General features: G+C 44.7%; 2 protein-coding genes, 1 long non-coding RNA gene and 1 pseudogene across 5 annotated transcripts; 1 reads left to right on the forward strand and 3 right to left on the reverse strand.

Annotated features, from left to right (window-relative positions):
• The first annotated feature begins 2376 nt into the window (after window positions 1–2376).
• Window positions 2377–6372, forward strand: LOC110489600 (zinc-binding protein A33-like). Of its 2 annotated transcripts, XM_036943721.1 has the most exons (7): window positions 2377–2883; window positions 4067–4162; window positions 4295–4525; window positions 4618–4640; window positions 4726–4844; window positions 5059–5170; window positions 5368–6372. In XM_036943721.1, exons 1-7 carry the CDS (start codon window positions 2452–2454, stop codon window positions 5453–5455), a joined length of 1101 nt encoding a protein of 366 aa, XP_036799616.1. In that variant the 5' UTR covers window positions 2377–2451; the 3' UTR covers window positions 5456–6372. The 2 variants fall into 2 exon arrangements, with proteins under 2 accessions (XP_036799616.1, XP_036799615.1); XM_036943720.1 differs by having other exon boundaries at window positions 2380–2883; window positions 5059–6372.
• Window positions 6373–14722: 8350 nt separating this feature from the next.
• LOC110489601 lies at window positions 14723–26213 on the reverse strand (annotated as a pseudogene).
• A 6483-nt stretch (window positions 26214–32696) lies between these two features.
• Window positions 32697–38879, reverse strand: LOC110489602 (protein disulfide-isomerase A4). Its single transcript, XM_021562337.2, has 10 exons — window positions 38574–38879; window positions 38059–38230; window positions 37642–37847; window positions 37295–37433; window positions 35676–35881; window positions 35374–35532; window positions 35032–35183; window positions 34185–34341; window positions 33746–33979; window positions 32697–33506 (listed from the first exon to the last, which is right to left on the reverse strand). Exons 1-10 carry the CDS (start codon window positions 38650–38652, stop codon window positions 33091–33093), a joined length of 1920 nt encoding a protein of 639 aa, XP_021418012.2. The 5' UTR covers window positions 38653–38879; the 3' UTR covers window positions 32697–33090.
• Window positions 38880–58073: 19194 nt separating this feature from the next.
• Window positions 58074–63437, reverse strand: LOC110490823. Of its 2 annotated transcripts, none has more exons than XR_002468753.2 (4): window positions 63340–63437; window positions 59241–59320; window positions 58662–58802; window positions 58074–58488 (listed from the first exon to the last, which is right to left on the reverse strand). It is a non-coding gene; the product is annotated as an uncharacterized LOC110490823 (long non-coding RNA). The 2 variants fall into 2 exon arrangements; XR_005036302.1 differs by lacking the exon at window positions 63340–63437 and adding an exon at window positions 59846–60079.
• Window positions 63438–65351: the final 1914 nt, after the last annotated feature.

Below are 65351 nucleotides of genomic sequence, written 5' to 3' on the forward strand. Positions count from 1 at the left end.
AACGGTACCTGACAGTAGACCTGACAGTAGACACGGTACCTGACAGTAGACCTGACAGTAGACCTGACATTAGAAACGGTCCCTGACAGTAGACCTGACAGTAGACACGGTACCTGACAGTAGACACAGTACCTAACAGTAGACCTGACAGTAGACACGGTACCTGACAGTAGACCTGACAGTAGAAACGGTACCTGACAGTAGACCTGACAGTAGACACAGTACCTGACAGTAGACACAGTACCTGACAGTAGACCTGACAGTAGACCTGACAGTAGAAACGGTACCTGACAGTAGACCTGACAGTAGACACAGTACCTGACAGTAGACACAGTACCTGACAGTAGACCTGACAGTAGACCTGACAGTAGAAATGGTACCTGACAGTAGAAACAGTACCTGACAGTAGACCTGACAGTAGACACGGTACCTGACAGTAGACACAGTACCTGACAGTAGACCTGACAGTAGAAATGGTACCTGACAGTAGACCTGACAGTAGACACAGTACCTGACAGTAGACACAGTACCTGACAGTAGACCTGACAGTAGACACGGTACCTGACAGTAGACACGGTACCTGACAGTAGACACAGTACCTGACAGTAGACACAGTACCTGACAGTAGACACAGTACCTGACAGTAGACCTGACAGTAGACACAGTACCTAACAGTAGACCTGACAGTAGACACAGTACCTAACAGTAGACCTGACAGTAGACACAGTACCTAACAGTAGACCTGACAGTAGACACGGTACCTGACAGTAGACCTGAGAGTAGAAACGGTACCTGACAGTAGACCTGACAGTAGAAACGGTACCTGACAGTAGACCTGAGAGTAGACACAGTAGCTGACAGTAGACCTGACAGTAGACACAGTACCTGACAGTAGACCTGAGAGTAGACACAGTAGCTGACAGTAGACCTGACAGTAGACACGGTACCTGACAGTAGACCTGACAGTGGACCTGACAATAGACCGGATAGTAGACCTGACAGTGGACCTGACAATATACCGGATAGTAGACCTGACAGTAAACCTTACAGTTGACCTGACAGTGGACCTGACAGTGGACCTGACAATAGACCGGATAGTAGACCTGACAGTTGACCTGACAATATACCGGATAGTAGACCTGACAGTAAACCTTACAGTTGACCTGACAGTGGACCTGACAGTGGACCTGACAGTGGACCTTACAGTAGACCTGACAGTTGACCTGACAGTGGACCTGACAGTTGACCTGACAGTAGCATATAAACTTCTGAGGATCAAAGGAAAGCTGTCCTTCTCTGACCCTCATAACAGCACATACAGACATTCACACACACCTTCACTGATATTTTTTTCAGACAATTGCTGTAAACTCCACCCTCTGAGGATGTTACCATTCAAGGCCTCTGTAACAGTGGAAAAGCCCAGTCATGTTACATCTCCTCTGCCTGCTGCAGCTACGGGGAGATTCATATTACTATGTTTTGGGTTGCATACTCATTACATCACTGATTAGTCCCTACCCAAGGTTCCTAAACGCTCCCGAGTGGGGCAGCTGTCTGAGGCACAGCATCTCAGTGCTAGAGGCGTTACTACAGTCCCTTGTTCAAATCCAGGCTGTATCATATTCGGCTGTGATTGGGAGTCCCATATGGCGGCGCACAATTGGCCCAGTGTTGTCTGGGTTAGGGTTTGACCGGGGTAGGCCGTCATTGAAAAGAAGAATTTGTTCTTAACTGACTTGCTTAGTTAAATAAAGGTTAAATTGCATAGGCATATTATTATTTTGTATAGGCCTACAGATAATTGGTTTATAAAGGCCTTGATTGCCAATAGTCTGCAAATAGTAATAAATAGTGATAAACATTGACTGAAATTGTGAGCTTGTCCTTGAGCTGCTTGCAAAATTGCTTCCTTTTTCCTCATGTTCAGCTGTTGGCAGAGAAGGGACAGTGTGGTAAGGGTAGCCGTGTCTCTCAGACAGTCTAGCCCTACCTCTTAGGCACTCCCTCTTGCCCCTATGCTTCCTGCTTTCTCTATGCGTGCTCACTGAGGTATAATAAGAACGCATGCACTGCCATGCCAAATAGGTTTCCTGGTCTCAGAAAGCTCCACCCCTTTGGAATAAAGGGAACAAGCTCAGTTCCTCCCAGTGACTAGAGACTGCCTTTACACAGCAAGGATTACTAGCCAAACACTGACCTCAAGCGGCTGCTGGCTGAATCACAGTTTCGTTTCTAAAGCCTTGAAAGTTAACTTTGGTACTTGGCAGAGGGTGAATCTCAATTTCATACTCCTCGTATCCTCCCTCCTTGCTTCCTTCTCAAAACCCATTGGATGAGAAAGCCAGAGGTCCCGCCCCTCTGACTTTCTCCTCCAATGGGTTTTGAGAAGGAGGCAAGGAGAGAAGATGCGAGGAGTATGAAATTGAGATTCTCTCTAAATCATTCCAGATGAGGGAGTGTCTCAAAAACAGAATGGCTTCCAGATCAGCTTCTCCTGAGGAGGATCTCTCCTGTCCTTTTTGCCGTGAGATCTTCAAAGATCCCGTGGTCTTGTCGTGTAGCCACAGCGTCTGTAAAGCCTGTCTGCAGGAATACTGGAAACAGAGGCGATCTCGGGAATGTCCAGTGTGCAGGAAGAGAAGCAAATCAAAAGGCAATCCTCCCTGTAACCTGGTCTTAAAGAACCTGTGTGAGGCCTTCTTACAGGAGAGGAGGCGCAGAGATTCAGGGGAGTCTGAGGAGCGCTGCAATCTGCACAACGAGAAACTCAAGCTCTTCTGTCTGGATGATAAGCAGCCCATCTGTGTTGTGTGTCAGGCCTCCAGAAAACATAAAAACCACAACTGCTGCCCCATAGATGAAACTGCACAGCATCAAAAGGTACAGTAGCATAAACAGGTGAATTTAAAATACAGTACATATCCATCATTTATCAAATATAATATACAGTTAGTATCAATGTGTTGTTGTATTTATGGCGGTACTTCCGTGTGTGAAACCAGTGTCAAATCTATATTTTCCAAGTATTTTTCTCAATATTCTGGAGAATATTGATGCAAATAATTTCCTAATTCCTGTAAAAAAAAATCAGATCTATCCGGATTGAAGAGTACAAACATCTAACCACACACATATGGCGTGACACCTAACTACTATACTCACCACGTGACACCTAACTACTATACTCACCACGTGACACCTAACTACTATACTCACCACGTGACACCTAACTACTATACTCACCACGTGACACCTAACTACTATACTCACCACGTGACACCTAACTACTATACTCACCACGGGACACCTAACTACTATACTCACCACGGGACACCTAACTACTATACTCACCACGTGACACCTAACTACTATACTCACCACGGGACACCTAACTACTATACTCACCACGTGACACCTAACTACTATACTCACCATGTGACACCTAACTACTATACTCACCACGGGACACCTAACTACTATACTCACCACGGGACACCTAACTACTATACTCACCACGGGACACCTAACTACTATACTCACCACGGGACACCTAACTACTATACTCACCACGTGACACCTAACTACTATACTCACCACGTGACACCTAACTACTATACTCACCACGTGACACCTAACTACTATACTCACCACGGGACACCTAACTACTATACTCACCATGTGACACCTAACTACTATACTCACCACGGGACACCTAACTACTATACTCACCACGGGACACCTAACTACTATACTCACCACGGGACACCTAACTACTATACTCACCACGTGACACCTAACTACTATACTCACCACGTGACACCTAACTACTATACTCACCACGTGACACCTAACTACTATACTCACCGCGTGACACCTAACTACTATACTCACCACGGGACACCTAACTACTATACTCACCACGGGACACCTAACTAGTATACTCACATACCCTGGCTTGTACACAGAGGGGAACAGTCCATTCACCTTCCCCTCCATGTCGATCAACTCTGTAATGAAACAACAAAGTACAAATTCTCTTCAATAAAACAATGTCTCTTTCCAGGAGGAACTCCAGACTTTTCTGAAGCCCTTACAGGAGAAGCTGGAGGTCTTTAATAAAGTTAAACAAACCTGTGACCAAACAGTAAAACACATTAAGGTGAGGATGCTGAGTGCATAGAATTGTATGGATTTTATGGATTGTATGGATTTTACTCAAAAGTATTTTGTGGATAAACTGTGAAAATGAACATTTAAATAATGTAATGCCTTTGTTATCTCTTGTGTCCAGAACAAGGCCCAGCACACAGAGATGGTGATTAAAAAAGATTTTCAGAAGCTCCACCAGTTTCTACGAGAGGAAGAGGAGGTGAGGATAGCTGTTCTGAGGGAGGAAGAGGAGCAGAAGAGTCAGGTGATGAAGGAGAAGATTGAGGAGATGAGCAGAGAGATATCATCACTTTCAGACACAATCAGAGCCTTAGAGGAGGAGCTGAGAGCTGAAGACATCTCATTCCTGAAGGTCAGCACTGCTCTCTCTAAATTTCAGGGTATGTTTATCGGTTGACTGGTTAATATTGATTGACTGACTCAATCTATTATTTTTTTCTGTAGAACTACAAGGCCATAGTGAGAAGGTAAGTCATCTGTCTGCTGTCTCTCTCTGTTCTGTGGTTCTGAATCCAACCCTACAGCAACACTGACTCCTGAATGTTCTTCCAGAACCCAGTGCACACTGCCGGATCCACAGCTGGTCTCAGGGTCACTGATAGACGCAGCCAAACACCTGGGAAACCTGCAGTTCAGAGTCTGGGAGAAAATGCAAGGGATTGTGAAATACAGTAAATAAATATACACTTATGATGATACTAAAATGCATTTATCTGCCTGACCGTTAACTGTGCAGTACAAGTAACCAGTATCATTGACAGTGGTACACAACTATTATAAATTTGACTTGTTCTTCCAGGCATCCAAAAATATATATATTTTTAAACAGCATCAACCAGAAATCCCCCACCGTTCTAATCTAGTAAATCTGCTCTTTGTACTCAGGTCCTGTCACTCTGGACCCTAACACTGCCCACCTAGGTCTCGTCCTATCTGAGAATCTGACCATTGTGGAATGCACAAATGAGAAACAGCAGCTCCCTGATAACCCAGAGAGGTTTGATTACTATGCATGGGTCTTGGGTTCTGAGGGATTTAACTCAGGGACACACAGCTGGGACGTTGAGGTTGGGAACAATACATTCTGGTCACTGGGTGTGATGGAAAAGTCTGTCCAGAGGAAGGGAGCAGTTAATACTGGACACTGGCGATTCTGGCACTTCAAAGGTAAATACGGAGCATTTTCCCCACCAGAATCAACCAGTGTACTCCGTGTGGCAAAGAAACCCAAGAGGATCAGAGTTCAGCTGGACTGGGACAGAGGAGCGCTGTCATTCTCTGACCCTGATGAGAACACATGTTTACACACTATTACACACACTTTCACTGAGAGAGTCTTTCCATACTTGGGTAGTTACTGCAAGCTCTCCCCTCTGAGAATCGTACCAGCGAAGACCTCTGTAAAAGTACAGCATAGTTAGAATCTCTGTCTAGCGCAACAGCATCTATTGATCATGATACGTGTGTCAATACATGTTTATAGGTCAAAAATAATCTTACAAATCAACTCAATTTTATTTTACAATGAACATAAAGTTGTTTGACAGTGACATGTATAGAATGTTAAAGGTAATGGAGCCCTTTTTCTCGATCACCCTTGTCACAGTGCACTACCATTCCCCTTCATGTGATGTTTCTGCTCATCTTACAAATCTACTTCACAGTCAGTCACACTTAACTGTATATTCATTGTAACATTATTTGGGAAGCTTAGCCATTAGAGGCTTCTGTTCTGGAGGATGCCAGATAGAGCATAATAACAATACAGATAATGATTCCCATCTGGCTCAAAAAACCATGAAGCATACTGCAATCTAGTGGTGGGGTTGTCTCAGAGAGAGGTGTTGATTTCTTTAGAACAACCAACCCAGGTACTTGGTGCTGCTACCTGCCCATTGGTCACAGAGTGTTCATACTGTAGGCAGGTGAGCTGACCGATGCCTGGTCAGTGAGGACTAGGTATGTATGAAGTGTCCTGGCAGTTGCACAGCTCCAGGTGGTTTGACCTGTTAGGAGACAACCTGACCAGCCCTGTAGGCTTTGAACCTCAGCAGAGCAGGCCGACTCTGTCTGAGAGAGAAGGATCTGTCAAACTAAACGTGAGGTATTCTATCCGCCCTGTGTATTGTAAATGATTTGTAAGGCCTGTTGTATGTCTTGTTATTACCAGTAATTCTCTATAATAAAATTGGACAAAAACGTGAATTTTCTCCGTGTGAGATTTAAGAACAGCCTGAGTGCCAGGCTGTTTGTGTGCTGTCATACCAATGACTTGACAACGGAGTTGACAAGAACACACAGATCTGGGACCTGGCCATGTTCAGAACAGGGCTGTTCGATGTCGGTCCTGGAAGGCCAGAACACTTCTGGTTTTCATCCTTTCCTTCTATTAAGGGACTAACTTAGACCTGGAACACCAGGTGAGCACTATTCTACCTGGTAGAAACTCAAAACAGAAGCGTTTGGGCCTTCCAGGACCAGAATTGAGCAGCCCTGGTTTAGAACACTGAGGAGAACAGTGCCACAATGTGCAGGGTTCTAGTTGACTGAAAGTTCAACCCCTCATTCACATTGTCATCCGGTAATATACTGCACAACACTGGAAAACTCAGCTCTCTCAGGTACAGGTGATTATTTCCGTCTAAAAAAGTATTTCAAACAGTATTTCAAACAGGACAGCCAGATTCAGAGTTAAAACAGAACAAAATAATATTCCACCTAAACCGTGACCTTCAGGTCCTGCTAACCAACCAAGGGTGAGTCTTGGAAGTGACCTGTTGCCTCCAGAAGCCATTCTGGAGGAGGAGGGAGTGTGACCGTGAGAGAAAATGGCTTCCAGATCGTGTCTCCCAAAGGAGAAAAGATCTCTGCTGTCCTGTTTGCTATGACATCTTCAGGGATCCTGTCATCCTGTTATGTAGCCACAGCATCTGTTCATTGGTAGACAGCCATAGAGTTCCAAGCTGATAAGTCAAAACTGTAACTAGGCTACTCAGAAACATTCACTGTATTCTTGGCAAGCAACTCCAGTGTAGATGTGGCCTTGTGTTTTAAGTTATTGTCCTGCTGAAAGGTGAATTCATCTCCCAGTGTCTGTTGGAAAGCAGACAGAACCAGGTTTTCCTCTAGGATGTTGCCCGTGGTTAGCTCCATTCCATTTATTTTGTATCCTGAAAAACTTCCCATTCCTTAACGATGACAAGCGTTCCCATAACATGATGCAGCCACCACCATACCTGAAAGTATAAACTTATGTGTTGTGTTGGATTTGCCCCAAACATAACGCTTCTGTATTCAGGACAAAAAGTTAATTTCTTTCCCAAATTTTTGGCAGCGTTGTTGCAAACAGGATGTGTGTTTTGGAATATTTTTATTCTGTGCAGGTGTGCACACCCTTCTGCCCTCACAACTGCCTCAATTTGTCAGGGCATGGACTCTACAAGGCGTCGAAAGCGTTCTGCAGGCATACTGACCCATGTTGATTCCAATGCTTGATACACACGGGAAACTGTTACGTGAAAAACCCAGCAGCATTTGACACACTCAAACCGGTGCGCCTGGCACCTACCTACCTACCATACCCTGTTCAAAGGCACTTCAATATTTTGTCTTTCCCATTCACCCTCTGAATGGCACATACAATATCCATGTCTTTAACCTGTCTCCTATCCTTCTTCTAAACTGATTTAAAGCGGATTTAACAAGTGACATCAATGAGGGATCATACCTTTCACCTGGTCAGTCTATGTCATGGAAAGAGCAGGTGTTCTTAATGTTTTATACACTCAGTGTATATCTGTATTCCAGGTATATTCTGCAGGTGTCTAACTTCAAGATGGCTATACTACCAGAGTACAACACAGAGGACATGTACATTGTATGACAGCTGACTGATAACACACGGATCAAAACCGTTTGTTCTCCCGAGTGGGGCAGTGGTCTAAGGCACTGCATTGCAGTGCTAGAGGTTGTCACTACAGACCCGTGTTTGATCCCAAGCAGTGTCGCAGCCGGCTAGGCCCGGTAGACCCATGATGCGGCACACAATTGGCCCAACATCTTCCGGGTTAGGGGGGGGCTTGGCCGGCCGGGATGTCCTCATCCCATCGCGCTCTAGCGACTCCTTGTGGCGGGACAGGTGCATGCACGGTGACATTGGTCGCCAGCTGTACGGTGTTTCCTCCTCTGGCTTCCGTGTTAAGCGAGCAGTGTGTCAAGAAGCAGTGCGGCTTGGCAGGGTCGTGTTTTGGAGGACGCATGGCTCTCGACCTTCGCCTCTCTCGAATCCATACAGGAGTTGCAGCGATGGGACAAGACTGTAAGTACCAACTGGGGTAAAAAGTATTTTAAAAATAATAAACTGAGTTCTACTGATAATTTTGTCATGTAAATATATGACAAGTATTTTTGTTATTTATTAAAATCACCCCTGATATGATAGTTGTATGGTACTGACTGTGAACAGTCCCTGGGGTTGAATTTAGGTTTTGCAGATCTTGTTCAAATCCAAATTCAACCAGGATTCTTTCTTCTGTGTTGTATTATGATGGTCAACTAGAGGGCTCTGGACTTTAATGGCAAACAGTACTCCTACTCTGAGAAGCTTGAGAGGTGTGTGTGTGTGTGTGGGGGGGGGGGTTCAAACCAGAAACACTGATCAGTCTTCCTGGGATACAATAAGTCCTCCACTGTCTACCTTTAGCTCCTTCTCTCCCTCCCTCCATATTTATTTATTTCTCCCTCCATTTATCTTCCTCTCTCTCTCTGCCTGTCAACTGCTCTCTCTCTTTATCTCCTCTCTCTCTCCCTCCATCTAGCTTTCTCTCGCTGTCTGTCAAAGCATGGATGTAAGATGTAATCCTATGTGTTGTTCTTATCTCCAGTAAGAAGCGGCACATTAACGTTCCTATGAAGACTGAACAGGAGACGACACACAAGAACATCGAGGAGGACCACAAACTCAGGGTCCTTGTCATCAAGGTAACACACTGGTGTTTTGGAGGATATATTGGCACGGGTGTAGTTAGGCCAGAGAGGAAGTCCATGGCTGGCAAACCGTGCCAATATATCCTCCGAACACCGGCTTCTAGGGCATTGTTTTTATACAATGGGTTAAAAACATATTTGAATGATTGACATATTTTCATTAAAAATGTCATTTTGATTAATTTATTCATAATATTTCATCCTTCCACAAGATATAGTCCCGACACAAATCTAGGGTTGCTACCCAAGCCGGCTGATCGTTCATTCTATTGGTTCGGTTGCCAGAGACGCGACACCAGTCCATCAGTCTTTTGTTCTGTATTTACGGAAGCGACCCAGTCGTAATATAACTCTTTTTGACGTTTAACATGACTGTAAGTTAGTCGTACGTAGTTGGCTAGCTAGCAAGCAAGGGAGAACGTTGCCAGCCAGTATGGCAATGGAACATTTAGAACAAACTACTGGGTCGCGTCCATGGATACAGAATAAAATGAATGGCATTCGAACCAATAAAACGAAAGACCAGCAGGCTTGGGTTGCAACCCTAGATTTGTGTCGGGACAATATCTTGTGGAAGGATGAAATATTATAAATAAATTAATCAAAATGTCAATCATTATTTGAATATGTTGGTTAGCCATTTAAAAGTGATAATGCCCAGCTGTCTGGAAACTTGGAGAAACCCCTGTCAGAGAGGAGACACTGGGAGGAGAGGAATAGAGAAGCCCCTGTCAGAGGAGACACTGGGAGGAGAGGAATGGAGAAGCCCCTGTCAGAGAGGAGACACTGGGAGGAGAGGAATGGAGAAGCCCCAGTCAGAGAGGAGACACTGGGAGGAGAGGAATGGAGAAGCCTGTCAGAGAGGAGACACTGGGAGGAGAGGAATGGAGAAGCCCCTGTCAGAGGAGACACTGGGAGGAGAGGAATGGAGAAGCCCCTGTCAGAGAGGAGACACTGGGAGGAGAGGAATAGAGAAGCCCCAGTCAGAGAGGAGACACTGGGAGGAGAGGAATGGAGAAGCCCCAGTCAGAGAGGAGACACTGGGAGGAGACGAATGGAGAAGCCCCAGTCAGAGAGGAGACACTGGGAGGAGAGGAATGGAGAAGCCCCAGTCAGAGAGGAGACACTGGGAGGAGAGGAATAGAGAAGCCCCAGTCAGAGAGGAGACACTGGGAGGAGAGGAATGGAGGAGACACTGGGAGGAGAGGTATGGAGAAGCCCCTGTCAGAGAGGAGACACTGGGAGGAGAGGAATAGAGAAGCCCCTGTCAGAGAGGAGACACTGGGAGGAGAGGAATGGAGAAGCCCCAGTCAGAGAGGAGACACTGGGAGGAGAGGAATGGAGAAGCCCCAGTCAGAGAGGAGACACTGGGAGGAGAGGAATAGAGAAGCCCCAGTCAGAGAGGAGACACTGGGAGGAGAGGAATGGAGAAGCCCCTGTCAGAGGAGACACTGGGAGGAGAGGAATGGAGAAGCCCCTGGACCAACTGAACTGATGCCACTGCTGCATAGTTTTACATAGGCAGCCCAATTCAGATTTTTTTTTTTCACCGTTTGTTCTTTTGAACAATCACATCACATCTGAATAGGGCTGCCTGTATAAAACGCAGCCTATGAGAACAAAACATTGGCGGCTCAAAGAACAATTGACACCTTCAATTTGCTCTTATTTTATTAAGCATAACGTTGAACAATACTCCCTGTAAACAGTCAAACTCAGCACCTTGGTAGTCAGAAGAGTGGTCCCGGAGAAACAACTGGAGGAAACCAGGACTACGTTCAGGAGGGAACATTAGAAATGTCTTGTGTAGAGCAGTTTCACTATTCTAGGTGACAGAGAAGCATGGCTCTTCTATAGAGTAGGCCTGTATTTATATCTGACCATTCTGGAATGTTGAATCCCACTGGACGCCAGCCATGTATACTTCAGGGAGTATACATCTAAGAGATCGGTGGGATACTAGCCAAGATGGTGGATAAATGTCTTACTCAGGCTGTTAAACATTGAAGAAAATGGTCACAGTTGAGGTCTATTTAAGGGGTGTCTCCCCCATAGACACCAAAGGGATAGCGACTGGGTCTGGTCTACTTAGTTCATTGACTGTATATGAGCCAGAAACAACGAGGGAGTGGGATGTCTCTCTTCCGTCTCTGACACTAATCTTCGGGAGCTGCTGTGTCTGCTGGTTTTCCAGTGAGACCGATTTATACCTGAGAAGCCAGGTTTGTGTCTGAGCAATGTGTATCATTGGATCAATGCATCTCCCAGAGTTCCCCAGCCCTGTCCTAACACGAGCAACATAAACTACTTAAAACAAAGGAGTCTCCAGACTTCACCCATCCACTAAACAACACCGTCAGTCATCGTTATCTGTTCGCAGGCCTTCACAGAGCCCTCCCAGCTGCTGGTAAAGTTGACACAATAAGTTAGTTGTACAAACAAGAGACAGGAGCAGTCTGTCTCACTAAACATGATTCAAGGCTGGTCGTATTGCTTCAAATCTGCAGTATTCACTAGCACCAGGCATCACTAGATTCGTTCTGCCCCTGAACAGGCAGTTAACCCACTGTTCCAATCATCATCATCTAGAACAGAGACCGCATCAAAGCATCCCTCAGGGGGTCATCATCATCATCTAGAACAGAGACCACATCAAAGCATCCCTCAGGGGGTCATCATCATCATCATCTAGAACAGAGACCGCATCAAAGCATCCCTCAGGGGGTCATCATCATCATCTAGAACAGAGACCACATCAAAGCAACCCTCAGGTGGTCATCATCATCTAGAACAGAGACCACATCAAAGCATCCCTCAGGTGGTCATCATCATCATCATCTAGAACAGAGACAGCATCAAAGCATCCCTCAGGGGGTCATCATCATCTAGAACAGAGACCACATCAAAGCATCCCTCAGGTGGTCATCATCATCATCTAGAACAGAGACCACATCAAAGCATCCCTCAGGGGGTCATCATCATCATCATCATCATCATCTAGAACAGAGACCGCATCAAAGCATCCCTCAGGGGGTCATCATCATCATCATCTAGAACAGAGACCGCATCAAAGCATCCCTCAGGGGGTCATCATCATCATCACCATCTAGAACAGAGACCACATCAAAGCATCCCTCAGGGGGTCATCATCATCATCATCATCTAGAACAGAGACCACATCAAAGCATCCCTCAGGGGGTCATCATCATCATCATCTAGAACAGAGACCGCATCAAAGCATCCCTCAGGGGTCATCATCATCATCATCATCATCTAGAACAGAGACCGCATCAAAGCATCCCTCAGGGGGTCATCAATCATTATCATCTAGAACAGAGACCACATCAAAGCCTCCCTCAGGGGGTCATCATCATCATCTAGAACAGAGACCACATCAAAGCATCCCTCAGGGGGTCATCATCATCATCAAGAACAGAGACCACATCAAAGCATCCCTCAGGGGGTCATCATCATCATCTAGAACAGAGACCACATCAAAGCATCCCTCAGGGGGTCATCATCATCATCATCTAGAACAGAGACCGCATCATAGCATCCCTCAGGGGGTCATCATCATCATCTAGAACAGAGACCACATCAAAGCATCCCTCAGGGGGTCATCATCATCATCTAGAACAGAGACCACATCAAAGCATCCCTCAGGGGGTCATCATCATCATCATCTAGAACAGAGACCGCATCATAGCATCCCTCAGGGGGTCATCATCATCATCATCATCATCATCTAGAACAGAGACCACATCAAAGCATCCCTCAGGGGGTCATCATCATCATCTAGAACAGAGACCACATCAAAGCATCCCTCAGGGGGTCATCATCATCATCATCTAGAACAGAGACCGCATCATAGCATCCCTCAGGGGGTCATCATCATCATCATCATCATCATCTAGAACAGAGACCACATCAAAGCATCCCTCAGGGGGTCATCAATCATTATCATCTAGAACAGAGACCACATCAAAGCCTCCCTCAGGGGGTCATCATCATCATCTAGAACAGAGACCACATCAAAGCATCCCTCAGGGGGTCATCATCATCATCCTCATCTAGAACAGAGACCACATTAAAGCATCCCTCAGGGGGTCATCATCATCATCATCATCTAGAACAGAGACCACATCAAAGCATCCCTCAGGGGGTCATCATCATCATCATCATCTAGAACAGAGACCACATCAAAGCATCCCTCAGGGGGTCATCATCATCATCATCTAGAACAGAGACCACATCAAAGCATCCCTCAGGGGGTCATCATCATCATCATCATCATCATCTAGAACAGAGACCACATCAAAGCATCCCTCAGGGGGTCATCATCATCATCATCTAGAACAGAGACCACATCAAAGCATCCCTCAGGTGGTCATCATCATCATCTAGAACAGAGACCGCATCAAAGCATCCCTCAGGGGGTCATCATCATCATCATCATCATCATCTAGAACAGAGACCACATCAAAGCATCCCTCAGGTGGTCATCATCATCATCTAGAACAGAGACCGCATCAAAGCATCCCTCAGGGGGTCATCATCATCATCATCTAGAACAGAGACCGCATCAAAGCATCCCTCAGGTTGTCATTATCATCTAGAACAGAGACCACATCAAAGCATCCCTCAGGGGGTCATCATCATCATCAAAACATTGAAACAAGTGAAACAGATGATTTTTGGAATAAACTAGATGTAGTCACAGAACTACACAGGTCGTTCTGCTCGTCATCACTCATCCTTTCACCGTCACCAAGCTCAGATGGCGCCGACAGAGATGGTCGTCTTGAGTCCTTAGGAAACTATGCAGTATTTTGATTTCTCATCCAAATATTTATATGTACATATTCTTATTCCATCCCTTTAGATGTGTGTATAAGGTAGTTGATGGGAATTGTTAGATTACTTGTTATTACTGCACTGTCGGGAACTAGAAGCACAAGCATCCGCTACACTCGCATTAACATCTGCTAACCATGTGCATGTGACCAATAACATCTGCTAACCATGTGTATGTGACCATTAACATCTGCTAACCATGTGCATGTGACCATTAACATCTGCTAACCATGTGTATGTGACCAATAACATCTGCTAACCATGTGCATGTGACCAATAACATCTGCTAACCATGTGCATGTGACCAATAACATCTGCTAACCATGTGTATGTGACAAATAACATCTGCTAACCATGTGCATGTGACCATTAACATCTGCTAACCATGTGTATGTGACCATTAACATCTGCTAACCATGTGCATGTGACCATTAACATCTGCTAACCATGTGCATGTGACCAATAACATCTGCTAACCATGTGCATGTGACCAATAACATTTGATTTGACCTCCAATATCAGGCTATAGACTCAAAACAGTGTTCTGGCACTCCAGTGTGTGTCTGTGGGGTCTGAGACCAAGGTTTGAACACTGGCTAAGGGAGTGGGGAAATGACCAGGCACAGAGATCTTTTGAATCAACATTTAGTCTAGCTGGTGGTCAGGGGCTAATGCCAGGCCCGGGAAAAAATGATTTTTGGTCCCAGTAAAAGATTTACAACCAGTTGTGATTTCAAAGTCAATAATGTGTACATTCACTTGGATTGACCTCAAGTATAAAAAAAAAAGTATCACAGAGCTAAAGAGAACCAGTCAGTGGATTTATTAACACCTGTTAATGTTTGTTAGCTGTAAACAGGAAGGACGTTCTAGTGACCATAGTTACCAAGAGGCTCACAAATCCCAGAGAACTGAAAGATTTGTTGGGAGAAAAATTATTCAAAGTGAGAATAGGAGACTTTCCAGAATTCTTGAAGCATCCCAGGATTCCGACAAAGAGTTGTTTGTGTTTCCTGAAGAGTGTGTGTGTGTGTGTGTGTACAGCCTTTGTGTTGATCTAGAGGTAGAAGAGAGGATCATGGTATCTCTGACTCCCGCTCGATGCCGACATACTTCAGAGCATCAGCCTGACTGTACCTGAAAGAGAAACATGACCAGTTAGCTAGAGATGTCAAACCAACCACAAAGTGTGTGAGTGTACGCGTATGTATAAAAGTCGGTTTACAGTTACTCTAACATCATGTCAGTAGACAGAATGCGACAAGTGTTGATGGTTAAAAACACTTCATTTGTAAATCTGGAGGAAATGTCTGAAGACGGTCAGTTTCCTTGTCTCACAGGCATGAAAAAAGTAATCTCTCCGCGACTGTCGCAACATTCATTGTCGTGGTTACTGGGCTGCTACAGCAACAAGACCAAATCCATCTGTGCAGAGACTGTGCTGCAGGTCTAAAATAGTCCAGTAGCATTAACTGCGTTTACTTTAGTCACTCACAACCGTAAGCTGTTTTCTGTCAGCTCGCCATTACCTTGTAAATAATGTTGTTCCTCAATGAATAAAAAAATAGATATACATTTAGATTAAAACTAGTCTCGTATTCACACACTATCACTGATCAATTCTCTCACATGTTAGAATACTTACTGGGCGATACAGCAACTTATACTTTTTATCAAAAAAAACTAAAATCCTGGCATTGAAAGGGCATTTTGAGCTCAGGGTGTTGAAATTAACCTTGCTATGGGCTTTGTCACTTGACAAAGCTGTCGTACAGGAATGCCTGCCCAACTGTCAGCTATACCTCGGGTCATTAACGAGCTAACAACGAACCAAAACGTTGTTTAAAAAGGACTTCAAACTCAACTCTGGACCACTAATAAAAGGGACTGATTTCCACCTAGGAGACCAGGTGTGCGCAATTAATTATCAGGTAGAACAGAAACCCAGAAGGTTCCGGACCTTGTAGGGTAAGAGATGAATACCCCTGAAATAGAGCAAGTATGCTATTTGGAACACCAGGCTAATGAAGTCATGCAGAGTCTGTTTTGTGTTTACACTTCTTCATAACGATGACACGTATGATGTCGGACGACAGAATGTTCATGATGTCGGACGACAGAATGTTCATGATGTCGGACGACAGAATGTTCATGATGTCGGACGACAGAATGTTCATGATGTCGGACGACAGAATGTTCATGATGTCGGACGACAGAATGTTCATGATGTCACTGCGACAGAATGTTCATGATGTCATTGCGACAGAATGTTCATGATGTCGCTGCGACAGAGACCCGAATGCGGTTTCCAGTTGAAAGTATTCAGACCCCTTGACTTTTTCCACATTTCAGCCTCATTCTTAAATTCATTAAAATTACTTTTTTCCCCCTCATCAATCAACACACACACACACACACACATCCATCATGCCACAGCAAAACAGGTCTAGAAATCCCTGCAAATGTAAAAATAAAAAAAAATGTACAAAAAAAGGATTGAGTCAAAGCACAGATCAAGGGAAGTTTACCAAAAAATGTCTGCAGCGTTGAAGGTCCCCAAAAACACAGTGGCCTCCATCATTCTTAAATGGAAGAAGTTTAGAACCACCAAGACTCTTCCTAGAGCTGGCCTTCCTGCCAAACTGAGCCAATTTGAGAAGTAGGGCCTTGGTCAGGGAGGTGACCAAGAACCCGATGGTCACTTTGACAGAGCTCATCTGTAGAGATGGGAGAACCTTCCAGAAAGGAAACCATCTCTGCAACACTTCACCAAACAGGCATTTATGGTAGAGTGGCCAGACGGAAGCCACTCCTCAGTAAGTCACATGACAGCTCACTTGGAGTTTGCCAAAAAGCACCTAGACTCAGCCCATGTGAAACAAGATTCTCTGATGAAACCAAGATTGAACTCTTTGGCCTGAATGCCAAGAAACACATTTGGAGGATACCTGGCACCATCTCTACGGTGAAACATGGTGGTGGCAGCATCATGCTGTGGGGATGTTTTTCAGCGGAAGGGACTAGGAGACTAGTTAGGATCGAGGGAAAGATGAACGGAACAAAGTACAGAGAGATCCATGATGAAAACCTGCTCCAGAACGCTCAGGACCTCAGACTGGGGCGAAGGTTCACCTTACAACAGGACAATGACCATCAGCACACAGCCAAGACAGCGCAGGAGTGGCTTCAGGACAAGTCTCTGAATGTCCTTGAGTGGCCCAGCCAGTGCCTGGACTTGAACCTGATAGAACATCTCTGGAGAGACTTGAAAATAGCTGTGCAGCGACACTCCCCATCCAACCTGACAAAGCTTGAGAGGATCTGCAGATAAGAATGGGAGAAACTCCCCAAATACAGGTGTGCCAAGCTTGTAGCATCATACCCAAGAAGACTTGAGGCTGTAATCACTGACAAAGGTGCTTCATTAAGTACTGAGTAAAGGGTCTGAATACATATGGAAATTAGATACTTTTTTGCTTTTAATACATTTGCAAATGTTTCAGAAAAACCTGTTTTTGATTGGTCATTATTTAGTATTGTGTGTAGATTGATGGGGCGAACATTTAATCGCTTTTAAAATAAGGCTGTAACGTAACAAAATGTGGAAAAAGTCAATGGGTCGGAATGAGGCCCTGTACCTTAATTAAGAGTTAGTCATTGAGACCAAATGGGGAGGGAAATCGACACCCTCCTCAGAGTATTCACATGGACACGTGTTGATTAATACGATCCTAGTTGACCCGGCCGCCAGGCTGCAGACTGGCTGGTCAGTAACCCTGTTGACCCGGCCGCCAGGCCGCAGACTGGCTGGTCAGTAACCCTGTTGACCCGGCCGCCAGGCCGCAGACTGGCTGGTCAGTAACCCTGTTGACCCGGCCGCTAGGCTGCAGACTGGCTGGTCAGTAACCCTGTTGACCCGGCCACTAGGCTGCAGACTGGCTGGTCAGTAACCCTGTTGACCCGGCTGCAGACTGGCTGGTCAATAACCCTGTTGACCCGGCCGCTAGGCTGCAGACTGGCTGGTCAATAACCCTGTTGACCCGGCTGCAGACTGGCTGGTCAATAACCCTGTTGACCCGGCCGCTAGGCTGCAGACTGGCTGGTCAGTAACCCTGTTGACCAGGCTGCAGACTGGCTGGTCAGTAACCCTGTTGACCAGGCTGCAGACTGGCTGGTCAGTAACCCTGTTGACCAGGCTGCAGACTGGCTGGTCAGTAACCCTGTTGACCAGGCTGCAGACTGGCTGGTCAGTAACCCTGTTGACCCGGCCGCTAGGCTGCAGACTGGCTGGTCAATAACCCTGTTGACCCGGCCGCTAGGCTGCAGACTGGCTGGTCAGTAACCCTGTTGACCAGGCTGCAGACTGGCTGGTCAGTAACCCTGTTGACCAGGCTGCAGACTGGCTGGTCAGTAACCCTGTTGACCAGGCTGAAGACTGGCTGGTCAGTAACCCTGTTGACCAGGCTGCAGACTGGCTGGTCAGTAACCCTGTTGACCCGGCCGCCAGGCTGCAGACAGGCTGGTCAGTAACCCTGTTGACCCGGCCGCCAGGCTGCAGACAGGCTGGTCAGTAACCCTGTTGACCCGGCCGCCAGGCTGCAGACTGGCTGGTCAGTAACCCTGTTGACCCGGCCGCAGACTGGCTGGTCAATAACCCTGTTGACCAGGCTGCAGACTGGCTGGTCAGTAACCCTGTTGACCAGGCTGCAGACTGGCTGGTCAGTAACCCTGTTGACCCGGCCGCAGACTGGCTGGTCAGTAACCCTGTTGACCCGGCCGCTAGGCTGCAGACTGGCTGGTCAATAACCCTGTTGACCCGGCCGCAGACAGGCTGGTCAGTAACCCTGTTGACCCGGCCGCTAGGCTGCAGACTGGCTGGTCAGTAACCCTGTTGACCCGGCCGCTAGGCTGCAGACTGGCTGGTCAGTAACCCTGTTGACCCGGCCGCTAGGCTGCAGACTGGCTGGTCAGTAACCCTGTTGACCCGGCCGCTAGGCTGCAGACTGGCTGGTCAATAACCCTGATATACTGACCTGTAGTCAAAGAAGGGCTCCTCTCAAGTCTGGATGGTTCTCTTAGCGAAGATCCCTATCCTGTGGTCCCCATTCACCATCATCACTGCAGAGAGAGGAGACTGTCAGCACAACACAGAGGTCTTATCAGTCAAACGCTGCATCAGAGTGTTACGTCTGTTGGTCCCATCTGCCGGTGTATTAAGTTATATACACCAGACTGGCTGGATCAGCTGATATACATCTGGTGGTTTAAACACGGCTGTAGGAGACTTTCTCATCTTGACCCCTGGGGAAACATTCACAGAAAATCAACTAATCAAAGTGTTTTAGGGGCCGTCTGACCTTTTGCATAGCAGTTGGGATGGACGGAATGGTTGGCGAAACAAACCTTGTTTCCCTTCCTAGTAGCATCCACTACAAAGTCTGGGGAAGGGGGGGGGGGGGGTTAGCTTGCCCTGCCACTTAACAAAAACGTTATTTCAATACTTTTGTGTGTGTGTGTGTGTGTGTGACCATTGTTGAGGTCGAACAAGAAGCTACACATGTATTTGTCATAGACCTTCCCTCTGCGATCAGCCTCATCTTGGGAGATTATCTACAAGGAGGGGAGAGAGAAAGAAACACACACACACACACACAGGATCAACAAACAGAACACAATTATTTTCCACAGGTTTATACATCACATACATGCAGGCAAAACCCATCACCCAGATAGAGTTGAGCCTCACCTCTCCACAGTACTCAGAGATGAACTCATTCTTCTGAACTGGCTCTTTGATGAAGATGCCCCAGCCTGCGACGTCAGATGGCGCTAAGAGTAGGTGCTGAGAGGTGGGGACAAAATAGTGAGCAACAGATACCAAACCAACAAAGGAAAAATCCTGTACAGCTGGACGATGCGATCCATACTGTGAGTGTGTTTTACCTTCTTGGCCCCCCTCTGTATGGAGCAGTTTTTAGTGACTCCGCAGGTCAGACACAGATCAGGGTCACACTCCCTGACCGCCAGGTAACACGGACACTGCTTGGTGTTGCACTGGGCCTTACACCTGCATCCTGGGAAACGGTTCTGACCTACACACACACAGACAGAGTGAGTGTGTCACAGGAACCGGTCATCTGCAATGTAATATTGTATGGAAATAAAGTATTTAAAATGTCCTCACACTCTGAGCTGCACTGGCAGAATTTCTCACAGAAGTTCTGAGCGGTGACGCAGGGGCAGGAGGAGTCACAGGGCTGGCAGGGGTTGGTCACATGGCTGGTAGTTATACGCGTGGTTGGACGAGCCATCTACAGGGGGAGGGGGTCAAGCACAGGTCAGCAACTGGCCGTCACATTGACCACAACACATTCAAAGTTTGTGTGGAGCCGCAAGCTAACAGAGTATTGTGAAGGTTCCACTGCTAGGAGAGATGGAGACAATAGTAACCTTTCTTCAGCTGGATCGTCCTGCAGTAAGTGACCCATAACCTGAAAACACCACCACCAGTAAGTTAGTATGTATTTTCCATGAAAGTTGACAACCAGATCCTCCGACTGTACCCTTCTCAGTCACCCCATTAGTGCACCCTCAAGGAGTCAGTCTATATTTTGGGCGAGGCTCACCTGTGGTGTTTCCTCTTCTTCTTGCGAGGGGGCGTGTCTTCGTTCTCGGCCGGGGTGCGAGCGATGATACCAGACTCCTTTACACGGAACTCGTACACCTAGAGACACACATTACTAGACAATATACAACCTGCAGAGTTAGACCACAACGTTATGAGTTCAAAGGGGGAAAAAAAATTAAGTAATGTGAAAGACAAGAGAAAATGACTCTCAGCATAGGTGCCCTGGTGATAGATACACACCTGTCTGCAGGTCTTGGTTCCTAGGAGTCGTGCTATAGGGGAGTAGTTATCATAGTAGGTTCCGATGAGAACCCTAAAGAGTGAAGCCTCGGCAGCGCTCCAATCAACAACCTGAGGATCACACGTCAGCTTCAACTTCACTGGAGTCTGTGAGTTACCCTCTAGAACACACACAAGGTAATGGTTGGTGTGTGTTGGTGTGTGTTAGCGTGTGTGTATGGGTGGTGGTGCCTACCTGAGCTGCTGGTGGTGTCCTTCTTATTATCATCATCATCATCGTCGTCTTTCCCCTCCTGCTCGCTGTCCGTGTCTTTGGTATCCGTGGAGACTGTTGGTGTGCTGGGCCGGCTGTTGCCGCTGGGTCGTCCCCGGATCATGGGGCGTTTGGAAGGAGTCTTGGACCTCTTGTTTGCCATGCCGTCAGCGTACTCCCTCATCAAACCATCCTAGACAACCACCACAGGACATCAATCAGAACTGGAGGTGTCTCTCTCTCTGTGTGTGTGTGTGTGTGTGTGTGTGTGTGTGTGTAGACTTGCCTGCACCAGGTACATATAGCACTCATCACCACAGGGTTTACTGTCCACCAGATTCTCCATGTTTTTACACTTATAGGTGTTAGGAGTGGCATGGAAGGCTGGAGAGACAGAGATGAGTGGTCACAGTGAAGTCAGAGAGGGGTAGAGCAGAACAGTCTAAATGGGGAGAGAGAAAGAGTGTCCGTACACTCACTGTGCAGGAAGCAGCGTTGGTAGAACAGTCTAAATGAGGAAAGAGAAAGAGTGTCCGTACACTCACTGTGCAGGAAGCAGCGTTGGTAGAACAGTCTAAATGGGGAGAGAGAAAGAGTGTCCGTACACTCACTGTGCAGGAAGCAGCGTTGGTAGAACAGTCTAAATGAGGAAAGAGAAAGAGTGTCCGTACACTCACTGTGCAGGAAGCAGTCGTATTTGAAGCGGCGTCGGCAGAACAGTGTGTGGAAGGAGTGTAGACTGTGTTCTCTCTGAACGGAGCGAGCGTTAGGACCGTCCATGTTAGGAGTACACTCTGGAGGCAATGCACCCGGCAACTGGGGCTCTGTCAGCTCCTTGTACCTGATAACACACACCTCATTATAGTACAGACAAAACAGAAATATGCACTACTGACACACACAGGAGTACTTACTTTTCTTTGAGTTCCTCTGCGGAGCACTTATCAGGGAACATGGAGGAAATGGCCTCAAAGATCTTATCAGACAGAAACTTCTTGGAACTGTCACTGCTGCCTTGGCCTGCAAGCAGAGAACACATAGGGGTTTACACACACACAACTTCCTAAAAAAACAGCCACTGCGTCAGCCCACACAGGACACAGGAGGGTAAGCAGAGATCAAGACCTGAGAGGGCCTAGGGAAGGGAACTAGGTGAGATAAAGGGGAGAGGGAATAGTTTTGGGATAAGCCTAATTTCTATTCTTGGTTGGATAATAGCAGAGGCAGTCAGCCTTACTTTCAGTGTTGATCAGGGATTCCTGGTGGGGATCCTCAACCATGTGGTCCTTCCTCTCACACAGCTCAATCTTCAACTCCTGCTCGTCTTCATCAAAATCCTCCTCGTTGTCACTGTACTGGGTCAGGGCCCCCACCAGCTCCACAAAGATCTCATCGTTAATGAAGCCACACTCTGGAATCAGACACGTTCAGTCATTAAACATGACACCACATCAAATCAAAACGTGATAGTATAAAACAGTGTCTTACCCCGGTCGTAGTTCTTGATGAGCTCCTCTATGAAGGTTCCGTCTTGGTCCAGAATCTCGTCTCCCATGTAGGGGATGTTGTGGAGAACCGTCTCATTTTCTACCTACAAGGCAGGCCAGGTGTGTCAATAGGCACACCTGGTCTACTGACACACACACACACACACACACACACACACACACACACACACACACACACCTGGTCTACTGACACACAGACACCTGGCCTACTGACACACACACACCTGGCCTACTGACACACACACACACCTGGCCTACTGACACACACACACACACACCTGGCCTACTGACACACACACACACACACACACCTGGCCTACTGACACACACACACACCTGGCCTACTGACACACACACACACCTGGCCTACTGACACACACACACACACCTGGCCTACTGACACACACACACACACACACCTGGCCTACTGACACACACACACACACACACACACACCTGGCCTACTGACACACACACACACCTGGCCTACTGACACACACACACCTGTCAGAACAAGCTTAGTGTGGAACAGTTTGTGTGTTTTTATGTTTACCATGAAGTTCTGCTGTAGCGGGGACCAGGAGTACATGACAGGTACAGAGGTCACAGCGTTGAGCGTCTTCAGAGGGATCACCTGTTTGGAGAACTCAGAGAAACCACTGTCCACCGTGCACTGTAGGAGACAATATACAGAGAGAACTCAGAGAAACCACTGTCCACCGTGCACTGTAGGAGACAATATACACAGAGAACTCAGAGAAACCACTGTCCACCGTGCACTGTAAGAGACAATATACACATTAGAGAACTCAGAGAAACCACTGTCCACCGTGCACTGTAGGAGACAATATACACAGAGAACTCAGAGAAACCACTGTCCACTGTAGGAGACAATATACACATTAGAGAAACTCAGACAAGTCACACTGGTGAAGAACTATAAAAGGTGAAACATGGTGAAAAACAATAAACGGATGTTTTTTTAAAAATGGACATCTGTTAGCATGTAAAACATGGATTTACAATATCTTTGGCTGGGTGCGTGTGTGAAGTGCACGCTGACCTCTGGTCCCTCGTAAGGAGCTAACAGATGTCATGATGTGAAGGGGCTGGATCCTCCTGGACTTCCACTCAGCATTCAGGATGTCTGTACGCTCCAAGATCCTCTGACGGTTAGAGTTAAACATACTCTGAGGAGAAAACAGACAGAGGTTTCTGACAGTCCGTCCGTCCGTCCGTCCGTCCGTGTACCTTGAAATCATCGGCCCGTAGCCTCATGTACTCACACTTCACCCTCCTCCCCCAACCCACTGGTCCCTTCACAGACCGCTTCCCTGTCAGCACCATGGTCAGCCTGGAACACAGGCCTTTACAATCATGCACAGTACAGGAGAAAAGGCAAAGACCTATGCTTCCGCATTAAGGGCTGAGATTTGTATTTATTTTTTAAAAACACAACGGAACTTTGGACACCATTGTTCGTCATTGTACATGTTAATAAGGGGCGGAGTCTATTTCCAGAGTCATGAACAGTCATTCTAGTTTCCATTCCCATCTCTCTACACCTGTTCTACAGATGCACTGAGAAATTCAACGCCAGACCAGTTCAAAGATGGGGAAACACCCCAAACTAAACTTCCGGTTTCATGTCTCTAATTCGCATTCAAAAGCTTTATTGTGCCTTTACTTGGGGGTAAAACAGAAATCACAAAATCAGTATTTGGCTTCCATCACAGGCTCAGTGCCAAACACAGTACTGCAGCCTCCATAATAACATGGAAATTAAATGGATGTTGAAGATGGCCCAAATTCACAAGCTGCAGAAATCATGTGTCTGCTTGAAGACTGCTGTCTGATTGGTCAAAACCACGTACTGATGACACACTACTAGAAAGAATACTGCCGTTTGCTCTGGGTAGAGGAACTAGTCTCTCCATTTGTTTATCTGCCCTGACATTGTCATATCTGACCAGCCTGGGTGGGCCTGGTCTAATCCAATCAGGTCTTCTTCCTTGAGGACACATACACTCTACAGGCTGCCATAGAAACCTGTCATCACACACCACCAGGCACCACACTGGATACTGATGTCTAGGGTTTCTCTAAGCAGAGAATGACTCGCGGTACATTTACACAATATAACTTTACTTTGACCATAGTTACAGGAAACACAAACAACGTATTCTGCTGTCATTTCTCAACACAGACAGCACATCTCATACAGACATGAGGTTGAGAGGAACACAGGGTCGAGCTGCAGTGCAGCACCCCTGGATGGAGAGCAACGGGGATTGTTGTGAGGAGGAAGTGAACCCAGCAGCCCTACAGTTGCCAGATCAATTTCCCAAACACCAGGTCCGGATTCGAACAGGCGACCTTTAGGCTATAGGTCAAACTTTTTAAGCCGCTGGGCTGCGGCGCTACTCGAATCTTTCTGTGTTTAACAGTTCGATACAAACACGTTCAGATGTTCGATGAGGGTCTCAATATTAAGACAAAGACGGAGGGTACAATTAACAATCGTATAAGGTAATGCTGTACTACACTAGTGCAAGACCACTAAATCTCCTACTAGTAACCCGCTGCGTAAATTATCCTAACCTGCTACGAAAAAGTAACTTCCGGTCGTAGTTAACACCGAGTCAAAACCCTCTCAACTGTCTCTAGTTGGCTTTTTTTGTTGTTCATCAAACCGCTTTGATGTCATTGCCATCGGCAAATCAATCGCTGTCATGTCAAATGTGACAATTTGACAGAATTGTAGCTAACAGTAATTTTCAACGTAGCTAGTATCAAGCAAACTTGCCAATTCATATGAAGCTAGCTAAGTGCATTTCAACCCATCCTACCAAATAATTCTGATTCTTGTGAATGTATGCCTTGACATGACGGAAACTGAGTAACCTTAAGGCTTGAATGGCTACAAAGTTCAATAAAGTTAAACGTTGCCAGGCATGAGTCAATGCGGAAACATGGAAGGAAAACCCGTCCACAGCAGACAAAAACACCCGAGTTAATTGGCACAACTATCATATTTCCACATTGGCTGGCTAACTGTTTTGCTTTATGTCTGATAACTGCCAGATCAGGCAAGTCCAGAGAGGTGTCAACGAACAGTAGTATCCTTCCCTACCTAGCTGGTTGGCCAGCAAGCGAACAAGACAGAGGAAACTAACGTTGTGAAACAATTGTATATTTTGACAGCGTATCCTACCTGCAGAGGGGTCGGTCCTCATTCAATGTAGTGACTCGGGATCAACTGGACACACACCGAGAAATAATATTTCGTTGATCGGAATTACTACTGTTTTGTTGGCTAGCTCGTTAGCAGAGAGAGAAGGGGCTGGTGGTGATAAATTGAAATCCCGCATACGCGGAGTCGACTTCCAGCTCTAGCTACACAAAACCGGGCGCTTCTCTTTGCCAGTGGAAATAACACGGATGTATTGTAAATATACTATTTTATTGAACAGTTTTTCACAATTGCAATGTTTTTCCGCTTAACGACCTGGCTCAATATTCAAACATCTCTCCGTCTATCGCTCAACATTCGCCGCCCACTCCAACAACAGTAACGTCCACGCGCGCCAAACATATGGACCAATCACCGCAGCGGGTATTCAGGCTTCTCACTGCGATGCGTCACGATAGGTCTGATTGAATCGGGGAGATGGTCAATAATGGACAGCGCTACGTTGGGGGGCCCGGATTGGGGGACATGTATACAAGTTCCTTTTGTTCTCTCGGTTTTCTTTTATAGCATTATGTTTTCAATGATACAAATGTGTATATGCGAGGTGTTTACAGTCGCCCCTGGTACCACGTTTAACGTGCAACTATTTACAGTTACGACTCCCCATTAGATTAAGGTAATACTACCATATTTAATAATCAATGAGACAATTAGCCATGTATAATTTCAGTAGACATGAGTAGCCTACATATTGGTAGCTAAACCGTTATACACAAATCAAAGCAATTTACTCAACGGTGGATGTGTTTTATATTGTAGACAACCGTTTGTATAGTAAATATAGGCTGTATTTCTGTTTTGGCCACGGCCTGTAAACCTGGCAATGGTAGAGTGTAGTCGCAACTGTCTGAATTCACTTCCTCTCCTCATCCCGGTTCCTCTATCTGCACGGCTGAGACGGCTGAGAGCTAGACTGGTAAAAACATCCTCCGGTCCATAATTTCCCGTTAGACTGGGAAGTTTACAAGGAGAGTAGCCCACTAAGGTATACTAAGGAGTAGCCTCTGCCGAGTCCGGAACAAGCGGATGTTTTTTTTATTCAGACATTTTCAAAAATCAAACAGGCATAATTCACATATATAAATAACATGTATTTCAATAGACAGAACACGTGTAATAAAACAAATCACAGGGTGGTCTATTCAGGAATTATTTTATTTGTCACACATATTTAGTAGATGTTATTGCAGGTGTAGCGGGATGCTTGAGTTCCTAGCTCTTGATATGAGATCAAGGGCTTGTTTGGATTTAACCAATTTCAAAGATGTATATAATCACTTTTCCTCATTTAAGACAATAAACAGCGGGGGTTGTTTGTAAAAAAAAACATTTGTGAATGAAATATTTTGCCATGATGATCAAGTTATACACACATTCATTAGCTTCCCTGTCCTTATAGGTGACCGCATGTCCCGGATTGTGCGGGACAACCAAACAATCATGTCCCTCACTTTATCAACAAATTCACACCACTAATTTACTAAAAAAAAGTCAGCGTAATATCGTCAACCAATCACATTGTCAAATCCTTTCGGTCTAAATTCCAGATAAATTTGGCGGACAGTTAACTACTAACAAAAAGAGAGGAAGAGCTACAATAGTAAGTAAATAGCCGTAAGACCTTTTTTTTTTTTTTTTTGGTCCGCAGGGGTGGGTGGGTCCCCGTGGGAATCGAACTTACAATTCCCCCATGGAAATCGACAACCCTAGCATTGCAAGCGCCAAGCTTTACCAACTGAGCAACATCACATTATCACAAACCATTTGATGTCTCAATTATTGTATTGTTTTTCTTCATGGTGCTGGAAAGTCTACAGGTACTAAACTAGATGACCAGCCTATGTACAATACAGTAATGTCCATTTACATTAAGTCGTTTGTAAGGATAGTAAATTAATACTGCTCAAAAAGTGGTTGTTTTCCATGTTATTTGATTAAGAAAAATATTTAATTTGATGTGGATGTTTTGTGTCTTTGACCATAACTTTTCACCTTTTGATGTAACTGTTTGAGGACAGGGTTGTTCTATCTGGATCCCATTAGAATGACATCACAGAGAAAGAGACAGGGTTGTGTTCTTTCTGGATCCCATTAGAATGACATCACAGAGAAAGAGACAGGGTTGTGTTCTTTCTGGATCCCATTAGAATGACATCACAGAGAAAGAGACAGGGTTGTGTTCTTTCTGGATCCCATTAGAATGACAAATTGCAGAGAAAGGGACAGAGCAACAACGCTTACAATTCCAACAATTGAATCCTGCAAGATACTGTTTTTAATTAGTAAAACCTCTTATTAAGGTGACAGTCTCTGAAATCATGCACTATAATTACTGTAAAATATATGTGTGTCTACATTACTTATTTTATTGATTTCCCACCATTTTATAAGACAACCATCCAGACCTTCCTAGGACCATGTCAACGTCCTCTGTCGAATAAACATGTATTTGCCTCCCTCAGGTGGTCGGCTGCATCATTACACCCAGTTATATCACTTCACTGCAACATTGCATAAAAGTCCTTAGAAAAACATGTATCCAGCTTGACTGCTTCAAGGCACAGACATGGCAAAGCAAACGCTGAATTTGGCACGAGCAGGTGGTTCTAAATACACAACTTTCATAGCTCTACAATAAAGAATGCTACCTACACACTTCATTAAACCTAAAATAAGTAAAGATGTCATTACGTCCGAGGCAGACATTGCTCAGGACGACAAACACGAGCCCTTTGCATAGCCCTTCTCCCCTTGTCTATAGAAGGGACACACACTGTTTAAATGGCCCAAATGTTGATTGAGACATTGACAAATGTAACAGATTTTCACTATCACTGATGTCATGATATGTTTGGTAAAGTAATAAAGAAGGTGAAATATTTTGGGTAGATGTTCCTAAAACAGATTCAAAATTATATATGGACATATAAATCACAGTGCCATCCATTTTTTCACCAAAGCCCCATATACTACCCACCACTGCGACCTGTACACTCTCGTTGGCTGGCCCTCGCTTCATACTCGTCCCCAAACCCACTGGCTCCAGGTCATCTACAAGACCCTGCTAGGTAAAGTCCCCCCTTATCTCAGCTCGCTGGTCACCATAGCAGCACCCACCTGTAGCACGCGCTCCAGCAGGTATCTCTCTCTGGTCACCCCCAAAACCAATTCTTCCTTTGGCCGCCTCTCCTTCCAGTTCTCTGCTGCCAATGACTGGAACAAACTACAAAAATCTCTGAAACTGGAAACACATCTCCCTCACTAGCTTTAAGCACCAGCTGTCAGAGCAGCTCACAGATTACTGCACCTGTACATAGCTCCATCTATAATTTAGCCCAAACGACTACCTCTTTCCCTACTTATTTATTTTGCTCCTTTGCACCCCATTATTTCTATCTCTACTTTGCACATTCTTCCATTGCAAATCAACCATTCCAGTGTTTTACTTGCTATATTGTACTTACTTCACCACCATGGCCTTTTTTTGCCTTTACCTCCCTTATCTCACCTCACTTGCGCACATTGTATATAGACTTATTTTTCTACTGTATGTTTGTTTTACTCCATGTGTAACTCTGTGTTGTTGTATGTGTCAAACTGCTTTGCTTTGTCTTGGCCAAGTTGCAATTGTAAATGAGAACTTGTTCTCAACTTGCCTACCTGGTTAAATAAAGGTGAAATAAATCAAATAAATACAAATAAAGTATGAAAAGGCTTATTCATTCACAATAAAAAATAAAAAATATTATTTCTGTTTTATTATACTTGTGTACTAGATTATATGGGTAGAAAAGTGTTTTTTTCTCAGACATAAATTAACAATTCCAGGTGAAAGCCAAATGTTATAGCTTTCTGGGGGGGGGGGGGGGGGGGGGGGAGAGAGACACACTCTACAACATGAATAAAATATTGCACTCATGCTAGATTGATGACTAAAAGCATAGCGAAACAGTGCAAAACGGCTGTCAGCTCAACTTCATACAACTACCTTTTATGCCAAAGCAGAGATGCTGATTTTTTCCCCCTGAGCTACAGACATCTATATCAGGCCGCTAATACTAGTAAACGTCAAGTGCACTATTTTTAGGGGAAAAAAATATTATTTTATTAATATAATATTATTTTTTAAATGTAGATTTTCATTTTTTTCTCGTGGCTATGGCCGAGTGTCTGTTCCCCCCCTTTCAATTAAGACCTAGACAACCAGTTGAGGGGAGTTCCTTACTGATTACTGACCTTAATTCATCAATCAAGTACAAGGTTGAAGCAAAAAACCTGCAGACACTCGGCCCTCCGTGGAATGAGTTTGACACGTGTGCCCTAAGTGGTTGGAAATATGCAGAATATATTGCTTTATGTTGGTCAGCATCACAGGAGGTTGGCGGCACCTTCATTGGGGAGGACGGGCTCGTGGTAATGGCTGGAGTGGAACAGTCGTAAACTCAGTCAACTATCTGGACAATTTTTCCTTTACGATCTGGCACTACAATATACTGTATTATAGATGACACTCGCACCCCAGTAGTCTTCAGTGCCACATTACGACAGTAGAGGTCCCTCAACAGCAAAACATTGATGATTTTGTTTTTATTGCAGTACCATAGGTTAGTTATAAAAACAACTCTTTGGTAGAAGTGTTGATAGTTGTATTGGCTTTACCACAAATTAGCATTGCATTTCTTAGCAGTTCTGTTATTTACTTTCTATTCAAGGATTGCTCCAGCAGAGGTTACTACGGTACTGTTGGCTTTGGGTAATGTGAGAGACGGAGGGTAAAGTTATGAACTATCGTAGCTAGTTGTGGAAACAAGTTAGTCGTGTTGTTAGCGTATCACGTGATGTACGGAATTTCAGATAGCTAGCGCAGGTTATCGAAATAACATTTAAATAATGTCAAAGTAACTATTGGAAATGTGAAACAGTTGTTTATACTTTGGCCAAAACCTAGCTTTTATATTCGTTTATTTAGCTATACAAACGAGCTAAACTACCCTCTGAGAGCAAGCCATCTCGACCAGCTGACACAGTCAGTTATGCTACCAAGCTAAATCAAGGCTGAAGGTGTATTACATCAGACGAGATCAGACAGCCATCCACATAAAGAGATGCACATGGAGTTATTGAACTGGGAACATTTTCACTCAGAGAAAATTCACAAAATGACTTCACAATTACAATCAGAAAGATTGTAACTATTTCACGAAGGGCAGCGTTTTAATGACCCTTTCAAAAAAAATATTGCAGTTTTGAAAGTGCCATAACTGTAGTTGACTGTTATTTTGGAGGCAGTAATTGCAGAGGGACACACTCTACAACACGAATCAAATAGTCAGTGGCAGTCGGCGCCGTTTCAGATGAGGACGTTTTTTCTTTTCAACATGGCCTTATTTCTATTTCAGCATATTGGAATACTGTCATTCATATTCCATTCACCCAGTTAAATGTAACAGCAATAGGTTTAGGCTACTACATGATACTCACATTTTCCCTTTACCCATCATGATGTTGCTACAACCTAGCCTATGAATGAAAGTTTACAACGTAAGTGCACACAGGTCGAAAGACAAATTCGATGTGACATGGACAGTGACATTCAATACCGCCTTGCACACTATTGTCTGCATCTAGCTGATAGTGGGTGTAATCATTAGTCCCAACAGTTAAGCAAGAGTTTATTGGACAAATTCATGTAGGTTAATCCCCGTTTGCTTCTGTTTAAGCAAATGTTTAACAGAATCAGCGGAATGAATACACCTCTGATAAACACAGTCCAGTTTCATAGCAGCCACGTTGTATTCCTTCTTGCATCTACTTTATGCGCTCCTTTCACTTGTGGACTCCAATGCACAACACATCAGCTCTATGTGACCTTGTGAAAAAAACCTTAACAAGCCAAACCACTAAACAGCCTACATCGTTGTCACCATATTAGCTAAAAGTCAGCTACGTCATAGTCAGCATAGCTAATAGAACTAACCCGTTAGAATCATGCAGTAACGTTAGTGTCGTCATTAAGCAGTTACACCGGCAGGCCCCATTGTCAATAAATTAGTCAAACCAAAAGCTTACCTTGGAAGAGTTAGTGTTGTGTTGGATAGTCATAGCCAGCTAGCTAACATAGCATCCCTCTGAGCAGGGTGTTTCAGGAAGCTAAACTAGCTAGCTGCATTTGCTAAGTAAGTGACACTGGAAAAATACATTTCTCATTTAAGAAATTTTGTTCAGAACTGTTACAATATTTTCTTTCTCTTGGAGTCAACTATTCACCACATTTTATGCATTGCAGTTCTAGCTATCTGTAGTGTATGCTTTCAGTACTTGACTAATTCTCTGATCCTTTGATTGGGTAGACAACATGTCAGTTCACACTGCAAGAGCTCTGATAGGTTGGAGGACATCCTTCGGAAGTTGTCATAATTACTGTGCAAGTCTATTGAAGAGGGTGAGAAGCATGCACCTCCTAGGTTGTGTCTTGAAGTCCATGAACTCAGGACAGAACCTAGCTGTCCTCCAGGGTGCTACCCTACAATAATTTGGTATAGTGATCTAAAAATTATAATTTATGAAATTCACTGAGGACGATAGTCCTCCCGAGGAACCGCCACGGAGTTAGACTGCAATATTACTGTAGTAAAAACGTGTTCTTTTGGATGCAGAATACTGCAGTTAGACGATTTTAACTGCAGTACAATGCACTATGACTGCAATCTTTTTTCGTAAGGGGGACAGCTCAGAGGAGCTGGGAAGAGGAATTATGCAGCTACCAATCAGTACATCACTGTATACACAACTAACACCACATCAGTTTTCACAACATTTTATTTAGAAAGACTTAGAAATCTGGAACACAGTGCTTACATGCTTTTGGACATGGAAAAAAACAAAAGTTGAATCTGTGGATCACAGCAACTCACTAATAGCCCTCTTTGGGGACACTAACTCCTAGGCCCTAACCACCAGGCACTTCCCCTAGGTCCTAAACACTAGGCCCTAGAGGAGATCAGAGGAATACATCTAAACAATATGGTGGTAGCTCCATCCTGCTCTCTGATCCAACCCTCTAAGGTCTATGCATAAGTGGCTAGGGTGTAGGAGGGGCTGATTTGAGTTTGACAGCCTCTGCCCTCGGCTCCCCCAGGGCACCTGGGACTGCAGACTCTGCACAGTTGCGAGTTTAGGTACTCAAGAGCGATTCTCAAAGTTCATCTCTGCTCTGTGATAACTTTGTGGCGTGCTGTTCCAAGAACTTACTAAACCCTTCTATGGTTCTGTCTCCACCCTCAAATTTGATTGGGCTCTGCTTGCTGTTGCTAGGCGCAAAGTAGATGGTGGGGAAGCCCTCTGTTTTGTAGCTGTCGTGAGGCACATCGTTGGCAGTGGCGTCCATTTTGGCAATGACCAGGTTCTTCTCACTCTTGTATTTCTTCCCCAGGGCTGTGTAGTCAGGTTCCAGCTTCTTACAGTGGCCACACCACGGGGCGTAGAACTCTATCAGAACGTCTTTCTTGGTATCCATCACGATGTCGTCAAAAGTTTTCCCAACCACTACAGTCACAGGGCCTTGGTTGTTCTTGGGCACTGGCTGAGATTTGACGATGGGCTTCAGTTTGCCTGTAGAAAAGGGACAGACAAGATCAGACATGCTGACCACTAATGTATAGTCTATTACACAATCTTGGCAATTCTGGGTCAACCCTGTTAACTCAATAGGATCATGAAGACCTGTCACATATTGATGTTTGGCTGGCAGCAGACAAGGCACTCAACTCGGGTTAATCTGTAACTCAATACAACATGTGGTGTAAAGTCCTCTGACATACTTTCAATTGACAATTTGCTGTCAAGCTCACCTTTCTTGAAGGCCATGATGAAGTCTCTCAGCACCTCAGAGTCAAACTCATCAGGCTCCATGGCAAACTTCTTGCCGCCATCTCCCAGGATACCCACGTTGACTTCCTCCCCGCTGTCACTGAGCCCCAAGCTCTTCAACTCGTCTGAGTAGTCCTCCTCGTCAGCGATGGCAAAGGTGTATTCTGGGAAATCCTTGGCCACCTCCAAAACCTTGCTCCTCCAGAACTGGGTCGCTGGAACGGAGAGAGGGGGGTAATCAGACCTGAGCTAAAGGTTCTAATGAACTAAGCCAAGGTTGTCCAAACCCCGGTCGGGGAGATCTACTGGAAGTGCAGTATTTTGTTCTAGCCCTTCTGCCTAACAAGGTATTATGGAAGCTACGCAGCTTAATATTTTGAGAAGATTCACATAATATTGGAAATAAGGGGTTGAGGACACCTTTCCTGTAGTCAAAGCTGAAGTCCACTCCGTAGTAAACGACAACCAGTGGTCTCTTGGTGTAACGTTTAGCGTCATTGCTTTGTTTCCTGTGACCCACCAGTGGCAGGATGTGTTTCTTAAAGAAGTCCTGCACCTCCGACATCTCTGTGGAGTCCTGGGGGGGGGAGGAGAAGAGGACACAGGACATTAGACATGAATAATTGCAGAATTCTATTTGGGTTGGGAAAGCATGCTTCATTGAATTCTTCTAGATTCAGATATCCCTGCATATTGCAGTGATATGGATAAATGGCATCCATCCAGTGAATCAGGCTGGGAATTGCCATGGACCTCACAATACTATTTCATAAAGATACTTAGGTGCCGATTTGATATGTTTCACTATATGTATTGTGATTCGATATTGTAATTTTATTACGATTTGATGTTGCACATATATTGCTCACCATGTCGGCTGCAGAGAGACAACAGAGCATGAGAAAACGAGTTTTGATCAGTCATGGAAATAAGTGCTAAACATGGTGGCGCACTATTAAAAATGATGGATCCCAACCTTTAGGATGAAAAATGCAAGAGTTTTGGCGCAGATAAAGCCGTCTAGCGCTAGCTAACTCTACATAGCAAAACATAGCAAAACATTTATAATAACGTCATTTTTTTACATATCGATATTTGGAAGTTGGAAGTCAAAGTATCGATTTAATATTTCCCAAAATAGTATTGTGATATGTAACTGTATAGACCCCCCCCCCCCCCCCCCCCCCAATCACAAGGCTTACTTTCACAGAGAGTTTAAGAAGCTGACTAGTGTAACGCACGTAAACACACCAGTTGGCAGACTTACTTTGATGGTGAGTGTATAGGAGTCTCTCTCGTATTTGGACCTGAACTTCTCAGGATGCACCATGACGACCTGGCTTGGGGAGGCCTTGAGGAGCTTGGCCACGTCTGAACTGAAGGTGTGGAGGAACTTGAAGTCCTCTCTAAGAATGTTACCTGGGAGGAGAGAAAAGAGGGGAAAACAACAACTATCTCCATTAGAATTAGAAGGCCGCACCGGGAGGACAGGAGTATGGATTAGATATATCCTCTGTATACTACACATCATATGAAATATTCTATGTATCATGAACTCTGACAAATACATTCTCAAAGTCAATGTAATTGATTGATTTTGTGCACTCACAGGCCTCTAGGTAGAGGTCATAGGTCATATCCTGCTCTGAGGAGAACACGCCCACTATGACAGCATCATCACCATCTTTGATTAACTCCTGCACCTGTTTCACCGTCTGCACCTGCTTGGAGGGTGGCCCTGCCTGCTCACTCATATAGTCAACGATACCTACAGAGAGCACACACACACACACACAATAGTTGGTACCGTCGGCTATATCATTAACAAGGGACGTGTCCTAAAATCCATAATGTTAGCAGATATATTTAGTCATGGGGTAGTGACTGAAACAGTCTGAAGTGTGAACGTACCAATCTTCTCTCTGGGTCCGTTGTAGTCGAAGGCCTTCCCCTTCCTGAAGATCTTGAGGGTGGGGTACCCAGACACCCCGAAGCGGTTGGCGATGTCATTCTCCTGGGTGGCGTCTACCTTGGCCAGGGAGATGGGAGGAGAGCGCTGGCTCAGGGCCTTGGCTGCCTTCTCATACTCTGGAGCCAGCTGCTTACAGTGGCCACACCTGGAGTAGGGATTGGGCGTGGTTATTCAAATAGGCTGTATCACATCCGGCCGTTATTGGGAGTCCCATAGGGCGGCGCACAATTAGCCCAGTGTTGTCCAGGTTTGGCTCGGGTAGGCCATCATCGTAAATAAGAATTTGTTCTTAAGTGACTTGCCTAGTTAAAAGGTTAAATATCTAAAAAAAGTATACCCAAACGGACATTAGTATTCACTTTAAGATTTTTGTTGTGCACTGTAAAATGTACTAGCCAGGGATGTACATTTATGTTGATCTTTCTGCCGACTAACTGACCCTTATTAACTGGTTACATTTTTTTCAAAACAGTCAAATGACCAACAGAAAATACTATCAGAGATCTGTATAATGAGATGCTTATGTTTCTGCCCTAACAATGGGAGTCGTCCCAAGGCGGGAGGGCAGGTGAAAAGCTCAAGACCAAAATAAGCCCATAGAAAAGCATTGGACTGATTTTGTCAAGAGTGAAAACCTCACACTTTGCCTCTTCCATACTATGCATGCATACAAGGACCAGACATTTTTCATTAAGAGGTTAACGGAAACATGCAACAATAGCAAGCCTATCGTCTCACAGTGACAAGGCTAAAGCCTATTATAGAACATGCAACTCCTGTAAAGAAACAGCTAAGTCATTTTCAAACATTTGCCCAAATACAGTTAGCGGAACACACCGTTCTAAAACAGAGAACTTAAGGCAAGCAGGTCCATATGTAACAGAGATGAAAATCTCTGTTAGAAACTTAGAAAGAAGGGGAATCTAATAGCAACAACAATGATGGTTTGCTAATATGACTAGAATTGTGCCTTTGGCTTCTGGACAACGAAAGAAAGTGGATATGAAAACCAATAGAACCGGAGAGAAATGCTGGTTCATGGCATCAGGAGGTCTTTATAAAATTGTCTTCACGTTTCTACAGATGGATTTTCACAAGTCTTATTTGAAGCAAGGTAGGACATCTCATTATTTAAAGTCAAACGTTCAGGTTTAAAACAATTATACTGCCTGAAGCTGACATTGCAGTGGTGGGTGTAGCGTTGATAGTCAACGGTAGGCAGGCTATAGTCTTTGCAGCCGAATGGGAGGCGCCTTACGAGTTGAGGGGGGGGGTAATCAACTATCCAAATATCTGCAAAAATGTCATATTATTAGAATAGTGAAATATGGGAGGGAAAGTTATAACAGCACTATGAAGCTTCAGAAGGCAAGAATAACATTCATGAAGCTTCACAGTAGAATTGTTTCAACTTCATCTCCTCCGCTCCTTCACCAGATAGAAAACACAAAGGCCATAATAGATTGAATTTCATAACTCAGTGCAGGTGAAAGAGGAGATGAGGATGTGACTCTAGACTATTGTGATGCATCCTAAACATTGTGGGGGACTGACTGACCATGGGGCATAGAACTCCACCAGGATGATGTCAGCGCTGTTGACCACCTCGTCAAAGTTGTCCTTGGTCAGCACCAGGGTGGCCTCTGGAGGTGGCTTCCAGTCCGGCTGGGCCACTTCCATCACTCGAGCCACAATGTCTTAAACACAACCACAGTTACTAATGTTACTGTGGTGAAACTGAAAGTGGGTTACAAGCCACAAGACAAACCACAGTTACAACATTATAGTAGCCTGTTTAATAGTCTGTTCCTGCTTTAGCTAAACAAGCGGACAATGTAGAGTTGTCAAAGGCTGAGAAAGAGACTCAGGTACTGACTGGATCAGTCTCCTTAGTAGACATCTCACCCTGCTCATTCCTGGCGCCATCATACTCCACAGGCTCCCCCTTCTTCATGATCTTGAAGGTGGGATATCCAGACACCTCGAACCTGCTCCCTAAGGAGCTGGACTTGGTCGCGTCCACCTTGGCCACAGGGATAGGGGGGTCATTCTCCTTCAGAGTCAGGGCAATCTTCTCATACTCTGAAGCAAACTGCTTACAGTGGCCACACCTGGGAGGGGAAGAAAACGGATTAGATGTGTCAATTGATGGAATATTAACAACAAAAAATGGTGCAAATATCTCATGCATTTTGAGATTAAAGTCTGTTTTTCCTACTACATGTCGGCTACCAGGAATTGCACAATAGACGAAGCGGATGGACACGTCTCCAATGACTGCCAAATATTGACTTTCTTAACTATCCCTTTATGCAAACTTACCATGGTGCATAGAACTCAACCAGCACGGTGTCCTTCCCCTCCATGAACATGTCGAAGTTGTCGTCGTTCAAGACCAACACTCCGTTCTCATCCTTCACCTCTGTTAGGTCATCTTTATCCTCTTCATCATTATCATCACCACCCTCCTCCTCCTCGACTTCTTCCGCTACATCTGCAACACCATGGATAACAAAACAGTGAAATAAACATAACGTGTAGCAACAACAGTCTGACTGGACTACAAAATTGGGATTGCATTGTAACATAACAAAACCACGCTACAACATAACAAAACCACGCTACAACATAACATAATACACGCTTGTTCGCACAACATAAAAAAAATAAACTAGCCAGCAGTCAAGTTAGCAGCTAGCTAGCCAGCCAACTAGCTAGCTAGGTAATAAGAGCTGTCTGGCTGTTATAATTATAGAGGAGACGCCAACTACCTAACTAGCTTAGTAAACATTCCTGGCTAACTTAATTCATCCCAAAGTAGCCAGCTAGCTACTTACCATCAGCTTCACATCGGATGACAGTGGCAAAGTGGACAACGCCAAGTCCCACAATCAGTAGCAGCGCTATCTTTCTCATTGTCCGCTTTTCCAATGGAATGCTACCCGTGCAACGAGTGAGACTTCTCCTTTTTAACTAGTAACGGTAGCTGATGAAAGTCACCAAAATGGTGTATTAATAGAAATCTCTGTAGATATTTTTTGAATCCTGAAGTGGGGTTACAAACTGATCTTTGGCTTGTGGATTCTAGCTAAAGACTTCGGAAATCAGGTTAATGCACTGACTTGCCACATTCTAATTGGCTGTCATCATCGGCTTTCCTCCAATTGCGTACCGCCACTTAATTCCTGGATCCAGGACGTTCGAGGGTGCCATTGGATAGTCGACCAGTTGTTGTAATGTCATTGGACTGAATGGTCTACTGTATTTTTAACAGTAAACATAGAACAAGCAAAAGTTTAAGCGTAGTTTTGATGTCAAGGACGTCTGTAACTGTCGTGTAAACATTAGCGAGCCCTGTTTTCATTCTTCCAGGGTTCCCCCCTCACCTTAACCTGCACAGCACACCATTTATTTGAGCCGTTTGAACATCTTTTATAACCAGGGAACATTTATTAAAATGTTTGTGTAAATATACAGTAACCTACAGAATACTCATAATTAAGCCTGATTCACTCCACGCAGAGTATTTGAACATACAACTTTAAAAAAAATGTCCCTCTTGAATAGTAGGCTTGGGTAGGTTACTTTATGAATGTAATCCGTTACAGTTACCTGTCCAAAATTGTAATCAGTAATGTGATTTTTGGATTACCAAAACTACATATTATATTTTGGATTACCCAAATAAAATCTGATTAAATTCAGTTACTTTTAGATTACTTTCCTCTTAAGAGGCATCAGAAGAAGACAAAAATGCATGTTACAAATTGAACAACATCTATTGCAGGATAAATCAATGTTAAAGTTTACATAGCTGGCCTTATGTGGATGTTACATTTTACGCTATGGGTTGGTTATGTATGCTTATGCTAACCCATCACTTTCTACTACATATAATAATACGATTCAATTATATCCTTACGTCTATCTGTAAAGGCTGTTGGTGGAAGAAGGTGAGGACCAAGGTGCAGCGTGGTACATGTTCATACTTTATTAGTTGAACACTGAATAGCAAAACAACAGAGAGAACAACCGAAACAGTTCTGTCTGGTGCAGACACAAAAACAGAAAGCAACTACCCACAAAAACCCAGTGGGAAAAAGCTACCTAAGTATAGTTCTCAATCAGAGACAACGATTGAGAACCTCTGATTGAGAACCACACCCGACCAAACAACAAAGAAATACAAAACATAGGAAATGAACATAGAATGTCCACCCTATTCACACCCTGGCCTAACCAAAATAGAGGATAAAAGCCTCTTTATGGCCAGGGCGTGACACTATCGGAATTCCAGTCATTCCAATATATGTTATACCCCTTGATCTTCAAGAATAGGACTTGGAAATATGGAAGTATAGATTAGCCAAATTGTTTTACCTGAGAATAACCCCAAAACTAAGGACTAATTAGCCAGCCCTACTTGTTTATGATTGTGTTGTCATGGAGGACTGATTGGGCTCATTGATTCAAGGTGAAAATAAATTCTGCTCTCATGGAGTGGCAAGCTTTGAGCACTACTGAACAGTGCTATTTACATGTGAAAAATGAATGCAATATGCTGCATTTGCTATAGGCCTATTATTTACCTTTTTGTTGGTGATATCGCCGAAGTCAAGGATCAGGAGGATAGTCAGCTTTACGGGGGTCTGTTTGGCAGCATTAGTGAAGGGGGCTTTGTTTGCGAAATAGGAAGCTGATTCAATATTTAATTTTGGATTGGAGATGCTTAATGTGAGTCTGGAAGGAGAGTTTACAGTCTAACCAGACACCTAGGTATTTATAGTTGTCCACATATTCTAAGTCAGAAATGTTCAGAGTAGTGATGCTATTCGGGCGGGAGGGTGCGAGCAGCAATCGGTTGAGGAGCATGCACTTAGTTTTACTTGCATTTAAAAGCAGTTGGAGGCCACGGAATGAGTGTTGTATGGCATTGAAGCTCGTTTGGAGGTTTGTTAGCACAGCGTCCAAAGAAGGGCCAGATGTATACAGAATGGTATCGTCTGCGTAGAGGTAGATCAGAGAATCACCAGCAGCAAGAGCGACATCATTGATACAGTGGGGCAAAAAAGTATTTAGTCAGCCACCAACTGTGCAAGTTCTCCCACTTAAAAATATGAGAGAGGCCTGTAATTTTCATCATAGGTACACGTCAACTATGACAGACAAAATGAGAGAGAAAAAAATCCAGAAAATCACATTGTAGGATTTTTAATGAATTTATTTGCAAATTATGGTGGAAAATAAGTATTTGGTCACCTACAAACAAGCAAGATTTCTGGCTCTCACAGACCTGCAACTTCTTCTTTAAGAGGCTCCTCTGTCCTCCACTCGTTACCTGTATTAATGGCACCTGTTTGAACTTATTATCAGTATAAAAGACACCTGTCCACAATCTCAAACAGTCACACTCCAAACTCCACTATGGCCAAGACCAAAGAGCTGTCAAAGGACACCAGAAACAAAATTTGTTGACCTGCACCAGGCTGGGAAGACTGAATCTGCAATAGGTAAGCAGCTTGGTTTGAAGAAATCAACTGTGGGAGCAATTGTTAGGAAATGGAAGACATACTAGACCACTGATAATCTCCCTCGATCTGGGGCTCCACGCAAGATCTCACCCCGTGGGGTCAAAATGATCACAAGAACGGTGAGCAAAAATCCCAGAACCACATGGGGGGACCTAGTGAATGACCTGTAGAGAGCTGGGACCAAAGTAACAAAGCCTACCATCAGTAACACACTACGCCGCCAGGGACTCAAATCCTGCAGTGCCAGACGTGTCCCCCTGCTTAAGCCAGTACATGTCCAGGCCCGTCTGAAGTTTGCTAGAGAGCATTTGGATGATCCAGAAGAAGATTGGGAGAATGTCATATGGTCAGATGAAACCAAAATATAACTTTTTGGTAAAAACTCAACTTGTCGTGTTTGGAGGACAAAGATGCTGAGTTGCATCCAAAGAACACCATACCTACTGTGAAGCATGGTGGTGGAAACATCATGCTTTGGGGCTGTTTTTCTGCAAAGGGACCAGGATGACTGATCCGTGTAAAGGAAAGAATGAATGGGGCCATGTATTGTGAGATTTTGAGTGAAAACCTCCTTCCATCAGCAAGGGCATTGAAGATGAAACGTGGCTGGGTCTTTCAGCATGACGATCCCAAACACACCACCCGGGCAACGAAGGAGTGGCTTCGTAAGGAGCATTTCAAGGTCCTGGAGTGGCCTAGCCAGTCTCCTGATCTGAACCCCATAGAAAATCTTTGGAGGGAGTTGAAAGTCCGTGTTGCCCAGCAACAGCCCAAAAACATCACTGCTCTAGAGGAGATCTGCATGGAGGAATGGGCCAAAATACCAGCAACAGTGTGTGAAAACCTTGTGAAGACTTACAGAAAGCGTTTGACCTCTGTCATTGACAACAAAGGGTACATAACAAAGTATTGAGATAAACTTTTGCTATTGACCAAATACTTATTTTCCACCATAATTTGCAAATAAATTCATAAAAAATCCTACAATGTGATTTTCTGGATTTTTTTCCTCATTTTTTCTGTCCAGGTTGAAGTGTACCTATGCTGAAAATTACAGGCCTCTCTCATCTTTTTAAGGTGGAGAACTTGCACAATTGGTGGCTGACTAAATACTTTTTTGCCCCACTGTAGATCACTCATGCTCATTGTAATTATATTCTGTATACATTTCAACATTACTGTAATGTTTATTTGAGCACATTTGCCTGTGTTTCATGAGTTGAAGTCCAAAAAGCTGTTTAGTCTATTGCCATGTGACTTGGCCTTATGCCTGCTGTAGTGTATAGCCCTTGCTGTTATATACTTACCTGTGCAATCGTATACAGCCATGTCATTCATATTATAGCAGCTCCATAGCCTACGTTTTCATTCTCCCCTTTCCTTTCCGCCTCATCCTTGTTCTGACCAGACATTATGTAGTGGTTGCTACCGGCCTTAAATCAGCACCTAAGGTTTCTTATTATATTGTGCCCAAGAAAGCGAAGGTAACCTGCCTAAATGATTACCGCACCGTAGCACTCACGTCGGTAGCCATGAAGTGCTTTGAATGGCTGGTCATGGCTCACATCAACACCATTATCCCAGGATCCCCAGACCCACTCCAATTCACATACCGCCCCAATAGATCCACAGATGAAGCTATCTCAATTGCACTCAAAACTGCCCTTTCCCACCTGGACAAAAGGAACACCTATGTGAGAATGCAGTTTATTGACTACAGCTCAGCGTTCAACATCAGTGCCCACAAAGCGCATTACTAAGCCAAGGACCCTTGGACTAAACACCTCCCTCTGCAAATACTGTAGATCCTGGACTTCCTGATGGGCAGCCCCCAGGTGGTAAGGGTAGGCAGCAACACATCTGCCACTCTGATCCTCAACACGGGGGCCCCTCAGAGGTGCGTGCTTAGTCCCCCACTGTACTCCCTGTTCACCCACGACTGTGTGGCCAAGAACGACTCCAACACCATCATTAAGTTCCAATGACGCAACAGTGGTAGGCCTGATCACCGACAATGATGAGACAGCCTGTAGAGAGGAGGTCAGAGACTTGACAGTGTGGTGCCAGGACAACAACCTCTCCCTCAATGTGAGAAAGACAAAGGAGCTAATCGTGGACTACAGGAAAAGGAGGGTCAAACATGCCCCCATTCACATCAACTGGGCTGAAGTGGAGCGGGTCGAGAGTTTCAAGTTCCTTGGTGTCCACACCACCAACAAACTATCATGGTCCAAACACACCAAGACAGTTGTGAAGAGGGCACGACAACACATTTCCCCCCTCAAGAGACAGAAAAGATTTGTCATGGGTCCTCAGATCCTCAAAAAGTTCTACAGCTGCACCATCAAGAGCATCCTAACATACTACTGTATAACACTAGGAGCCGAAGATCTTGTATCTCTCCCATTCATTTGGAATTGATTTCTTATTATACACATAGCTGGATCTACACAACACAAGGATTGGTCTATGGACCTATCCTGAGCTGTAGTCAGCTTGGTGAGCGATCCATGTCTTATCGTCTGCATCCACCTTACTGGAGGAGTTGACCAGGTCGAGAGTCCAGGTGTACCTGATGGTTCTGGGGGCAGTTCACTGAGTTCCCTTGGCCTGGTAACAATACACTGACACCCTCCTAGATAGGAGGGGGAGAGAGAGTGTGTGTGTGAGAGAGAGAGAAAGAGGGTGAGAGAGACAGAGCTAGAGGGTGAGAGACAGAGGGTGAGAGAGACAGAACTAGAGGGGGAGAGAGAGAGCTAGAGGGTGAGAGAGACAGAGGGGGAGAGAGAGAGGGGGAGAGAGAAAGAACAGAGAGAGGGGGGAGAGAGAGTGAGGGGGAGAGGGACAGAGACAGAGTGAAAGAGGGGGAGAGAGAAGGGGGAGACAGGGAGAGGAGGGGAGAGAGAGAGGGGTAGAGAGAGAAGAGAGAGAGAGGGGGAGAGAGAGAAGAGAGAGAGGGGGAGAGAGACAGAGAGAGAGAGAGAGAGGGGTTGAACATCTGCTTTGTTATCTGCATGTTATTAGACTGTGCTTGAGGTCCCTCTACAACCTAATAAAATGACTATGTTGAAATACAGGTTTTGTTGGACTGCAATCAAGAACACAGGGATCAGTGGAGGGTGAAAGCCACATAATCAACTTTGTATTGTTACTCTGCCCATCTTGGCAGTTGGCATCGTCCTTCTGTTCCGGCACATGCTACAATTCAAAAGCTTTCAACATTCACAAAAACCTAGACATATTCGGTTGAATCAGACTAGGCTAAAGCACATGAGAATGACATATTCCTTACCATTGACCTTGGTACTGAGAGCTAGGCTCGGCCCAGTGACTGGTGGTAGACTTATATCCATAGTGACCGTGGGTGACCACTGGTGTCTCTGACCAGCTGGTGTTGTGAAACCAATAACTAGCCTGCTAATATTGTTGAAGTCACTAAGTCTAGGGGTCATAGGACTAGTTAACTGGTCTGTAACCTGATTTAAGATGCATCTATGTGAGAAATCAGCGCATGTGCCAAGGGAGACAGCAACCTTTCCTTGGTCCATTGCCAGCTCTTTCTCTCTTGACCTCTTGGTCGGCCAGTCCAAGCAGATTATTGTTGGTTCATATGGTGATGAAATAAATATGTACAAAAAGGAAAAATACAAAAAGATATGCCCAAACTAGACTCAAAAACAAACAAACCAGACTCAAAAACAAACAAACCAGCAGCTCTCCAAGCTGGAACTCTGACTGACCATCACCTTAATTGGCAGCACCTGATGTGCTTATCAACCAGGCTCAGCACCTGGACAAGGTTGCTGCTGCCCCCTGGGGGATGGAGTGTAGAAGTATATTCTGGCTAGTGCATTTGTCTATATCCTAACAGTGACACACACATTCACAGTCCTGTTCTCAGAGGACACCAGGTTCTCAGCTCTGACCACAACCTCAGCAGACCCAGTACGGACAAACAACAAACCAACGGTCACCTCCTCCTCTGCGGTGTAGCTGGGGTTCCGTTACAGCACGAATACGTTCGCTAAGACCACCACAGACATGTTCGATCCTATTGTGATGGTGAACGACACTGCGTTCGGACGGTCGACCGTTCATTGAGGGATCTTGGACCAGGAGGTGTGTGTGGAGGCCAGCCCAGCTGACTGGGTTGAAGGCTTTGACCATGACCAGACACAGTTCCTTGCAAAAGTATTCACCCCTCTTGGCATTTTTCCTATTTTGTTGCATTACAACCTGTAATTTAAATATATTTTTATTTGGATTTCATGTAATGGACATACACAAAATAGTCTAAATTGGTGCAGTGAAATGAAAAATATAACTTGCTTCAAAAAAACAAACAACTGAAAAGTGGTGGGTGCATATGTGTTCACCCCCTTTGCTATGAAGCCCCTAAATAAGATCTGGTGCAACCAATTACCTTCAGAAGTCACATAATTAGTCCACCTGTGTGCAATATATGTGTCAGATGATCTGTCACATGACTTCAGTATATACAGTATATCATAAAAGTGAGTACACCCCTCACATTTTTGTAAATATTTGAGTATATATTTTAATGTCAAGAAATGACACTTTGCAACAATGTAAAGTAGTGAGTGTACAGAAATGACACTTTGCAACAATGTAAAGTAGTGAGTGTAAATTTGGTGGCCCCTCAAAATAACTCAACACGCAGCCATTAATATCTAAACCTCTGGCAACAAAAGTGAGTACACCCCTAAGTGAAAATGTCCAAATTGGGCCGAATTAGCCATTTTTCGCTCTCACACTCCCTCATACTGATTGGTCACTGGAAGTTCAACATGGCACCTCATGGCAAAGAACTCTCTGAGGATCTGAAAAAAAGAATTGTTGCTCTACATAAAGATGGCCTGGGCTATAAGAAGATTGCCAAGACCCTGAAACTGAGCTGCAGCACAGTGGCCAAGACCATACAGCGGTTTAACTGGACAGGTTCCACTCAGAACAGGCCTCGCCATGGTCGACCAAAGAAGTTGAGTGCACGTGCTCAGCGTCATATCCAGAGGTTGTCTTTGGGAAATAGACATATGTGTGCTGCCAGCATTGCTGCAGAGGTTGAAGGGGTGAGGGGTCAGCCTACGGGGTCAGACCATACGCCGTACACTGCATCAAATTGGTCTGCATGGCTGTCGTCCCAGAAGGAAGCCTCTTCTAAAGATGATGCACAAGAAAGCCTGCAAACAGTTTGCTGAAGACAAGCTGACTAAGGACATGGATTACTGGAACCATGTTTTGTGGTCTGATGAGACAAAAACGTATTTGATTCAGATAGTGTCAAGCGTGTTTGGCGGCAACCAGGTGAGGAGTACAAAGACAAGTGTGTCTTGCCTACAGTCAAGCATGGTGTTGGGAGTGTCATGGTCTGGGGCTGCATGAGTGCTGCCGGCACTGGGGAGCTACAGTTCATTGAGGGAACCATGAATGCCAACATGTACTGTGACATACTGAAGCAGAGCATGATCCCCTCCATTCGGAGACTGGGCCGCAGGGCAGTATTCCAACATGATAACGACCCCAAACACACCTCCAAGACGACCACTGCCTTGCTAAAGAAGCTGAGGGTAAAGGTGATGGACTGGCCAAGCATGTCTCCAGACCTAAACCCTATTGAGCATCTGTGGGGCATCCTCAAATGGAAGGTGGAGGAGTGCAAGGTCTCTAACATCCACCAGCTCTGTGATGTCGTCATGGAGGAGTGGAAGAGGACTCCAGTGGCAACCTGTGAAGCTCTGGTGAACTCCATGCCCAAGATGGTTAAGGCAGTGCTGGAAAATGATGGTGGCCACACAAAATATTGACACTTTGGGCCCAATTTGGACATTTTCACTTAGGGGTGTACTCACTTTTGTTGCCAGCGGTTTAGATATTAATGGCTGTGTGTTGAGTTATTTTGAGGGGACAGCAAATTTACACTGTTATACAAGCTGTACACTCACTGCTTTACATTGTAGCAAAGTGTAATTTCTTCAGTGTTGTCACATGAAAAGATATACTCATGTTTCCAAAAATGTGGTGGGTGTACTCACTTTTGTGATATACTGTATATTCACCTGTTCTGAAAGGCTCCAGAGTCTGCAACACCACTAAGCAAGCAGGACCACCAAGCAAGTAGCAGCGCAAAGACCAAGGAGCTCTCAAAACAGGTCAGGGACAACGTTGTGGAGAAGTACAGATCAGGGTTGGGTTAAAAAATATATACAAAACATCCCACGGAGCACCATTAAATCCATTATTAAAAAATGGAAAGAATATGGCACCATAACAAACCTGCCAAGAGAGAATCACCCACCAAAACTCACAGACCAGGCAAGGAGGGCATTAATCAGAGGCAACAAAGAGACCAAAGATAACCCCGAAGGAGCTGCAAAGCTCCACAGCGGAGATTAGAGTATCTGTCCATAGAACCACTTTAAGTCGTACACTCCACAGAGCTGGGCTTTACAGAGGAGTGACTAGAGAAAAAGCCATTGCTTAAAGAAAAAATAAGCAAATACGTTTGGTGTTCGCCAAAAGACATGTGGGAGACTCCCCAAACATATGGAAGAAGGTACTCTGGTCATTGGAGACTAAAATTGAGCTTTTAAGCCATCAAGGAAAACTATATGTCTGGCGCAAACCCAATACCTCTTATCACCCCGAGAACACCATCCCCGCAGTGAAGCATGGTGGTGGCAACATCATGCTGTGGGGATGTTTTTCATCGGCAGGGACTGGGAAACTGGTCAGAATTGAAGGAATGATGGATGGTGCTAAAGACAGGGAAATTCTTCAGGGAAACCTGTTTCAGTCTTCCAGAGATTTGAAACTGGGACGGAGGTTCACCTTCCAGGATGGCAATGACCCTAAGCATACTGCTAAAGCAGTATGCCAACACTCGAGTGGTTTAAGGGGAAACATTTAAATGTCTTGGAATGGCCTAGTGAAAGCCCAGACCTCAATCCAATTGAGAATCTGTGCTATAACTTAAAGATTACTGTACACCAGGGGAACCCATCCAACTTGAAGGAGCTGGAGCAGTTTTGCCTTGAAGAATGGGCAAAAATTCCAGTGGCTAGATGTGCCAAGCTTATAGAGACATACCCCAAGAGACTTGCAGCTGTAATTGCTGCAAAAGGTGGCTCTACAAAGTATTGACTTTGGGGGGTGAATAGTTATGCACGCTCAAGTTTTCAGTTTGTCTTGTCTTATTTCTTGTTTTCTTTTTCACAAGAAAAATGTTTCTGCTTCTTCAAAGTGATAGGCATGTTGTGTAAATCAAATGATACAAACCCCCCCAAAAACAATTTTAATACCAGGTTGTATGGCAACAAAATAGGAAAAATGCCAAGGGGGGTGAATACGTTCGCAAGCCACTGTAGCTCCCTGCTGTCGATAAGTTATGGTCAGGGTCCAGTCTTCCGTGGTCCTGTTGAATGCGGTGGTGTGTGCCACTAGCAACCGTCCAAAGCACCTTAGAACCCATGCAATTGGCCTGCTTGGTTACTTTAAAGTTGTGTTCTGACCATGATTGAACCACAGCACTCCACGGTCCAACAGGGGGCGAGGGAGGGAGGCGGAGAGCAGTGGCACAGCAGGGTCAGAGAAGGAGTAGACTGTGGCTGTGGGGATATACTGCCCATGGTGGAGGGGAGGGGATAGAGCAGGCGGAACTGGCGGCAGCTGTTCTGGCTGGCAGCTGATCTGACAGGGGGCTGGAGGGCTGGGGGGAGGAGGACATGGATAGGGTGTGGCTAAAGGAGAGGGACAAGGGGCGGGTGAAGGAGAGGGACAGAGGGAGGGTAAAGGAGAGGGACGGGTGAAGGAGAGGGACAGGGGGAGGATGAAGGAGAGGGACAGGGGGAGGGTGAAGGAGAGGGACAGGGGGAGGGTGAAGGAGAGGGACGGGTGAAGGAGAGGGACAGGGGGAGGATGAAGGAGAGGGACAGGTTTAAGGAGAGGGACAGGGGGAGGGTGAAGGAGAGGGACAGAGGGAGGGTGAAGGAGAGGGACAGAGGGAGGGTGAAGGAGAGGGATGGGTGAAGGAGAGGGACAGGGGGAGGATGAAGGAGAGGGACAGGTTGAAGGAGAGGGACAGGGGGAGGATGAAGGAGAGGGACAGGTTGAAGGAGAGGGACAGGGGGAGGATGAAGGAGAGGGACAGGGGGAGGGTGAAGGAGAGGGACAGGGAGAGGGTGAAGGAGAGGGACGGGTGAAGGAGAGGGACAGGGGGAGGGTGAAGGAGAGGGACAGGGGGAGGGTGAAGGAGAGGGACAGGGTGAAGGAGAGGGACAGGGGGAGGATGAAGGAGAGGGACAGGGTGAAGGAGAGGGACAGGGGGGGGATGAAGGAGAGGGACAGGGTGAAGGAGAGGGACAGGGGAGGATGAAGGAGAGGGACAGGGGGAGGGTGAAGGAGAGGGACGGGTGAAGGAGAGGGACAGGGTGAAGGAGAGGGACAGGGGGAGGATGAAGGAGAGGGTCGGGGGGAGGGTGAAGGAGAGGGTCAGGGGGAGGGTGAAGGAGAGGGACAGGGGGGATGAAGGAGAGGGACAGGGGGAGGGTGAAGGAGAGGGACAGGGGGAGGGTGAAGGAGAGGGACAGGGGGAGGGTGAAGGAGAGGGACAGGGGCAGGGTAAAGGAGAGGGACAGGGGAGGGTGAAGGAGAGGGACAGGGGGAGGATGAAGGAGAGGGACAGAGGGAGGGTGAAGGAGAGGGACAGGTTGAAGGAGAGGGACAGGGGGAGGATGAAGGAGAGGGACAGGTTGAAGGAGAGGGACAGGGGGAGGATGAAGGAGAGGGACAGGGGGAGGGTGAAGGAGAGGGACAGGGGGAGGGTGAAGGAGAGGGACGGGTGAAGGAGAGGGACAGGGGGAGGGTGAAGGAGAGGGACAGGGTGAAGGAGAGGGACGGGGGAGGATGAAGGAGAGGGACAGGGTGAATGAGAGGGACAGGGGGAGGATGAAGGAGAGGGACAGGGTGAAGGAGAGGGACAGGGGGAGGATGAAGGAGAGGGACAGGGGGAGGGTGAAGGAGCGGGACGGGTGAAGGAGAGGGACAGGGGGAGGATGAAGGAGGGGGACAGGGTGAAGGAGAGGGACAGGGGGAGGATGAAGGAGAGGGTCAGGGGGAGGGTGAAGGAGAGGGACAGGGGGGGATGAAGGAGAGGGACAGGGGGAGGGTGAAGGAGAGGGTCAGGGGGAGGGTGAAGGAGAGGGACAGGGGGAGGGTGAAGGAGAGGGACAGGGGGAGGGTGAAGGAGAGGGACAGGGGGAGGGTGAAGGAGAGGGACAGGGGGAGGATGAAGGAGAGGGACAGAGGGAGGGTGAAGGAGAGGGACAGAGGGAGGGTGAAGGAGAGGGACAGAGGGAGGGTGAAGGAGAGGGACAGGGGGAGGGTGAAGGAGAGGGACAGGGGGAGGGTGAAGGAGAGGGACAGGGGGAGGGTGAAGGAGAGGGACAGTGGGAGGGTGAAGGAGAGGGACAGGGGAAGGGTGAAGGAGAGGGACAGGGGGAGGGTGAAGGAGAGGGACAGGGGGAGGGTGAAGGAGAGGGACAGGGGGAGGGTGAAGGAGAGGGACAGGGGGAGGGTGAAGGAGAGGGACAGGGGGAGGGTGAAGGAGAGGGACAGGGGGAGGGTGAAGGAGAGGGACAGGGGGAGGGTGAAGGAGAGGGACAGGGGAAGGGTGAAGGAGAGGGACAGGGGGAGGGTGAAGGAGAGGGACAGAGGGAGGGTGAAGGAGAGGGACAGAGGGAGGGTGAAGGAGAGGGACAGGGGAGAGGTGAAGGAGAGGGACATGGCTTTGGTTGTGGTAGAGTTCAAGCCCAAGGGTGTGGGTTTGGTTTTGATAGTTATCATGGTCAGGATTGTCATTGTCATTGGAGGTGTGGTTGTGGTCGTGTTTGAAGCTGCGTTCTCCCTAGTACGTTTTGAGGTCAGTTCGGTTTCGGTAAGATTATAACCATAATAATGGTTTTCGATTTGTTTTGATTCTTCTTCAACATTAAATGTACTATGCATTATGTGGGTTGAATGCCGTAACAACACTGAATAAAACAATGAATAAAAGTCCCATAATGGTAGTGACTGCCCATTACTGCTTATCACTTATCAACCATCATTTATTCACATGACTTTAATAAAATATTTTGTTGTGTATATTACGTTTTATTTGATATCGTAATAATTGAATTCTAAGTCATCATCTCATCTCTATAGAGCTGCTTCCTATGCTGTCTGACAAAATCACTATTTTATTAGTTCTTCAAAGTAAGTAAGGCATACTTTTATGACTGCTGAATACCAACTATCAATCACTTAGATCATGTATTTTCAGGTAGAGATACCTCGCGAAGCAACTGCTCTCTATCCCTCTTGATCGTGGGTCTTCTGTCTCTTCCCCACACCAGGCAGGAAGAGATGAAACGAGGGGTTTCACTCTCACCAACATCTGTCCAAAATAAGCCCAATGCGTTTCTATGGACTTATTTAGGACCTAAGTTTGGTGCTTACCTTCCCGCCTTTGGGACAACGACTCCCATTGAGAGGGTGGAGACATGAGCATCTTGTCATTATATACAGATCTCTGCCCATACAGACCGGACAAGTAGGCACGGAATAGATTATGGTCATTGTAGTTAATTATCACGTTTTCTGCTCTATACTACACAGAGTATACGAAACATTAAGAACACCTGCTCTTTCCATGACATAGACTGACCAGGTGAATCCAGGTGAAAGCTATGATCCCTTAATGATGTCACTTGATAAATCCACTTCAATCAGGGTAGATGACGGAGAGGAGACAGGTTAAAGAAGCATTTTTAAGACACAATCGAGACATGGATTGTGTATAGGTCTGTCACTGTGACCGTATTACAGCCACACCGGTGATAAAATTCCACATGACCGTTTAGTCACAGTAATTAGGCTTCTCTAAGCTCTGATGGTCATTAGTAGCCTACCAAACTTGCAAAACTGCTTGTTACTCAGCAGTCTATTGTCCCTCTAATCACTCTGACATCAATGCAAATGTTATCAAAAATCTAATCAAACACTTCATGAGAGCCCATGATGCGCAACATTTCTATAGGCTATGCACTTGTGTGAGAAAACAGTGATGGCCTCTATTAAAAAGAGGAGGATCCCATCAGCTTTCTATAGGCTATGCCTACTATATTTATGTATCATCTTTCCTAATATTAAGCACATTGCTTATCTTTAGAACAGGAGTATAGCCTACCTGGCTGGCATGAAAATTAACCAGTGGAAAAGCGTCCTCCATTCTCTATTTAAGTGCATAGACGACATGTATCCCCCCCCTGCACCTGTTTCGAGACAGGTGCATGATAATGGTCCATTCTCTATTTAAGTGCATAGACGACATGTATCCCCCCCCCCCCCCGTTTCGAGACAGGTGCATGATAATGGTCCATTCTCTATTTAAGTGCATAGACGACATGTATCCCCCCCCCCCCCTGTTTCGAGACAGGTGCATGATAATGGTCCATTCTCTATTTAAGTGCATAGACGACATGTATCCCCCCCCTGCACCTGTTTCGAGACAGGTGCATGATAATGGTCCATTCTCTATTTAAGTGCATAGACGACATGTATCCCCCCCTCCCCTGTTTCGAGACAGGTGCATGATAATGGTCCATTCTCTATTTAAGTGCATAGACGACATGTATTTCCCCCCTGCACCTGTTTCGAGACAGGTGCATGATAATGGTCCATTCTCTATTTAAGTGCATAGACGACATGTATTTCCCCCCTGCACCTGTTTCGAGACAGGTGCATGATAATGGTCCATTCTCTATTTAAGTGCATAGACGACATGTATTTCCCCCCTGCACCTGTTTCGAGACAGGTGCATGATAATGGTCCATTCTAAATCAAAACAAATGTCACACATATATTATTTAGTATATGTAAAGACAAGATTAAATCAAGAATAGTCTGATGGGTGACAATATTAGCTTATCACTTGTGAATGTTGCCCAGAGTAAGAAATAATGCACACATTTTTTTGCAACTTTTTCAAATAATAGTCTCACACCTCATGTAGCCTAGCCCATAGGTCTATATGTTTTAATAAGGTTAGTATCACACCTCATGTAGCCTAGCCCATAGTCATATATGTTTTAATAAGGTTAGTATCACACCTCATGTAGCCTAGCCCATAGTCCTGTATGTTTTAATAAGGTTAGTATCACACCTCATGTAGCCTAGCACATAGTCCTATATGTTTTAATAAGGTTAGTATCACACCTCATGTAGCCTAGCCCGTAGTCCTGTATGTTTTAATAAGGTTAGTATCACACCTCATGTAGCCTAGCCCATAGTCCTGTATGTTTTAATAAGGTTAGTATCACACCTCATGTAGCCTAGCCCATAGTCCTATATGTTTTAATAAGGTTAGTATCACACCTCATGTAGCCTAGCCCATAGTCCTATATGTTTTAATAAGGTTAGTATCACACCTCATGTAGCCTAGCCCATAGTCCTATATGTTTTAATAAGGTTAGTATCACACCTCATGTAGCCTAGCCCATAGTCCTATATGTTTTAATAAGGTTAGTATCACACCTCATGTAGCCTAGCCCATAATCCTATATGTTTTAATAAGGTTAGTATCACACCTCATGTAGCCTAGCCCATAGTCCTATATGTTTTAATAAGGTTAGTATCACACCTCATGTAGCCTAGCCCATAGTCCTATATGTTTTAATAAGGTTAGTATCACACCTCATGTAGCCTAGCACATAGTCCTGTATGTTTTAATAAGGTTAGTATCACACCTCATGTAGCCTAGCCCATAGTCCTATATGTTTTAATAAGGTTAGTATCACACCTCATGTAGCCTAGCCCATAGTCCTGTATGTTTTAATAAGGTTAGTATCACACCTCATGTAGCCTAGCCCATAGTCCTATATGTTTTAATAAGGTTAGTATCACACCTCATGTAGCCTAGCACATAGTCCTATATGTTTTAATAAGGTTAGTATCACACCTCATGTAGCCTAGCCCATAGTCCTATATGTTTTAATAAGGTTAGTATCACACCTCATGTAGCCTAGCCCATAGTCCTATATGTTTTAATAAGGTTAGTATCACACCTCATGTAGCCTAGCCCATAGTCCTATATGTTTTAATAAGGTTAGTATCACACCTCATGTAGCCTAGCCCATAGTCCTATATGTTTTAATAAGGTTAGTATCACACCTCATGTAGCCTAGCCCATAGTCCTGTATGTTTTAATAAGGTTAGTATCACACCTCATGTAGCCTAGCCCATAGTCCTATATGTTTTAATAAGGTTAGTATCACACCTCATGTAGCCTAGCCCATAGTCCTATATGTTTTAATAAGGTTAGTATCACACCTCATGTAGCCTAGCCCATAGTCCTGTATGTTTTAATAAGGTTAGTATCACACCTCATGTAGCCTAGCCCATAGTCCTGTATGTTTTAATAAGGTTAGTATCACACCTCATGTAGGCTAGCCCATAGTCCTATATGTTTTAATAAGGTTAGTATCACACCTCATGTAGCCTAGCCCATAGTCCTATATGTTTTAATAAGGTTAGTATCACACCTCATGTAGCCTAGCCCATAGTCCTATATGTTTTAATAAGGTTAGTATCACACCTCATGTAGCCTAGCCCATAGTCCTGTATGTTTTAATAAGGTTAGTATCACACCTCATGTAGCCTAGCCCATAGTCCTATATGTTTTAATAAGGTTAGTATCACACCTCATGTAGCCTAGCCCGTAGGTCTATATGTTTTAATAAGGTTAGTATCACACCTCATGTAGCCTAGCCCATAGTCCTATATGTTTTAATAAGGTTAGTATCACACCTCATGTAGCCTAGCCCATAGTCCTATATGTTTTAATAAGGTTAGTATCACACCTCATGTAGCCTAGCCCATAGTCCTGTATGTTTTAATAAGGTTAGTATCACACCTCATGTAGCCTAGCCCATAGTCCTATATGTTTTAATAAGGTTAGTATCACACCTCATGTAGCCTAGCCCGTAGTCCTGTATGTTTTAATAAGGTTAGTATCACACCTCATGTAGCCTAGCCCATAGTCCTATATGTTTTAATAAGGTTAGTATCACACCTCATGTAGCCTAGCCCATAGTCCTATATGTTTTAATAAGGTTAGTATCACACCTCATGTAGCCTAGCCCGTAGGTCTATATGTTTTAATAAGGTTAGTATCACACCTCATGTAGCCTAGCCCATAGTCCTATATGTTTTAATAAGGTTAGTATCACACCTCATGTAGCCTAGCCCGTAGGTCTATATGTTTTAATAAGGTTAGTATCACACCTCATGTAGTCTAGCCCATAGTCCTATATGTTTTAATAAGGTTAGTATCACACCTCATGTAGCCTAGCCCATAGTCCTATATGTTTTAATAAGGTTAGTATCACACCTCATGTAGCCTAGCCCGTAGTCCTGTATGTTTTAATAAGGTTAGTATCACACCTCATGTAGTCTAGCCCATAATCCTATATGTTTTAATAAGGTTAGTATCACACCTCATGTAGCCTAGCCCGTAGGTCTATATGTTTTAATAAGGTTAGTATCACACCTCATGTAGCCTAGCCCATAGTCCTATATGTTTTAATAAGGTTAGTATCACACCTCATGTAGCCTAGCCCATAGTCCTATATGTTTTAATAAGGTTAGTATCACACCTCATGTAGCCTAGCCCATAGTCCTGTATGTTTTAATAAGGTTAGTATCACACCTCATGTAGCCTAGCCCATAGTCCTATATGTTTTAATAAGGTTAGTATCACACCTCATGTAGCCTAGCCCATAGTCCTATATGTTTTAATAAGGTTAGTATCACACCTCATGTAGCCTAGCCCATAGTCCTGTATGTTTTAATAAGGTTAGTATCACACCTCATGTAGCCTAGCCCATAGTCCTATATGTTTTAATAAGGTTAGTATCACACCTCATGTAGCCTAGCCCATAGTCCTATATGTTTTAATAAGGTTAGTATCACACCTCATGTAGCCTAGCCCATAGTCCTGTATGTTTTAATAAGGTTAGTATCACACCTCATGTAGCCTAGCCCATAGTCCTGTATGTTTTAATAAGGTTAGTATCACACCTCATGTAGGCTAGCCCATAGTCCTATATGTTTTAATAAGGTTAGTATCACACCTCATGTAGCCTAGCCCATAGTCCTATATGTTTTAATAAGGTTAGTATCACACCTCATGTAGCCTAGCCCATAGTCCTATATGTTTTAATAAGGTTAGTATCACACCTCATGTAGCCTAGCCCATAGTCCTGTATGTTTTAATAAGGTTAGTATCACACCTCATGTAGCCTAGCCCATAGTCCTATATGTTTTAATAAGGTTAGTATCACACCTCATGTAGCCTAGCCCGTAGGTCTATATGTTTTAATAAGGTTAGTATCACACCTCATGTAGCCTAGCCCATAGTCCTATATGTTTTAATAAGGTTAGTATCACACCTCATGTAGCCTAGCCCATAGTCCTATATGTTTTAATAAGGTTAGTATCACACCTCATGTAGCCTAGCCCATAGTCCTGTATGTTTTAATAAGGTTAGTATCACACCTCATGTAGCCTAGCCCATAGTCCTATATGTTTTAATAAGGTTAGTATCACACCTCATGTAGCCTAGCCCGTAGGTCTATATGTTTTAATAAGGTTAGTATCACACCTCATGTAGTCTAGCCCATAGTCCTATATGTTTTAATAAGGTTAGTATCACACCTCATGTAGCCTAGCCCATAGTCCTATATGTTTTAATAAGGTTAGTATCACACCTCATGTAGCCTAGCCCGTAGTCCTGTATGTTTTAATAAGGTTAGTATCACACCTCATGTAGTCTAGCCCATAATCCTATATGTTTTAATAAGGTTAGTATCACACCTCATGTAGCCTAGCCCGTAGGTCTATATGTTTTAATAAGGTTAGTATCACACCTCATGTAGCCTAGCCCATAGTCCTATATGTTTTAATAAGGTTAGTATCACACCTCATGTAGCCTAGCCCATAGTCCTATATGTTTTAATAAGGTTAGTATCACACCTCATGTAGCCTAGCCCATAGTCCTGTATGTTTTAATAAGGTTAGTATCACACCTCATGTAGCCTAGCCCATAGTCCTATATGTTTTAATAAGGTTAGTATCACACCTCATGTAGCCTAGCCCATAGTCCTATATGTTTTAATAAGGTTAGTATCACACCTCATGTAGCCTAGCCCGTAGGTCTATATGTTTTAATAAGGTTAGTATCACACCTCATGTAGTCTAGCCCATAGTCCTATATGTTTTAATAAGGTTAGTATCACACCTCATGTAGCCTAGCCCATAGTCCTATATGTTTTAATAAGGTTAGTATCACACCTCATGTAGCCTAGCCCGTAGTCCTGTATGTTTTAATAAGGTTAGTATCACACCTCATGTAGTCTAGCCCATAATCCTATATGTTTTAATAAGGTTAGTATCACACCTCATGTAGCCTAGCCCGTAGGTCTATATGTTTTAATAAGGTTAGTATCACACCTCATGTAGCCTAGCCCATAGTCCTATATGTTTTAATAAGGTTAGTATCACACCTCATGTAGCCTAGCCCATAGTCCTATATGTTTTAATAAGGTTAGTATCACACCTCATGTAGCCTAGCCCATAGTCCTGTATGTTTTAATAAGGTTAGTATCACACCTCATGTAGCCTAGCCCATAGTCCTATATGTTTTAATAAGGTTAGTATCACACCTCATGTAGCCTAGCCTAGTCTATATGTTTTTTGTGTTTTTTTGTGTTGAATTTTACCCCCTTTTTCTCCCCAATTTCGTGGTATCCAATTGTTTTTTTAGTAGCTACTATCTTGTCTCATCGCTACAACTCCCGTACATAAGCAGAGTCTGAGTTTCAAGTTTGGGGAAGAACATTTTCACCATATAAAATACACCTTTATAATAAAAGCATAACAATAGCATTTGCGGTCACTTTTGAGTCCGGCTCCTATGTACACCACTTTTTGACATTTTCCATTTGTTGTTGAGGCATTGATCTCATACGGCCCTGGGTTTAACAGTGTCCAATCAAAAAGACGTCGCCCTGGACGATGAAGGTCAAAAATCACACAGTGTCATGGCCCCTCCCACTGAACTGAACGTCCATGGACGATAGGTTCTCTCCTCCCAGGCCTTGTATCCCTGAGAACCACACAACAGTCCAATCACCACATCAATCAATCAGTCAATTATGAGGTTATTAATACTGTAGATAATTACCATTTTACACTGTTACTTCTATAAAACCAGGTAAATGGTGGCTGGATATAAAGTTTAACTAATCTGTTGGCTGAGTGGAAGGAGCTGCTAGGTACCCAGAAACCTCCAGGAGGAAAGCCCAGCATGTGTCAGTCAGCACGGCCAGGCTGATGTTACAGATGTAAGGCCCCAGAGTTCTGTACACAGCCAAGAGGTCCTTCCCATCTCCACACGGCAGACACACAGAGGCACAACACCTGCAGACAGATACAGTACACGTACAGCAGGTATGAGAGATGTTTGAATTAACATACCCAGCAGTCTACTCAATTATTTTGTACAGTATGTAAAAATAGGAGAATATGCATCTACAGATGTAGGATCTTAATTTGATCACTCTTTTGTTGCTGAGAATGCAGAAAATGCAGATGAGCTTCGTGTTTTACATAAATTCACTGAAAACGTGCACTATCAGACAGTTATATTAACAGTATTGTACTTTTCATGTAACCTACTTTTGTCCAGCTAATACTCTTACCACCGACCAAGCAACATTATGGACTAAACATTCAAATGTTGTTGCTGCAGGATTATTTTGAAATGCCAATACAGGTCAAATTAAGATCCAACACCTGTAAACTCCTGGGTATATTTAAGTTTCATGTTAAATTGACATAACGTAATACAAATCTTACTCATTAGAGCAGGGGTTCCCAAACTCTTTCACTCAGGCCACACTTCCGGCATTTGGGAACATCTCACGCCCCGTCTATTTCTATGGGCACAAGCACTGTTCATGACAAACTGTTCACACACCTCTTGTAGGTGGAGAGAACATTTTACAGGTTTAAAGCTTATTTCATGCAATTCTACACGTTTTGTCATGGGGAGCAGAGAACATTTTTCTGTGTTAAAGAATTTTCTTGCAATTCGAATACATTTTGCCATGTCTAATGTGTATTCATGTGATATTTGAGTGACTCAAACATTATAACAGAATCAATGGGCTCAAAAACCTGGCTAAAAAACGTGAGCTGACATGGGCTTGTTGATCTGGACATTCCTGACAAGTTATAAATAGCTCTCTTAGGTCTGCAATGACTGATCTGACAAGAGGAATCCTGATGATGCAATATCCAATTTACAAATTGCACCTTGTGCATTCTACTACTTTCAAGATACAACTTTCAAGATTAAGTTGAAAGCCGGGACCCCTCGGGCCCCCTGCTTACCGCTCAGTTTGGAAATCACTGCACTAGAGCTGTCACAATGAAAACCACTTTAAAAGATGCTATCTTACCACCCTGTAGAGTTGTGTTTGTCTGACTCCTCATCAGTAAAGCTGTCTGGACACTCCCTGGTCACTAGCCCCTCCATCCCATAATGACCACGGACCCACGTCTCCCCCGACAACACTGCCACATCATACCTACAACGTACAAGAAAAAAGCCTCTCTCCCCTTCTCTCTCTCTCTCACACTTTCTCCTGAGTGGCACAGCAGTTTATTAAAGCACTGCATCTCAGTGCTTGAGGTGTCACTACAGGCACCCTGGTTTGAATCCAGGCTGTATCTCAACTGGCTGTGATTGGGATTCCAGCAGTGCACAATTGGCCCAGAGTTGTCTGGGTTTGTAAATGAGAATTTGTTTTTAACTGGCTTGCCTAGTTAAATAAAGGTTAAATAAATAAAATTCTCTCTCTCCCGTTGGCTGTGGTTTTGGAGTGTGTAGTGTCAGATTCTGACTCAGCTGTGTGTGAGTGTCTTTGCATTCCCTTCATACAGAACTGAAGGCTGCTTAATGAAAAGGTAACTCAAACACACCTTACTCACAGTCTCCTATCCTGTCCCACCACTCAGCATTGGTGGGGGCTGTTTATATGTACAGTATCTATGAATATCAAGTGGCAACCCACTACTGTGACTGCGAAGTCACTACTGTGACTGTGAAGTCAAATCCTCTTAGTATTCGTTATATTTATATCAAACAGTATACAGTTTGGGTTAAGGTAAGAGGGTTTTGAATAAAAACAACATAAAAAATAAAGTTTAATTTTCTGTGGTGATTTAAAAAGAAGGGTCGACTCCCGGCAATCCAGACAGTCCTGTAAGCAGGTAACCGGGACGACGCCTCGACCAGCCGGGGCTTTTGACAGACCACTGGTAGAACTGCTGTTGATGTTACACCTACAAGTCACTGTGACGCTGTAGAATAAACCACATAACATTTTGTGTTTGATAAAATTAAGCAGTTGCATAACCTAGTCAATTATACTAACATGTTTTACATAAACTAATGTAATTTAAAACAACCAAGGCCTGTAACGACTGGTCACTCATTGGTTGACAGTTTAGTTTAGAAAAACACAGTTAATAATAAATGATCTATTTGAATGAATTAAGCTACTTTTCCCCCGTGTAGTAACCTGTAATTTATATTAATTATAGCCTCTATATACAAGGGGTTCCCAACCCTGGTCCTCAAGTACCAACAACAGTACACATTCCTATTGTAACCGTGGACAAGCACACCAGAATCAACTAATCATAAAGCCCTCAGAGTTGAATGAGGCGTTTATCCAGGGCTATAAGGAGAATGTGGGGGGCGGCAGTTAGGCTAGGGGTTAGAGGCAGGTAGGCTAGTGGTTAGAAGCAGGTAGGCTGGTGGTTAGAGGCAGGTAGGCTAGTGGTTAGAGGCAGGTAGGCTAGTGGTTAGAGTCAGGTAGGCTAGTGGTTAGAGGCAGGTAGGCTAGTGGTTAGAGGCGGGTAGGCTAGTGGTTAGAGGCAGGTAGGCTAGTGGTTAGAGGCGGGTAGGCTAGTGGTTAGAGGCGGGTAGGCTAGTGGTTAGAGGCGGGTAGGCTAGTGGTTAGAGGCAGGTAGGCTAGTGGTTAGAGGCAGGTAGGCTAGTGGTTAGAGGCAGGTAGGCTAGTGGTTAGAGGCAGGTAGGCTAGTGGTTAGAGGCAGGTAGGCTGGTGGTTAGAGGCAGGTAGGCTAGTGGTTAGAGGCAGGTAGGCTGGTGGTTAGAGGCAGGTAGGCTAGTGGTTAGAGGCAGGTAGGCTAGTGGTTAGAGGCAGGTAGGCTAGTGGTTAGAGGCAGGTAGGCTAGTGGTTAGAGGCAGGTAGACTGGTGGTTAGAGGCGGGTAGGCTAGTGGTTAGAGGCGGGTAGGCTAGTGGTTAGAGGCGGGTAGGCTAGTGGTTAGAGGCGGGTAGGCTAGTGGTTAGAGGCAGGTAGGCTAGTGGTTAGAGGCAGGTAGGCTAGTGGTTAGAGGCAGGTAGGCTAGTGGTTAGAGGCAGGTAGGCTAGTGGTTAGAGGCAGGTAGGCTAGTGGTTAGAGGCAGGTAGGCTAGTGGTTAGAGGCAGGTAGACTGGTGGTTAGAGGCAGGTAGACTGGTGGTTAGATGCAGGTAGACTGGTGGTTAGAGGCAGGTAGGCTGGTGGTTAGAGGCAGGTAGACTGGTGGTTAGAGGCAGGTAGGCTAGTGGTTAGAGGCAGGTAGGCTGGTGGCTAGAAGCGGGTAGGCTGGTGGTTAGAGGCAGGTAGGCTGGTGGTTAGATGCAGGTAGGCTGGTGGTTAGATGCAGGTAGGCTAGTGGTTAGAAGCAGGTAGGCTGGTGGTTAGATGCAGGTAGGCTAGTGGTTAGAGGCAGGTAGGCTAGTGGTTAGAGGCAGGTAGGCTAGTGGTTAGAGGCAGGTAGGCTAGGGGTTAGAGGCAGGTAGGCTAGGGGTTAGAGGCAGGTAGGCTAGGGGTTAGAGGCAGGTAGGCTAGGGGTTAGAGGCAGGTAGGCCAGGGGTTAGAGGCAGGTAGGCTAGGGGTTAGAGGCAGGTAGGCTAGTGGTTAGAGGCAGGTAGGCTAGTGGTTAGAGTATTGGACTAGTAACTGAAAGGCTGTAAAATCAAATCCCTGAGCTGACAATGTAAAAATCTGTCGTTCTGCCCTGAACAGGCAGTTATCCCACTGTTCCTAGGCAGTCATAGAAATTAAGAATTTGTTCTTAACTGACTTACCTAGTTAAATAATGGTAAAAATGTGAACTGTTGGGGGTTCGAGTTGGGAAACAGTGGCGTATACAACAGTTCAGTTGGGCTTTTTTTTTTTTTTTGTCTTAATAAACTTCTACCTTTTCCTGAAATGGTTTCGATAGCTCCGTTAACAAAAACGGAATGGAATAATGCAAACGATAACCGTTTGATTTGATTTGTGTGTTTGTGTGTGTGCACAAGAAGTGCATTTTCCATTTCTCTGCTTTCATGGGGTTAATAAGTCAGGCGGCCGGAATGCAGTTAAAGAACTACAGATGTCTAGAGATGAAGGATTGCAGAGGCTGTGTAGATCAAGTGAAAGGTTGGAGGGTTTTCAAACTAACAACCGATGAAGACCGGTAGCAGGTTCAACCAAGCCATGCGTGAGAAACAGAATACACACACACTGGCGTGAGAAACAAACATGAACAACTGAAACTAAACCATTTCGAGAGGAAGAGAGAAAGCATCGCGTTGTAAAATTAAACAATTATCTTCAACCGGGAGCAGAGCAGATTGCATAGCACGCACTAATTATACACATTAATTAACCATGAATACATATACTCACACGCCCTGTATCGAATGTTTGAACAAAATGTATAATAAACTAAATTGTCCTTCGATGTGAACAATCGTTCCAAAACCCTCTTGAAAATAATGAAATGCGAAGACTTGTTTTGTAGCTTAAATAAAAGTTCAGATTTCTAAATTAGTAGACAACCAGCATATACATCTAAAAAGACACCATGAATGACACGAGAGCCATGTTTCACCCGCAGAATGTAGTCCTCTGTTGCTCAGTTGGTAGATGGTTTGCAACGCCAGGAAGGTGGGTTCAATTCCCGGGATTACCCATACGTGAAATGTATGTACGGAAGACCGTAAATGCTTTGGATAAATGGCATATATTATTTGTATTATAATTAATCCAGTGTGCATCAGGGCCTTGGTTAGTTTTGCAACAACAAAAAATCTCTCCAATAAATGTTATTTAAAATGCGACCATTATGTTAATTAACATTAGCCTATCAAAAACAAAACTCCCATCACAACAATAGTTTGTTTCCAGTTGGTCTGTATATTAATATTATATTATTAATTAATTAGCTTACGTTATTTAGTGAGATTGTAAAATAAATATGTTGCTGTTCATTTGGACATACTTTATTCATTCTGACGTGTGCTCCAGAGAGCTCGCATTGAGTTCTCTCTCTTGTCTGAGGGTCATGACTACAGTGAACCTCTTAAACCATTCCTGATTATGCAGCCTTGTTGCACCCCACGGGCCATTTCATTTCTGCACGTGTTTGTCCAAATTTACATGGCATCCAACACAGCTGAGCTCTCTTCATTCTATTCTATATCCAAGCGATTTTTTTTTTTTAAAGAAGGGAAAATATTCTGGTGGTCATGTCCAGTCCTGTGGTTTCTATGCTAATGAAACACTATTTTGTTGTCTTTAGGTCTCTCTTTATGTAGTGCTGTGTTGTCTCTTGTCGTGATGTGTATTTTGACCTATATTCTTATCTCATTCATTTTTTATTTTTAATCCCAACCCCGGACCCCGCAGGAAGCCTTTTGCCTTTTGGTAGGCCGTCATTGTAAATAAGAATTTGTTCTTAACTTACTTGCCTAGTTGAAATAAAGGTTAAATAAAACATTTCAGTAAAAGGCTCTTCGCCCGTATGTGTCAATAGCGTCACATAGGCTGATACAGTGGTTAGAAACCCTCGTACACACACCAATCATATATATATATTTTTTACCGTCAATGCAATCCCTAGTTAAAGCTTGCCGGGGCCAGTAAACAAAGAGGGGAGGGTCGCCATGTGCGGCACGGCTGTTGGAGAAAGGAAATGTGAGCTGGGAGGAGAAAGCGGCCGCCAGGGGGTAGCAGAGTGCTGTTTACAACTGATAGGGGTCTGTGCGGTAGTCTACAACAACCGTACAAAATACACCTAAAGACAGCACTCTACAACATTCCGTCTGTACGATCGAAAATGGCAAGTACATTTCTTAATAATAATCCGAATTAATTTGTTAACAGAGTCTGAGTCTGAGTAGACCTTCTAGGTTATAAGATGATGTCCCGTAAATTCATCGAACGGAAGACCTTCTATGAACGAAGAAAATGCATCTACATACAGGTCATCGTTAGCCCTCCTAGGAAACATTCTTTTAAGGTGGAAATATGGAAATAAAACAGCATAGGTCGTATCTAATATTGGGTTCATCTTTTTTTTCACTGACCTGTTTTAACGATTTTTTGGATGGTATTAGGCTTGTTACATTACATTTCTATCCTTCTTGTTTTAATACCTGCATGCTGGATGATTGGGTTTCTATCACCAAAAACGTCATATATCCTTTAAATATAACCTGGGTGGTTCGAGCCCTGAATGCTGATTGACTGACAGCCGTGGTATATCAGACCATATACCATGGCTATGACAAAACATTTATTTTTACTGTTCTAATTACGTTGGTAACCAGTTTATAATAGCAATAAGGCACCTCAGGTTTGTGGTACTCCACGTTAAGAACAGCCCTTTGACCGTGGTATATTGGCCGTTTACCACAACCTCTCTGGCCTTATTGCTTAAATATAAAACCCTCTGAATATTGGTTAGGGCGTTGGGCCAGTAACCGAAAGGTTGCTAGATTGAATCCCTGAGCTGACAAGGTAAAAATCTGTCATTCTGCCCCTGAACAAGGCATTTAACCCACTGTTCCTAGGCTGTCATTGTCAATCAGAATTTGTTCTTAACTGACTTGCCTAGTTAAA

This window comes from Oncorhynchus mykiss, chromosome 15 (genome assembly GCF_013265735.2).
Source record: "Oncorhynchus mykiss isolate Arlee chromosome 15, USDA_OmykA_1.1, whole genome shotgun sequence".
NCBI lineage: Eukaryota > Metazoa > Chordata > Actinopteri > Salmoniformes > Salmonidae > Oncorhynchus > Oncorhynchus mykiss.

Bases quoted from the DNA above. Each gene is read 5' to 3' on its own strand.
- LOC110489600 (XM_036943720.1), top strand. From the start codon at position 2,452: ATGAGGGAGTGTCTCAAAAACAGAATGGCTTCCAGATCAGCTTCTCCT. The intron at 2,884-4,066 runs GTACAGTAGCAT...GTCTCTTTCCAG, and splicing joins AAACTGCACAGCATCAAAAG to GAGGAACTCCAGACTTTTCT. The intron at 4,845-5,058 runs GTAAATAAATAT...CTTTGTACTCAG, and splicing joins GCAAGGGATTGTGAAATACA to GTCCTGTCACTCTGGACCCT.
- LOC110489602 (XM_021562337.2), bottom strand. From the start codon at position 38,652: ATGAGAAAGATAGCGCTGCTACTGATTGTGGGACTTGGCGTTGTCCAC. The intron at 35,533-35,675 runs GTACGTTCACAC...TGCTCTCTGTAG, and splicing joins CGGACCCAGAGAGAAGATTG to GTATCGTTGACTATATGAGT. The intron at 35,184-35,373 runs GTGAGTGCACAA...CTCTCCTCCCAG, and splicing joins TGACCTCTACCTAGAGGCCT to GTAACATTCTTAGAGAGGAC.